Genomic DNA, 60,948 nt, shown 5'->3' with positions numbered 1-60,948 from the left:
TTTTGGGTTTCTTTTTAAAATAAAACCATAACAGTAATAAAACTTAAACTTTACAGAAGGGTAAAAAGGAAAACAAAAACACAAAATCCTTTCCTTCATTGTATCCCTCCATTCCCACTCCCCAGAGCACACAGATAAATATATTTTCATGTATCCTTCTAGAAATGACCATTGTAAATGCATACACAAGGGCTTAAACACATACATACTTGATCTGTTCACTTTATAATAAGAAAGTGAGAACTCAGAAAGGTCAAATGATACACCCAAGGTCACACAGCAGCCTGGGGCAGAGGCAAGTGTAGAAGTCAGTGCTCTGCCTCCCAGAGGGCAAAGGTTTGTCCACTGCATCTCCAACAAGTTGGCCCAGAGCCAGTCTCGGCTAATGTTCCTCATCCCTCCCTACCTTTGACCTTGTCTGCCAGTCTGGTGACTCTCCATGTTGCCCACGCCCCCTCCCCTCCCACGAATGCCCCTGGCTCAGTGTATTAATAGCCTGCACTTGTGCGGCTCATCCGGGAGCGGCCTGCCTGATTGGTCATTTCAGGAATGCCTGCTGTCTCCCTCAGCGCTGTCCTCACAGAACAATGCAGTGGCGCCTGGCAAAGTGGTTCAGTGGCCTTGTGTTTGTGCTTTTGTGCCTCAAATTACAAGTGACAATTAGGTGCAAAAGACCCTTTGTAAGGATAATTCCATTTAAGTAACCCCTTGCCCTGGGAGGAACCGACATCCCGTCTATTCTCTGTGCTAGGCTTCGGGTCCACATGTCTGGCCCTGGGGAGTTTGCCGCTTGATGGGTGAGGATGGGCATACGTGCTGATAACTGGCCTTTGCTCCTTCTCGCTTGTCTTTGTGTGTGTCAGCCTTATCTGTTGTGGGCCCAGATGTGTCTGCAGCATTGCCAACATCTGGTGAAAGGAGAAAAGTCAGCCGGCCATCCGGATGCGTTTTCCTGTTGACGGCTGATGATGCACATGGGCACATCTGGGAAACATCCAGATGGCCAGACCATGCGTGCTATCCACTCACATGTGTGGTCCTGCTGCCTTCAATGACATGTCCACTGGGGCAGAGCCTGCACCTGTGAACTCTCCCCGAGCCAGGCCTGTTCAGCTCAACTGGACCTCACCGATGGACATTTTGTTGCAAGGAGAAAAGAGGAAAGCCCAGAACTGGACACTGGGTATGGGGAGGGTAGAGTTTTGCGGGGAAGGCAGCGGTGGTGAGAAGCTGACAGCTAGAGAAACTCTGACCTTGAGCATGAAGTCTCTTGACTTCACAGAGATGGAGCCTGGAGGTTTTGCCTCTAGTGGGGAGCTTTGGAACAGGGCGCTGTCTTCCCGGCCCCTTTCTTTTTGATTCACGGCCACTCAGGGACCAGTCTCACTTCCTGGGAAACAAACCCTCTCGAGATCCGTGATTCTGCAGCGCCCTCTCGTGGGCAACTGGAATCTGTCTGGAGAGAAAACCTCAGGACACGGGCATACAGTCGTCACACATGTGGGCATTCATGGATTTTAGAATCGTATGTCCAAGTCCTTCCACCTGCTCCCACTCACTGTAATATTAAGTCCTAAAGGAACAACTAACTATCTGTATATATGGGTGGGAGCCTGGTGGAAATTTGTTACAAGACAGCAAAGGACTGAGGACAGGGCTCAAAAGTGTAAAGGCGGTGTAGATAGACTGGAAAGAATCCAAAATGGTGACATGCGAATGTGTGTGTGTATTGAGTGCATGTGTGAGACAGCCTGTGTTAAACAGATTCTGCCACGTTTCCAAATGATTTGGGCACACCCTCTTTACATCCTCCAGCCTAAGTCAGGACACTCTCTTTAGTTTCCTTCTGTGCTCCAGAGAGTGTATTGTCCAAGCCTTCCCAAGCCTGTGCAGAAGGGAAAGTACAGACTCAACAGAGGGAAAGAGGTTCCAAGAGTGTGTGGCCTCAGGCTGGTAAAACTCCAGGTGTGAGTTTCCCCGGTGGGTTGTGTGCCTCCCCAGGCTTGCTGGAAATTAAACACAATCCGGTTGGAAGGCCCCAGCACCAGGTCTCCTGGCCCTGTTGACTCTCGGTCCCGGTAGATGGAGGCTCGGAGCAAGTGTGATCCCCACTTTCCGCCCACCCAAATCGAATTAGCCTCTCCTAGACTGCAGGGCTGGCAGCCAGGCCCCACTCCTCCTCTCACATTCTTCTTCCTGTTCCTCCTCATATCTTAAAGACCACATCCTCACTCCCATCCTGATCTGTCCCAGTCCCCAGGGTATGTTTTGCCTTCCCCTCCCTGGGGCTTGCCTCAGCTTCTTCCTCCACCATCCCTTCCTATTGCCCCTTTCAAAAGACAGCTTTCTCCTACCTTCATTCTTCCATCTGCCCAACTGGCTCATCCCCTGCACGTCACACCCAGCCTCCCCCCCGCCCCCAATCTGCTGCATCCCAGCCCGACCTTAGATAAGGGATGTCATCGTCCAGGTTATGATCTGGCTTCTTCACCTCCCCCTTCCCAACCATGGACTTCCAACCCATGGAAAAGAAAGGTGCCAGCTACTATCCCATTGGAAAGTGCCTAGTTCCAACCCCATGATGGCAGCCTTGGGGAAGGGTGCTTTACACTGTCAAGAAGAGAACCTAGCAGGACTGACTGCAAGGTGGAGGATGCCCAGGAAATGTGGGGCTCACAGGACCTCATGGTGTGGCACAGATGGAAATGTCCAGATCAAACGGAGGAGGTGAGGCCCCCCCCATCCTCTGCCCAGGGCCGCTCCTCCCCATAGTATGTACTGAAAAAGCCTTTGCTGCCTCTGCTGTATCCCCGCTGTCCAGACAGGGACAGATGTAAACAGAGGCTGGAAAACAGAGATAGAGGGAACCAGGAGGGGAGAAGTGATGTAGACGTACGAAAGCCTGGAGCAGCAAGGAGCTGCACTGAGGTGGGGGAGGAATGTCGTGAGCACTTGGCATCTCATTTCACCTCACAGCAACTGTGACTGAGGGATGGCATCAGCCCATTTCACAGGCGAAAGAAACAGACATGGGGAAGCTTCCAGGGCCACACAGCTGGGGTGTGGCTGAGCTGAGCTTCCGGGCTTAGCCTGCTTCATCCCCAGGCACTTGACCTTTCCACGACACAGAGGGAGGCACGAAAAGAGGCTGTCTCCATCTTGCTTCTCAAGTGACCCAGCACACAGAGAGAAGGAAGAGGCCAGCATACAGAGACTGGAGAGGTTCTGGGGGACGCGCCAGGAGAGAGAGGGAGATGAGGAGACGAAGACACAAGGAGGGGCAGGGAAAGATGCTGCTTATTTCTCCCGATGCAAATGGATTTGGTGGAAAATACATATTTCAGGTTTCATTCCCAGATCATCAGAATCAGAATTTCTGATAGTGGGACCAAGGAATGTGCATTTAAAGAAGGTTCCTCCAAGTGGCAAGGTGTGCTGAGATATCTGCACCTAACTTGAAAATGCATGCAAGGCCGGGCGCGATGGCTCAAGCCTGTAATCCCAGCACTTTGGGAGGCCGAGACGGGCGGATCACAAGGTCAGGAGATCGAGACCATCCTGGCTAACATGGTGAAACCCCGTCTCTACTAAAAATACAAAAAAACTAGCCGGGCGAGGTGGCGGGCGCCTGTAGTCCCAGCTACTTGGGAGGCTGAGGCAGGAGAATGGCGTAAACCCGGGAGGCGGAGCTTGCAGTGAGCTGAGATCCGGCCACTGCACTCCAGCCTGGGAGACAGAGCGAGACTCTGTCTCAAAAAAAAAAAAAGAAAATGCATGCAAAAAGTCAGATAAGTTGACAGATGGAAAAGAGGGAAGAGGAACTGATGTCCTATGTGATAAACAGAGCAAAATATTAACGGAGGAGTCTAGAAAGTAGGTAACACTGTTCACTGTATGATTCTCCTCACTTTTTGTATGTTTGAACAATTTTATAAGATGCCGGAGAAACAAGCTTCCAAATGACTGTGATGATTGGGCAGGTTTGGGACCACGGATGTAGGGGAAGGCTCCGTCAGAAAATGTTTGGGGGAGTGGTTGCCCTCGAACCCCACCCCCAAGCTCCAGTCACCAGCCTCTGGTTTCCTCAGTTTCACAGCAACCCCAGAATCTACAGCAGACTGAACAAGGCACTGTCCCTTCCCCTGGGTTCTAGAGGAAGTTCATTTGTCCCTTGGGGTCTCCTGTTTACCGCGTTGAGCAGGATTGGGGGGTACCTAGGCTTTGTCTTATTGGGAGGGTTGTCTGAGGCTGGTCCCTGTGGGAGTGTTTATACTAATGCGATGAAGCAGACCCATGGTGTGGATTTGGGGCACAGCTTGGAGAGGTGAGGCTAGAAATTCTCTTGGAAAAATCGGAAGCTGAACTTCTCACAATGGCCCTTCAGCACCTTGGCCAGAGCTGGGGAGCCACAGAAGAAGACCTGCACCTTGCCTTTCTTCTCAGCAGCCACTTTCTGGAACACCTGGAGTCAGTGGGGTTGAGGAAGAGAAGAGGAAAGATAGGTGGAGTTGCTGACTCACCAGTGATACAACTGCCCGGAGGTAACAGCATAACAGCTCGGCAGCAATAAACATCCCCATTTTCCACAAGGAGCTGCATGGCACAGCTGCTGGATTTTACAGCAGAGTTCGACACTCAGCCATTCAACTAACAGCCATTTGTTCAACTGGCAACATGACCCAGAACCCCAGGGAGGGGACCAGGGCCAGAAATAAGTAAGACCCAGGCCCTCCACTCAAGGATCTGCAACTGTGGGAGACAGGCACTAAATTAGATATGCAGAGAGATGCATACAGTGCTCTGGGACTCCCGTGGGAGTCTGAACCTAGTGTTAGTCCCCAGCGCTGGCCACCTGCTGTGATTTAAATATCTTTCCTGATGTCAGTCTTTCCCCCAGAGAGGACCCTTTTCTACCCCAAATTCTGCTTATAAATTGCCTTTTTCTGAAAGTCCTCTTTGATGCCCAAGCACTCACCACGGACATTCCCCTCCCACTCAGCTGTCGTGACCCAGACATGGGGTCATCTGCAGCACTTTTAAAAGCAGCACCTTCTGGGCCACTTCCTGCAAACTGTATACCCTGACAGGTGAGTGTTCAGGGAAGGAAAATAATAACAAAACCAATCTGAGAAATAAAATAAAACGATTGCAAACTATTTCATGTCTCTGTGCCTCAGTTTCCCCATTTGTAACAGGCGATGATAAGATCTGGTGTTTTTCCAGGTCCTTGTCCACTCAGGCCTTCTGACACCGGTCCATAGGGAGTCAAGGCTGCAGGGGTCTTTGAGGTCACAGAGACTGACTTCCTCTCTGAACAGATGGGGAAACTGAGGCTAATGACGGAACAAAGGCTAGTGATAAAGCCAGTGTAGGTACCCTGTTTACCTTTTGCACCATGAGGTCCCTGCTGGACTCTGAACTCTTAACCTCACACTTTGCCCCTGACCTTGCCCCACTGCTGCCTCGGGCTCTCAGCTTCATCCATATCTGCAAGCTGCAGGGCTCCAGTTGGCATTACCTTGCTCCAGTCAGGCCGCCCAGGCTGGGTGCGCGTCTGCAGCCCCGTGATGGAGTCTTTCTTCTCCTTGTTGGCCAAGAGGTCAAGGGCCATCTGCAGGCCAATGGCCTTCATGTCATTCTTGCCCAGTGCAGATGTCATGTACATATGCAGCTCCAGGAAGCGGTCTGTTGGGTAGGGGACGAGGACTGCACTGAGGGTCTAGCACCCATGATGGGCGCAGGGCAGTATGCCAACCACTACCTTACCCTGGGGCTTGGAGGGAGACCCATAGGTCTTTTGCCCACTATCTGTCGTGTGACCAGTGCCATGGAGAGGAAAGGCAGCCCGTTGCTTGAGCTGGCCCTACTATGTGCATGACACACATTAGTTACTTTATATGCACGAAGGTGAGCCTCACAGCCACTCCAAGAGTTAGATCTTTTATATTTGTTTATTTAGTATTTTTGTAGAGATAGGGTTTCACTGTGTTGCTCAGGCTGGTCTTGGATTCAAGCAATCCACCCGCCTCAGCCTCCCAAAGTGCTGGGATTACAGGTGTGAGCCACTGTGCCTGGCCAAGATCTTTTGTATTTATAGAAGAAATGCATCCCAGGGCAGTGAGCATGGCAGTCCCTGGGCTCCAAAGCTCGTGCCCTTCTGTGCCTTACATGTCTGTCCTCATCCTGGCTGGGGACACAAGCCACACACATGAAAAGGTAATTTGGACTAAAGGGTCAAAGGCCGAGTGAATGGATCATAGCGTGAAGGCTACTGATATGCAGGGAAGGGCTAATGCAGACAGAGCTGCTTCCCAGAAGGGATGGGGACTGGGTTAGGCCTGGGATGAGGGGTGAGAGTAAAAGCAGAGGTGAAAGGAAGGCATGCTAAGTAGGACTAGTGTGAGCACAGAGTGAGAGGCTGGAACAAATGCGATGTTGGCGGGGCAGGGTGTGGTGCCCAGCTGGAGCCGCGTCCTCGGATGGGAGCAAAAGGAGGTGGGACTGGAAAGAGATTGAGGCCAGAATGAGAAGGGTCTTGAATGCCCAGCTAGGAGAGAGGGGAAGGTTGAGAGTAACTGAGTAGGGCGTGACATAATGAAACAGCGCTTTAGGAAGCGGCATCGGAGAGCTGAGGAGACGGGGAAGGAGACTGGCACGAAAGAGCCCACAAGGCCAGAGAACCTGCAGTTCTGCGCCACAAAGTTACAGGTCTATTGGGATACCGATCCTTCAGCACTCAGGAGCTCCCAGGTGCGCACTTCCGTGTTCCATACTCAGACGTGACATAAGAATGTTATCATTTTTATGTGTGCCATGATGAGAAAAAGATTGGTGAGTGCTGCCTTAGGCTTGAGTGTCGCTTCAAGCCAGAGTTGGGAGGGCCTGATCTAGGATGTGGCAAGGAGCATTCCCGAGCTGATGATCACCTCATTCTTCTCCTCTTCCTCTCTTCCCCTACACCCACACTGAAGGAGCTTTGCCATTTCAACGTGCTTTTTTATTGTTTCCTAAGTCGCCATCAGCCCATTTTTCATTTGGCCTAAGGTCTCAGCTGCTGTTACAATGCAAATGGCCCTAGGAGGGATAGCACATTTCATGTCACATGTCACTTAACCCCTAGTCATGCTGGATGGTGTGGGAGGGAGGGAGATGTATTATGAGATGCCCACCTGGGGGACCCCCTGCTTCTTACCCTGCCTCAGAGTCACCATACCCCAGAGAGGGGTAAGAGGAGGGAAGGGGAGACACCATGGTGGGAGGGAGAAGATAAAGGGGCTGTGGAGGATGACCTGGCATGGTTTTCACCCTCTCCATCCAGTTGTGTTTCAGACAACCATCTAATTTCTGGGACACTTTCCTAAGAAAATCACCCAAAGCAAGAAAAAAACTATGTGCACATATTAATTTCAGCATTTTTATGATTATGAAGAATGAGGAATAAACAAAATGTCCAGTAGTAGGAGCTTGATTAAATAATTTATGGTATAACCACTAACTATACCATTCATTAAATAGCCATTAAATACTACTACTGCTTTTATTAAACAGTTATTACTACTAGAACTTCTACTACAAATAAATTTATTAAGCAGTTACTATTACCACCACCACCACCACTAAATTTATCAAGCAGTTTATTAAGTTCCAGTCACTGTTCTATGTGTTCTGCAGATGACATCTCATCTAATTCCCATGACAATCCTATGAGGTGGGTACTAGTAGCATCCAGATTTTTCAGATAACTGCTTTCAAGGCAAACTGGTTAAATAATATGCCCAAGGTCCTATAGCTATTAAGGGTAGAGTAAAGATACAAACTTAGAATAATTGACGCTTAAGCTATAGAAATTAAAAATTATAAACCAAAAATTATTTAATGCAAACCTTGACGTATAATTAAAGTTGAAATGAGAAGCCACAAATTTCAGCTGCAGTTAATGAGAAACCCTGAAAGAAATTTGATGTGATAGAGTTGTTGACTCGAGTGGCTTTGAGAATACAAAGCACTGGGTTAGCTGTTACCCTTTGTTTACACAGATTAGGAAGAAGCAAACAGCAAATATTTATGTGCCAGTAACTAGAAAATTTAAATTAAATTTAAACTTTTCCTTCAGCTTGTCATCATAAAATTGAGTTTCTAATGAATTAATATAAGTAAAAGCATTTAAGAAAAAGAAGTCAATGGTATATAAATATTTGCTGTAATCGTTATTTACAAGAAAGGGCAAGGAGCTTTACTGAACTATTCTAAGCTTGAAGCGTTATCTTCCAAAGACTGTTGACTTGAACTTTAAGGTTCTGAATGTTATAGTAAACTAGATCTGTTTGGATAGTTTCTTGTAGAAAACTGTGTTTGATTACTTGAACGTATAAACTGTGTTTATCATAGGAATTTGAATTCACTCATGACAACCTGGTGATAATTAAAGAGTCAAATACAATCTGGTTCTAATGAACTCAACAAGTCTAAAACACTACGCCAATTCTCTTAAAAAGTCAGAAACATATCTAAAGATAGTTCTCCTTCTACAAATTATAAGGAAAACAAAACAATGACTTTAACAGATTAACATTTAAATATAGTGTAAACCCTCGGTATTCCACAAAGATGTCCCATTAAGACTATGATATGATCCAGAGAAATATTTCACCATACTTAATAATGATGAGAGTAAATGCTTAGTAAAATATGTAGAATACAGCAAACATTTGGGCAGTGAGGAGGGAGAGGTTGGAGAGGTTGAGGGGAAGACATTCAAGCCTTCTTTTCTTTTTGAGACAGCGTCTTACTCTGTTGCCCAAGCTGGAGTGCAGTAGTGCTATCATGGCTCACTGCAGCCTCAAACTATTGGCCTCAAGTGATCCTCCCACCTCAGCCTCCCAAGTAGCTAGGGCTACAGGTGCATGCCACCATGCCTAACTAGTTTTTAAAAAAATTTTCTTTGTAGAGACAGCGTGTGCCTATGTTGCCCAGGTTAGTCTCAAACTTGACCTCAAGCAATCCTCCCTTGGCCTCCCATAGCACTGGGATTACAGGCTTGAGCCACCAGGCCAAAGATTCATTTTTGATAAAAGTATAAAACAAGGGACCAAACAGTTAAAGACTTCATATATACTAAGGTATTTAATCTTTATTTTAAAAAATACGAATGGAAGGAAAAAAGGGTGTCTAATCTTTTTTTTTTTTGAGACATAATCTTGCTCCTTGCCCAGGCTGGAGTGCAGTGGCGCAATCTCGGCTCACTGCAAGCTCCGCCTCCTGGGTTCACGCTGTTCTCCTGCCTCAGCCTCCTGAGTAGCTGGAACTACAGGCGCCCACCACCACGCCCGGCAAATTTTTTGTATTTTTAGTAGAGACGAGGTTTCACCGTGTTAGCCAGGATGGGCTCAATCTCCTGACCTCGTGATCCACCCACCTCAGCCTGCCAAAGTGCTGGGATTACAGGCGTGAGCCACCATGCCTGGCCAAGGTGTCTAATCTTTGTCTTAGATCATTCTCTAAACTTTTTGATTGTCACTCATCAGAAAAAAGGTTGAGCATTCACCCCCAATAAATATATCTGTTTATCCATGTTTGTCTCTACTTACAGCTTGTATACATCAAAAATATATGTTGCAGGCCAGGTGCAGTGGTGCATGCCTGTAATCCCAGCACTTTGGGAGGCCAAAGCTGGTAGATCACTTGAGCTCAGGAGTTCAAGACCAGCCTGAGTCACCTGGAGATGACCCATCTACAAAAAAAGGAGATTAGCTGGGCATGGTGGCACACACTTTTAGTCTCAGCTACTTAGGAGGCTGAGGTGGGAGGATCACTTGAGCCTGGGAGGCAGAGGTTGCAGTGAGCGCCACTGTACTCCAGCCTGGGTGACGGAGCCAGACCCTGTCTCAAAAAAAAAAGAAAAATTTACATTGCAGTAAAGTGAACCACATTTACCCTTCCACCTGAAACAACCAGAAAAATGTACAAAACACACGAAACAATGGTTTCCAGACATTGGTCAGCAGGTGGCACGGGACTGTCATTGCTGAGAGAAGAGAAACAGATGAAGTAAACCCTACAACAGCCCTGCTTATTGCCTGATGCAGTCTCCTGTGGCGAGGAGACAGAAACTGGCATTCACAGAAGCCAAGACAGCCAGAATATTAGGCACAAGACTGGAAAAGGGAACTGCAGAAAGGAAGAGAGGGAAGGAGGAAAGGAGAGAAGGAGAGATGCAGGGGAGGAGGGGAGGCAGGGAGGAGGCCACTCACTAGCTCTGGAAATCTGCATAGTTTCTCCTAAGTCCCTGACTGAGCAGTAATTTGAATGTGTGAAAGAAAATGACCAGAAAAACTAGGATGGACGATACCTCGAGCTAAGCAGCTGGGAATAGTTTGCGTTCCCACTAAAAGCGAAGAGGCTTTGCCATAAATAGGGCATTAGGTAGAGTCCTACCCCACACTAAAGACTGCTCTAGACTCACCCCAATAGAAGTTAAAAGTGGGCCTCAAGAAGACCCACAGTCTTACATAATTTAACTGTGCACCAGAACGAAGTGCAGTACTATTTAAAGAAATAACACAAAATCCAGGCCAGTGGCTCACGCCTGTAATCCCAGCACTTTGGGAGGCCGAAGTGAGTGGATCACTTGAGGTCAGGAGTTTGAGACCAGCCTGGCCACCATGGTAAAACCCCGTCTCTACTAAAAATACAAAATTAGCCGGGCGTGGAGGCGGGCACTTGTAATCCCAGCTACTTGCGAGACTGAGGTAGAAGAATTGCTTGAATCTGGGAGGCAGAGGTTGCAGTGAGCTCCAGGAGCTGAGATCGCACCTGGGCGACAGAGCGAGATCCAGTCTCAAAAACATAAAAAATAAAATAAAATAATAAAGAAATAACACAAAATCCGTAATACAACAACATAAAATTCATAATGTCTGGCATCAAATAATAAACTATCGGGCATGCAAAGAAGCCAGAAAATACAATTTAACCTGGAGAAAATTAGTAATTAGATACAGACTCACAAGTGACAGAGATGATAGACATAATAGACAAAAATGTTGAAATAATTAATGAATGTGCTCAAGAACATCAAAGCAAAATAAAACAAAACAAATATGATGGTCAGGCGTGGTGGCTCATGCCTGTAATTCCAATACTGTGCGAGTCTGAGGCGGGAGGACTGCTTGAATCCAGGAGTTCAGGACAACCAGCCTGAGCAACATGGTGAAACCCCTTCTCTACAAAATACAAGGAAATGAGCCAGGCATGGTCATGCATGCCTGCACTCTCAACTACTTGGAAGGTTGAGATGGGAGGATTGCTTGAGCCCAATCTGCAGTGAGGCACAATCACACCACTGCACTCCAGCCTGGGTGACAAGAGTGAGACTCTGTCTCAAACAAAACAAAAAACAAAACAAAACAAAACAAAACAAAACAACAAATATGTCGACAAGAGAAATGGAGGCTGTAAAGAGACCCAGATAGAATATCTAGAGAAGAAAAATACAGTAACAAATGAAAAATACATTGGGTAGAATCAATAGATATTTGAAGTCCTTTGGCTTTTTATGTACATTTCAGAATCAGCTGGTCAATCTCTATTTTTCAAAAATCCTGCTGGGATTTTTATTGGGATGGGAATAATAGATAATGTGCTACAGAAGAAAAGATCAGTGAACTTGAAGACATAGCAACAGAAACTACCCAAAATGAAGCAGAGATTGAGAAAGAAAGAGAAGAACAGAGACTCAGTGACCTGTGGGATAATATCAAACTGTGTAACTGAAGTGGCAAGAAGGGGAAGAGGAAGTAAACAAACAAAAAACAGATAAACATGTTTTTTCAAACAGCTGGAAAATTTTCAAATCTCATGAAATCTATAAGCCCATTAAGCCAAGAAGTTCAATGACCTCCAAGTATAAGAAACATAAAACCACACCAAGGCACATCATAATAAAATTACTGAAAACCAGTGAGAAAGATAGACATTTACAAGTGGTGAGATTTTTAAAAGATACATTATGTACGGGGGAACAAAGATAATGGCACCAATCATCTTGTCAGAAATGGTGCAGGGCAGAAGACAATGAGGAGGTATCTTCAAAGTAATGAAAGAAAACATAATCAACTGGTGATAATATCTTTCTTTTTTTTTTTTTTTGAGACGGAGTCTCGCTCTGTGGCCCAGGCTGGACTGCAGTGGCCAGATCTCAGCTCACTACAAGCTCCGCCTCCCGGGTTCACGCCATTCTCCCGCCTCAGCCTCCCGAGTAGCTGGGACTACAGGTGCCCGCCACCTCGCCCGGCTGGTTTTTTGTACCTTTTAGTAGAGACGGAGTTTCACCGGGTTAGCCAGGATGGTCTCGATCTCCTGACCTCGTGATCCACCCGTCTCGGCCTCCCAAAGTGCTGGGATTACAGGCTTGAGCCACCGCGCCCGGCCGATAATATCTTTCAAAAATCAAAGTGAGATAAGGTGTTTGCAGTCAAAAGCCAAAAGAGTTTCTCACCAGCAGACCTGCACTAGAAAGAACCATCAGTTCTTCAAGCAGAATGGAAATCTCGACCCAAGCATGAAAAATGTAAAGAACCCAGAAATGGTAAATATGTGTATAAAAATAAAAAATTTGTTTTTCTGATTTTTAAATTTCTTTTTAAAAGATAATTGGACAAATGGTGGTACACCCATAAAATGGAATACCACTTAGCAATGAAAAGGAATGAATGACTTACTGATACATGCAACGACATGGATAAATCTTGAAGGTATTATGCTAAGTGAAAGAAGTCAGATGGAACAGACTACATATTATATGATTCCATTTATAGAAAATGCTGTAAAAGGCAAAATGATAGTGATAGGAAGCAGACCAGTGGTTGCCAGGGGTTACAAGTCAGGGGACGGTGTTGACTGCAAAACAGGAAGAGGAAATTTTCAGGAGTAATGGAAAGAAATGCTCCATATTTTGATTGCAGTGGTGGTTACACTACTGTATGCATTTGTCAAAATGCCATTGTATTCATTGTATGCTTAAATTGGTAAACTTTATTGTATGTAAATTATACTTCAAAAGCCAAACACAAATTAGTGTGAATAAGAATCGTTTGAGGGGCATGTTAAAATGTACATTCCTGAGCCCGACTCTGAGAGAATCCATTTGATTTGGAAGGTCTGGGGTGAGTCCTAGGAATTTAAATTTTCAACATGTGCCTATTCTGAATTAAAAGATATGTCATGAAAAAGATAAATTATAAAAATAAAGAAATATATTTTTATAAAATGTGAATAAGAAAACAAAAATTGGAAGGGAATCCTTTAAAATGCCTGGCGTCATCTGGATAGCTGGATGAGATTATGAGGGCTTTTTTTTCCCCCTTCTACTTTTTAACTTTACAAAATATTACATTTTAATAGAACCTCCCCCCATCCTGCTTCTCAAGACATGGAATAAACATCTTCTTAAAAAGACTGAATTAGCCTGGGCAATATAAGGAGATTTCCTCTCTACAAAAAAAAAAAAAAAAAAAAAAAAAATTAGCGGGAGTGGTGGCCTGCACCTGTGGTTCCAGCTACTCCAGAGGCTGAGGTGGGAGGATTGCTTGAACCTGGGAGGTAGAGGCTGCAGTAAGCCATAATCATGCTACTGCACTTCAACTTAGGCGACAGAGTGAGACCTTGTCTCAAAAAAAAAAAAAAAAAACCACTCTGAGTTCGCTTAATGGTTAAATGGTTCATTTTAGGTTACGTGGGTTTCATATCAATAAATTATTTTTTTAAAGATGCTGAATGCCCCTGTCCCACTCCCACTGCCCTCAGGCCCTGTCCCTCTCTTACCATGTTGAGTCTCCTGGGCCTGGTCCATCTCCAGTTTAGTCAGCAGGCTCACAAACCACTCAAAAGACCGCTGGTCTCTGTTGATCCAGATAAAGTCCACCTAGGGGGAGAGGCCCTTCAGCTCAGCGGCTGGGTCTCCCTCATTTGCAGGAGGCTCATATCTGTAATCCCTGGGACCCATATGACCACCCTGAAGTAAGCAGGGAACATTCACATACCCATTTAAGGGAGGGAAAAATCAAGGCTCATAGAGGTGAGCAGCCATGCCCAGATCACAGAGCAGCACGGCACCAGAACCAGGTTTCTGACTCCAAGGCGGGGATTTTCTCTAATATCTTCTACTGTTTACAACAAACAGTGTGTTGAAATACTAGCTTAGGATAGCCAGAAAAACATAAATTACTTTTTAAGAAACTCTTCTAAGTGGTATATACAGGATGATGAATTTTCAAAAGGCAAACATGTTTTCATTATTATTATTTGATTATATTATTTTCATTATTATTATTATTTCTTTTTTTTGAGACAGAGTCTCACTCTGTCACTCAGGCTGGAGAGCAGTGGTGTGGTCTCAGCTCACTGCCACCTCTGCCTCCTGGGCTCAAGTGATCCTCCCACCACAGTCTCCCAAGTAGCTGGGACCACAGGTGCCTGCCACCACACCCAACTAATTTTTTGTATTTCTGGTAGAGACGGGGTTTCACCATGTTGCCCAGGCTGGTCTTGAGCTCTTGGGCTCAAGTGATCTGCCTGCCTTGGCCTCCCAAAGTGCTAGGATTACAGGCATGAGCCACCATGCCCAGCCAGTATGTTTCCATTCTTAAAACCACCATAGGGTCATGGATAGGTAGCATTGTGGCGGCAACTGAATCCAGACTGCCTGGCTGTCAAGCTATGCAACCTTTAATGAACTGTTCAGAACATGTCTCAGAGGTGATGGGAACATTGAAGCAGGGGCGGGGCTCAGACATTCAGGAGGCACCAGGGGAACTCATTTAAGAGAATTCAGGGTATCGTGGGGAAAGAAAGATCCCATCAGGAATCACCTATCCGCTCCCACCTTTGCACAGGAGGATGGGCTCCTATTTTAGGAGGTGTCTAGGGGAGAAGGTCTGGAGGCCTGCCTGCAGGAGGTGGTACTCACTTTTTGGAGCTTCATGTTGTCTTGGACACCTTTGATCCAGGAGTGCTGGCAGTTGGGGCAAGTATGCTTTCTTTTCTGGTGCCTGAGGGGAGGCAGGAGGAAGGGGTTGTAAATTTGGGGCGAGACTTTTCAAGACCCCAGAAAATAGTTCAGGGGACAGGGAGCAAGGATGGGGTGGCAGAGTCCACTCTATGAGGAAGGGGAGGGATGAGACACAAAAAGGAGATGGGGGCAGAGCAGGAGAGGCAAGAGAGAGAAGAGCAGAGAGAGACAGGTGAAAGGAGAGGAAGGAGAAGGAATAAAGGGAGGAGGAGTGGAGAGGGTGCCTTGGGGCTCTGACCCAGGATGCAGGCAGGAGCACACTGTTTGCCCACCTGTACATGATACTCTGCAGGATGGAGGCAAAGGGGGTGATGCCGATGCCTGCCCCGATGAGCACGGCGTGCTCAGAGGCGAAGATCCTGCGGGTGGGGGTCCCGTAAGGCCCATCGATGTAGCACTGCGCACAAGAGGGAGTCAGAGAAGGGAGATGGAGGGGTGATGCTAGTCTCCCCTGCTACCAGGGGATGTCCCCAGGACTTCAGGACCCCCTTTATACATAGAAAGACATCTCCTGGAACCCAGGTCTAAGTGGCTCCCAATCCAGTGCTCTTTCCACATCCTGTGCTCTCAGCACCAGCCTGGGGAGAGCTCTAGGTGTTAGAATGCAGAGCTAGTGAAAACAAGGACTCGATCCGCATCCCAGGGGTGTGTGCCTGCCACTGCCGGGTGTGTGCCGTGGGTGCCCAGGAGACAGGGACAGAGAGCACGTAGCCCTGTACACTGCACACCCATCCCTGCTCCTGGAGAAGAGACAGGCCGAGTGTGAGGTATGAGGCCGGGCACCCTTGGATATAAAGAGCAGGGGGAGGGATGTGGTTACATGACCCGGATACCTGGATGTCAGCCCATGGGGATTTGAGGAGCTTGAGTACCCACAATCACAACAGCCCTTCCTTAAAGGCAAAGACTTCATTTCCTTTGGTTGGGGCAGGCGTTCTTGCTCATGTCCACCCCTGCAGCCTCTCACCTTGATGTTACAGAATTGGTGGTTCTCCAAAAGTATCCTGGAGCCCTGCAGGGAGTAGAGCAGAGAGTTATGGGTCTTGGTGTGGACAGTATTAGGCATTTCTTAGAAGCTTCTTTGCCTTTGAAGGATAACATCAGGGATGTGCTGGTAAACTGACTTCTGGAGATAACAGTCTTGATTGTTAGCTTCTGCCCATTTCTGTGGTGTAAATCCTGCCCACCGTGGCTCCCACCATAACAACTGTGTTTAATAACCAGCTCACGAAATTCCTGAAAATTTAACAGTGGCTCCTATGGTCTAGCACAAGTCAGTTTCAGGGTGTGACTGGAAAGCACTCCCCTCCTAACCTGAAATATTCTTTTCCCTCTGCCTGAAATACCCTTTCCTCTTTCCCAGCTGTCAAATTCCCTCAGTGCACACTGTATCTTTCATTGTCCAGCTCATCTGAAGTTGCTATTCCTCTTTGAAGCTCTTCCCACCTTCTCCAAGCAGAGAAGCCAGGGTCTCCCCTGGCTCACAGTTCCCCGGGCCCTAGGGCTTTGCTCTGGGGTTGCAGACAGTGTGCTCCTTGGGGGAAGAGAGCAGGCCTCCTCTGTCTTCCTCAGGACTTAGAGCATGGTAGACAGTCAGCCCTGTCCGAGTCAGTATCTTTCCTTCTGGAAGGTGAAGGAAGCAGACCCCAGAACAGGCCTAAACGAGCCTGTGCTATTTCCTGCTCTGGTGCAGGAGGCAGAGTTAGGAGTGACCTTCACAATCATCCAGGCTGAGAGCATGGGAAGGACGTGCCCACATTCCCACGGAGCTCTGGTAAATCCTGGGTCTCCTGCTGCCTCTCCAGGATCGTGACATCATGCCATGTTGCTTCTTTGTCCAGAGATGACTGAAGGCTGCTCCCCTGGTGTGGGGCATGAACTCCTGGTGGTGGTTTGAGAGTTAGGCTATGAGACAGTTCCTCTCCTTTCAATTTTCTTTAGTCCTTCTCATGGCAACGAGAAAGCCTTCCATTCTGGCTAATGCATCTCTACCACCTCTCTAACACTTACTAACCTCTTCTCTTTTTTTCCTTTCTTTTTACAAAGTGAGAAAGGAAAGAAAGAAAAGGAAGAAAGTGTGAAAGAAAGAAAGAGAGAGAGAGGGAGAGAGGGAGGGGGTGAGAGAGAGAGAGGGAAGGAAGGAAGGAAGGAAGGAAGGAGAAAGAGAAAGAAAGAAAGAAAGAGAGAGAGAAAGAAAGAAAGAAAGAAAGAAAGAAAGAAAGAAAGAAAGAAAGAAAGAAAGAAAAGAAAGAAAGAAAGAAAGAAAGAAAGAAAGAAAGAAAGAAAGAAAGAAAGAAAGAAAGAAAGAAAGAAAGAAAGAGAAGGAAGGAAGGAAGGAAGGAAGGAAGGAAGGAAGGAAGGAAAAGGGAAGAGTGTGGAGCACCACCTCTGGCTTGGAGCGTTAGCAGACAGGCCGTCTAGCAAGAATTTAATAACATTGATTCTCATTGTTTTTACTTTCAGAGCTATCCTGTGTTCATGACATGTAATACTAGTTTTCCATTAGAGATAATAATCTTAAGACTCCTTTTGAAATACAATTAAGTTTAAAGTAATGTTGGGACGTAAGAGAAACACTAAGTAGAAAGTATTACTGGGGCAGTTATTATGCAAAAGTTGGGAAGGTAGCAGGCAGATGATTGGCTTCAGAGACACCCAGGTGATGTGTCATCCTTTCTGAACATGGTTTGACCTTAAGGCATGTTCCAAGGACCCACCATCTATGGGAAGATAAGCCAGCTGGCCCTCCTGCCTCTAGTCCCACCTTCCTCAGCCTTACTAGGCCACTGTCTTCAGAATAGGCTTCCCACCATGTGTGAGTCTCCTCTTTTGTCTTCATGTACACCAGGTCTTCGTCCTGCGGCCAGGGATCTCCCTTGGGCCTGTAGGACGTCAGCTCCAGTGACGTCCTTGGACGCCACAACTCCCTGTGCTGAGATGCAGGAATGGATGGGTGGGGGCTGTACACTCTGCTTTGTTTCAAAACAGAAATTTCTTTATTATTTAAATCACAAATCAATAACGTTAGCTTTAAAAATACAGATATAGAAACTATTAAACAATAGTGAAAAAAGTATCAGAGCACCTAACTACTCAGCATTTTCTCCATGCACTTACAGATTTTTTTCTAACACAGACATACACAATACTTTCACGTAAATGGAGCATACTTTTTAGTAGCCTGCTTTTTCCACTTACTACATCTTGACAGGTTTTCCAAGTAAATACATTTAAATTGACTGAATCATTTTCTTAGGAGATTTAATATTCTATTGTAAAGGTGATCAGCAATTTATTTAGGTATTTTCCTATTGTTGGGCATTTTGATTAGCTTCATTTTCTCATTATTGTAAACAACCACCCTCTCTGAAATAGCACTTTTCCCATCCCTACCTCTTGACACTGACTTATTTATCTTTACAGCATTTATTATCACCTGACATATTATGCATATATTTTATTTGTTCATTGTCTGTCTCCCCACCAGAAGGTAAGCAGTGACTATGCCTTTGTTACTTACTGATAGATCTCCAGCATCTAGAACAGAACCTGGAAAAAAGCAGATGCTGCGCGCCACAAATATTTGCTAAATTAACAAGGAAATTACTATATTTTGTGTGCACCCGTCCAATTAGCATTTTTTTTTTTTTTTTTTTAGATGGGGCCTTGCTCTGTTGCCCAGGCTGGAGTACAGTGGCATAATCTTGGCTCACTGCAACCTCTGCCTCCTGGGTTCAAGCGATTCTCCTGCCTCAGCCTCCTGAGTAGCTAGGACTACAGGCACGCACCACCCCGTCTGGCTGATTTTTGTGTTTTTAGTAGAGACGTGGTTTCACCATGTTGGCCAGGATGGTCTCAATCTCCTGACCTCATGATCCGCCAGCCTCGGCCTCCCAAAGTGCTGGGATTACAGACGTGAGCCACCACGCCCGGCCCCCGGTTAGCTTTTAAGAATACGTCCCTAAAATGGAGTTGCTGGGCATGTAGGTATACATATTTAAAATGCTAACACATACAGCCAGGCTGCCTGCCAGAAAAGATTGTACCAATTTATAGTGGCAGAGGTGACTGAGGTCCCAAGGAAACAGCTTTTAGTGTGTCTAGCCCACTGATCCACAATGTGCCATGACTCGTCTGATTTTGAAAGTCAGTTTCCTCCTTCAGGAAGTTTCCCTGATTAACAGCCGAGAATGTTCTGCTTTTCCTACCTACCCCTGCATATCCCAGAGCTTTGCTCCTGGTGTGGTCCTGGAAAGGTCCTCTGGTCTGGCCAAGCAAGATCTCACCTGGATTTCAACCCTGGACTTTAAATTCCCCAATGGCAAGGCAGGATTGGGCCAGGCCTGGGGATGTCTCCTATGGCAGGGTTTTCATATGTTAACCTGTCTCCCAGCCATGAGGCACAGTCTACTTAGTTTGAATTCAGCCACCCTCAGCCTCAGTGTCTATTCTTATTTCTTTAGCAGTTGCTGTGCCTCTCTCTGTTCCTCCAAAACCTGATGGCACCAGCAGCTCATCAGCTTTATAGCTTTCATCAAGGATCTAAAGAGAATAACATTGCTGATGGTGATGAGGAGGAGGAGGGGGTCCACCTGGACCCTGCTGCCTATTTCATGCAGTACTTTATGTGCATTCATTCAGTTGGTTTTTTAAATAGTCGTAAGAGAAAGGTAAGTAATAGAGGGAACTACTTCTATTTTATAGATGAACAAACCAAAGGACATGCCCAAGGCCACACAGTTAGAGAGTATTAGAGCAGAGACCTGGAGGTGGGTCTTTCTGATTTCAATTCCCACTCTCTTTCTGTTGCTCTCTTCCCCCATCTAATGGGGGACATCAGACTGGGAAGGATCTGGAGTGGTAACACTTCGAGAAGGTTCTTGAACCACGGAGTCAGCAGTTGCCTAACCCCCTTGTGCTGCCATTTGTGTACACAGCAGTTGCTCAATAATTGATACTCACTGAGAAGAAGGAGGCAACTTGGTCTCTGTGGGTTTGCCAGCAGGTTGGACCCCTTCTCTCCAGTAGCCACCTACCTTGGACAACCTTTGGCTCTTTCTCATTGTCACACTCCTCGACAGCCTCTTGGAACCACAGCCCAGGGGGTCTGATACCTTGAAGGACTCATATAGCCTGTTTGTCCACTGGCCTTGGGACCGGATGTGCAGCCAGATAGTGTCTGAGCAAGAGAAGAGTGGGAGGGGAAAGGAGGTCCATAGTGACCGGCACCAGGGAGCAGGCCTCACCCCACCGGAGGGATTGGTGCTGGGCCTCAGCCCTCCAAGTCCTGGTTTGAATGTCCTTCCTCAGGACCAAACTAGCAGCCACAGCCACAGGACTCGGAGAGTTGATCTCTTTGGGACAGACCTTGAGATCTTTCTTGATGAAGTCAACCTGAGCTTAATAAGGGTACAGACTCCTGTAACAAAGAAAGGATCAGAGCAGCTCACTGGAAATTTTCTAAAGGCAGTGACTCTGCCACCTCCATCAGGCCAAGGTCTCACCAAAACAGGCCCTCCTGCTAGTCAATGGCTCTGCACACAGTAGGTGCTCAGTCCATGGTGGTACCAACTGCTTTCATGGTATCCATGCCTGGAATGTAATTACTAAGGTCCTCTGTTGAATGAATGACTGACGGAAATGTGGTGTAAGGTGATGTGAGTCCTCTGCTGAGTGGTACCAAACAGAATCCACAACATCAGAGTGAGGAGGATGCAAGAGATCTCCTGCTCTGAACCCTTGTCCTTTTCCTTTTTTTTTTTTTTTCAAACCACGGATTCTTTTAGCAGTCCTGCAAAGGCAGTGGACAGTCTCCTTCTCAGAATAAGGGTCTAAATACATGAAACAGGGATGGCCAACCTTTTGACTTCCCTGGGCCACACTGGAAGAAGAAGAATTGGCTTGGGCCGCACGTAAAATACATTAACACTAACAATAGCTGATGAACTAAAAAGAAAAAAAAATCACACAAAAAAATCTCATCATGTTTTAAGAAAGTTTACGAATTTGTGTTGGGCCACATTCAAAGCTGTCCTGGGCCACATGTGGCCCAAGGGCCATGGGTTGGACAAGCTTGACATAAAGTAATATACAGAGAAATTACATATGAATCCAGTTATAATTAGTTATCAAAATGTTAAAAAAAAAAAATTTGTGACAGGAATCCATGTGCTTCTTTGTTAATACATGAATTAATGAGCTCTAGCAGGCCCCAACCAACCCTGGGAATCAGAAGCAGTAGTGAGCATAAATACTCTTGAAGCATTGGCCGCAGCTGTAACATGATAGAAAGACATCCATGGTTTTCACTGTGAAAAAGTCAGAGGTACCATTAATGCTCCTGGGGTTTGTTACTCACATTTATCGTTGAAGAAAATGCTAAATTTCAGTTAGAGGTTAGTGAAAATAAAGATGTCCCATTCAAGTTGATGAAGGAATTCATGACCTGGTGTTACCATGTATTTTACAGAGGCTTAGAGAGGTGCTTCGCAGTTTTATGAGGAGCGGATTGAAAAGTCAGGACTGGAGCTCAAGTTCTAGGATCCTAGCTCCATCCACCTTTCTGAGGTTTCCTCCTTCATTCGGGCATCAGCACCCTTAGGCGCTTGCATGCCTTGGCTACATAAATATACCCTGAAGTGCCTCAAGCAATGACTCAGACCTAGGAAGTCTCCAACAATGGTGGTTGAATTCATTCAGCCACAGTTGCTAAACTGAGTCCCACTCCTGAATCCAGTAAACAAGCTCTATAAACAAAGTTGGTATATTTGCCAGCCCCCTACATGAACCCTTTCAGCTCAGGGCAGGAGACTCTCCCAGGGTCCAAGGACAGGCAGATTCCAAACTGAGACCCAGAAGAAATCCCTTCAAGAAATGGTGAAGGTCGGGCTCATGCCTGTAATCCCAGCACTTTGGGAAAGGCGGGTGGATCACCTGAGGTCAGGAGTTCAAGACCCAGCCTGGCCACCATGGTGAAATCCCAACTCTACTAAAAATACAAAAATACAAAAAAATTAGCCGTGCATGGTGGCGCATGCCTGTAATCCCAGCTACTCAGGAGGCTGAGGCAGGAGAACCTGGGAGGCAGAGGCTGCAGTGAACCGAGATCATGCCACTGCACTCCAGCTTGGGTGACAGAGTGAGACTCTAGAAAAAAAAAAGAATTGGTGAAATATAACAAGTTTGGAAAGTTAGGGGAGAAAAAGAATGGGTGAAACACATGACACACCCATATAATATTAATAATAGTCAATAACCATATTAGTATCCATACACTGCAATACCATGCAGGCATAAAAAGGAAAAGCTCTATCTTTACTGATATACAAAGATCTCCATGACATACTGCTGCTATGAAACACTGCCTCTAGTGTGAGCCCATATATACAAAATCTGTCCATCTGGTTAGCCATGTAGATAGATAGAGAGAGAGAGCTGGAAGCCTATTCACCAAATAATTGGCAATGGTTTCCCTTGGATAACATTATTTGAAGGATTCTCATTTTCTTCTGTATATATTTTGATATTGTCTGAGTTCTCTGAGAGCACAGACGTTCTTCACAAAGCAGAAAAGAAAAGGAAAAAACTAGGGAGAAAATAGCCTCACCCTCTCCAACCTCTACCTTTGTTCCATGGTACATCGAGGGCACAATTCAGGTGATTCCAAGGTAGGGAGTATGCAGCCCCACATGTGGAAACCCTGGCCTTGGGTCTACATTGTGAGCTGAGGGATCTGGGCCAGGGGTCCTGCTGGGCTGGGTCTGGGAGGCATCCTGAGTGACACTAAAGCTTGTAACCAGGATGAGTCAGAGAACCCCCAACACGCAAGGCCGGGTAACCCTCATGAGGCCAAGCAAGGGTCTTACTGTAATAGGTCACTCAAGGCCTTCCCTGTTGGAAATGTCAGTGCAAGCCACCCTTGCCATACTTGGAGGCACATCTCATGGTGGGAAGAAGGGCAGGGGTCCAGGTGGCAGCTCCAAAAACAGCCTGGGACTGGAAGGAAGGCACGTGCATGGGTGAGAGTCAGAGGACAGCTGAGCAAAAGCGTCAGCTGAACTGTTCTGTGTGTGCTGGGGACCCAAAAAGCAGTGGGAATGGTTCAGGGCTGGAGGAGAAGGGTGTGAGGGATTCTGCTGCCTTGGGGCTCTATAAGGCCCAAGTCCAGGTGGGAGTAGGGAAACCTGGTCTCCCATCACAGTCCTCTTAAAAACGCCTATATCCTCTCCTAAGCCAGGTACTCCTCTGCTTAAGAACCATTCATGGCTCCCAATTGGCTGCTCCATCCATCTGGATTCCAACTTTGCTTCTGAAATCCTCCTTAGTCCCATCCTAGCTCTAACTGGCTTTGCCAGCAACATCACCTGCCTTTCATGCTCTTTTTCTCTCTCTGTATGTCCCTCCCTTCTTTCCTTGCTACTCCACCTGCCCACCCACCCCCTCCCCATAGCTCTAGCTATAGGAGACTCTTCTGAGTCTCCAGGTTCTCATGATTTTACTTCTGCTTTTCCCTCTGCCTCCTCCCCATCTCCTTCCCTATCTGGTAAACTCCTGCTAGCCATTCAAAGTCCAGCTGAATGCCCCTGTGTCTGCAAAGGCTTCTCCCCACCAAGCCAGGCCCTCCCTGTAAGACTTCAGTGCAACTGGTACAGCCCTTGCCATGCCAATCGGTGTCTGCATGCCGGCTCCCACTTCAAAGAGAGCTTTTTGAGGCTGACTTTGTGTTTCTGGCCTTGTTCAGTGCTGTGTTCCAAGTTCCCAGCCTGTACTTGGCCCACAACGGGAACTCAGTGACTATGTGCAGAGTGACTGGAGGAGGTCGCCGTTACCTTTCTGCTCAGGAGCACTGCTGATGGTGAAGGGGTGCCACTCATAGCGAGCGATGGTGGGGATGTTCAGATACAAGTAGTCACCAGGTCTATAGTGAAAAAAAGGTGGCCGCTTGATGAGGAGATGAGTGACCTGGGAAAGAGGAAGGAGATCAGTATCATTCCTGCAAGCCCAAAGCCACCAGGGGCTCCAGGATAAGAGGGCAGAGGCTGGGCTGCCTTCCTCCTCCATAAAACAGGCATGCCCCAAGACACGACACTCTTCTGTGCTTCTGAGTGGGGGCCCACCTCAGCAGCCAACCTGCCGATCTGGAAGTGGGCAACAATCCTAGAGGGGGCAGCCAGGCTGCGTCTGAAGCGGGGCCCCTGGTTTTACGCTGCTTCTCAGGGTGTAAGCACTGCTTTTTAGTGGACCCTCTGTGACGTGTCCCTGTGATGCCTCCCTGGCTGCTCCAGCCCTTTCTTGGAACTTCGGCCAGTGCTTGGCCTGCATTCCAACCACCAATGCGCATCTCTCCTTGGACAACAACATCCTTCCAGACAATTGCTTCAGAGCACTGTGCTATCTCTAGGCCTCACAGCAATTGTATGATGCAGGTACTATTTTCTCTCTACTTTAGGGAGGAGAAGAGGAGGCTCAGAGAGGTTAAATAACTTCCCAAGGCCACCGGGTAAGAAACCGTGGGATCTGAATGCAGCTGAGGCTGTTGGATGCCAGAGCCTAGACACACAGCACAGCCTCATTCTTCAGCCTCCCAGGTCCTCCAATGCAGTGTGTCCAGAGCTGAGCCCACCTAGAACTGCCTTTCTTTTCTCTTTTCTGATACCACTCAGACACCTGGGAGACGTCCTAGACTCCATCCTCTCTGTTGCCGCAAAACATAACCAGTTGCTTCTTGAGTCTTTCTGTGATGTGCGCCTGCCTCCATCCCATGGCCTCTGCCTCAGTGTCAAGGCCCTCATGAACTCTCATCTTTGTATTTGCAAGAACCTCCCCCCAAGCCCCCTCCAAGTCACCTTCCACAGAGCAACTAAAGAAATCTAACTAGAGTATAAATGGTCCCAGTTTAATACCACCATCTCCTCCCAGCATGCTCAGGGGTTCCCCATGGCCTGCGGGGTGGGTCTCCTAGCTTAGGAGGCCCTTCATGAGCAGGCCTTACTCATCTCTCTGGCTTCCTCCTGGCAACTTGGCTCCAGCTATGCCTAATTACCTGTGGTCCCCCAAGCACAGTATACCCTTTCACAATTCTTGTCTTTACCATGCGGTTCCTCCTGCCAGCAATACCCTTCCTTGTCTTCTCTATCCAACAAACTCCTATTCATCCCTCAAAACCCTGATATGGCATCTTCTCCCTTATTCTGAAGCTTTCTCTGACCTCCCAAAGACAAAGGGTTTAATACCTCCAGCAACACAGCCCTGCACTGTAATGAAAGGGCTGGCTCCCCTAGAAAGCAGGACAGTGCAAAACCTTCTCTGTTTCTTTGTAACCTAGTTCAGGGCCTGGCACCCTGTAGGCACCAATAAATGCTTACTGAGCTGAAGGAGAATGTTCTCCCCAAAACTGGATTTTAGAGGTGTATTGCCTGCCCTGCCATTCACCTTCCTAAAGTCTCCCTCCTGGAGGGCTGGACTGGATCTTCCATTTTGCTTGTCTCCTCCATAGCAAGGGGGCTGCAGCTATACTATTCCCTATTTCCTTGGGGGTCTGACGGGGTACCCAACTGTTCCACCCCACAAACTGTCTCTTGGGATGAATGGGAAAAGTCTCCCCCCGGCCCTTTGTACCTTGGAGGGGAGGAGGTTGACTTCCATGATGCACACGGCTGCCATGCGGGACACTGCCAGTCCGATGGCCTTCTCCAGGAAAAACAAGATTCCAGGAACCAGCAGCCACTTCCAGAAGTTGGGCCCGTGAAAGATGAGCAGAAGCCACACGAGGAGGTAGGACAGGTGAGTCCAATAGAACACCTGTGGGGGTAGAGGGACAGTAAACTTCCAGAACTCAAGGCTTGGGGGATGGAATACAGCCAGGACTCAGGGTTATCCGCAAAGCCAGGACAGTGCCCAGAGCCTTGACTCTCTCCCGGGGATGGAGTTGGGTAAGAGGTTGGGGTTGGGAAGCTTCTTTTTCTGGGGGCTTGGCCAAAGGAGGCTGTAAGGGAAGCTTCCTGATACCAGAGGCAAACATCTGAAATATCTGCCTGGGGAGGTTCTGGGCAGACTGGAGTGCTCCCACAGGGATCATGAGCGTCAGTATCCCTGCCCCTTGACCCATTCTCAGAAGGAAGAAAGTAAAGACAGCAGTGGCTTCCTGGGAGTGGAGAAGAAATAGCAGAAGACAATTTTAGCACCCGCTAAAGCTTTGGGATCTTGGGCAATTTCATGACTTTTCTGAGTGTCAAATTCCTCATCGGTCAAATGAGGATTCTGATTCCTACTTCAAAGGCTTGTTGCTGGCCCATAGTAGGTAGGTGCTCAGTATATGCCTATTTCTGATGTGGGCAGGCCAGGAGACAGTCAAGCTCCCCAAACCAAGTCCTCTGTGACTTTCTGCATCTTGAGGACGCTGGAGAGACAGAAGCGAAGATGGAACTAACATTTTCAGAGCACCTATGTGCTAGGTATGTAGTTAGTGGTTTTACATGTATTATTGCCTATAATTCCTAAAATAACATAGAGAATTACACCTCCATTTTACAGATGAGAGAACCGAGGCTTGGAAAGGTTGAGTGACCAGTAAGCAGTGGAGTGGGGATTCAAAACTTGCTGAGCCTATTGTCCATCCCCTCCCTGTGCTGTTTTAAGCCCACTTAATCTAAATAGGCTAAAGGGATAAGCCAGCAAAAAGGCAGACTCTTCCACAGCAAAACGTCTACGTTTGGCAGACATAAACCACAGTCCAATGGCAGAATCCAGCGGCAGGTCCCAAATCACATGCAAGTAATAGGCAGACCAGCTTGGGACCTTCCTGGGCTCTGGAGTAAATCAGAAGGGACACGGAAAGAAATGAAAGTAGAACCCTGGCCTTGGGGGAAGCAAAAGGGCAGGGACTGCGGCACCTCAAAGTGGCCACTTCTGCGGACGCAGGAACTGGAGCAGATGAACATGAGGAGGAGGAGCAGCAGCAGAGCGACACCTGTCGGGGAGGCCGAACCGTGTACCCAGCCGATGCCAGGCCGCGTGGTGAGCAGCAGCTCCCAGAACTGGAAAGGGCTGGCCTCCGCCTGAGCCTGGAGCGCTGAAAACAAGCTCGGAAAGGTTGAGTGACCGCAAGACCAGCTCTTCCCACTCCACCTTCCCTTTGGAATCCCCACCCTGCACCATCAGATACTAGCACAGGCAGAAACTTTTGACCAGAGCATTGGCTTATCCAAGGCACCCCTTCTCTGCCCTTTGTGCAGGTAGCACACATAGGTCCTGGGTCCCACATCCTGGGCTTGAAGCTGCTCAAGCTTCTCCCTGACCCAACTCTGCCCCAGATCACTCACCAAAGTTCACAATGTGGGCCACGGTGTGCACGAGGGACAGCCCCACCACCACGTAGCCCATAAGCTGGTGGAACTGGATGTTCTGGTCCAGTGGTAGGACTTGAGCCAGCCACGTGGCCCGCAGCCAGGTGAGGCAGCGTCTGAGCATCAGCACCTGGCCAGGCAGAGTGGGAGAGAGTCCTGCCTCACTCTCTGTCTGTCTTGTCCTCTTTTCCCAGCCACCTCCCTGCATCCTCCTGAGCTAGCTGTGCTTTCTGAACAGGACACTCACCAAACTCCCCTGCCCCCATGCCTTGCTGCTTCCCTGGATTCACACCTGGGACCGCTAGAGGAGGGTCTCCAGAATTGCGGTGGGAAGAGAAAGTTACAGAATGTCTATTTGTATTAATTTTTATCTAAACACATGAGAAACATCTATACTTTCACTAATATTTAATACATGGGCCAGGCACACTGGCTCACTCCACTAATCCCAGCACTTTGGAAGGCTGAGACAGTATGATCACTGGAGCCTAGGAGTTTGAGACCAGCCTGGGCAACACAGTGAGACCCCTGTCTCTATAGAAAAAAAAAATTGTTTAATTAGCTGGGCACAGTGGCACGCACCTGTAATCCTAGCTACTTAGGGGGCTGAGGCAGGAGGATTGCTTGAGCCCAGGCGTTTGAGGTTACAGCAACCTATGACCACTCTACTGCACTCCAGCCTGGGTGAGAGAGGGAGACCTTGTCTCAAATAAATAAAATATATCTGTTGACTTGGTGTCCTCATTCAGTCCATATGTCAGATGGGCACGTGCCGTGTTAGTTCTCAAGGTGCCTTGCAGGAGGACCAGACTTTCGCAAATGCGGAGTGGTTGACCAGGGTTCTCTCATTACTCATTTGCTTTCAGTATATTTATGTTTGCCAAGGATGTGGACTTGTAGGGCACAATATTTGACTTTACCAAAACTAAGCTAACTACCCCTCACAGGAAGGACAAGTAGCTTTAAAAGTTTCCCAGCAGAGAAACCACAGATTAACAGTTGTGCTAGTAATGCAAGAGCAAATGACCAAGAAAATAAATCACACATCTCCCACTCCTGGAATAAAGTCTTTGTCAGCTCGTTGAGCTGTTAACACAAAACCCACTCTAGGGATGGGTACCCCATTTTGCAAGATATGATTATTACACATCGTATGTATCAAAACATCCCACGTATCAAAACATCCCATGTACCCCATAAATATCTACAACTACTATGTGCCCACAAAAATTAAAATTATCAATTAAAAATAATAAAAATAAATTTAAAATAAAACCTATAAAACCCACTTTAACGAAAAGCTGATATCCAGAAGCGTATCTGAGCTAGAGATGGGCATCCCTGCTCATCAGTGATGAATCTTCCCCTGTAGTTACGTTGTGCCATTAGTCTATTAGCTAATGATAATAGGGCATGCATATAAGCATATGTTTTGTTTTAATGGTAGGAGTTGTGAGATCAAAAACTCTTAGAGGTCAGGTGTGGTGGCTCATGCCTGTAATCTCAGCAGTTTGGGAGGCCGAGGAGGGCGGATCACCTGAGGTCAGGAGTTCGAGACCAGCCTGGCCAAAATGGTGAAACCCCATCTCTACTAAAAATATAAAAATAAGCCGTGCGCAGCGGCGGTCACCTGTAATCCCAGCTACTGGGGAGGCTGAGGCAGGAGAATCACTTGAACCTGGGAGGCAGAGGTTGCAGCGAGCTGAGATTGTGCCATTGCAGCTGGGAGACAAGAGCGAAGCTCCATCTCAAAACAAACAAACAAACAAACAAACAAAACACCTCTTAGAGACCTCATCCAGGAGCCAGAGAACCACATTCCAACTCCATGGTCTGGTATTCAAGGCTTCTTACAGGATTTCTTCTTGAAGGCAGACCTGCACTGGGGTCTACCATAGGGGAGTTGTGAAGATCAAATGGAGCCTGCTCAGCACCGTGCCTGGTACATAGTGCACAAAATTGCCACCTATGTTATTATTTACCAACTGTGTGACTGTGGACAAGGTACTGTCCCTCTCTGGGCGGCATCCTCCACCTCTGGGCGTTTGCCCAGCTGATTTCTAAGGTGTCACCATGCCCTGACATTTCAGGTGTCCTCTGTGGGTCGCTCTGTCTAGGAGGAGCCCACTTCAGCTCCTAACATTTTCAGAGCACTGTATGCTGGCAGAGCCTACCGCGATGAAGCTGCAGTCGAAGTTGAGGCACTGGCCGCAGCCCTTGGCCACCATGACGCTGGCGCCGAGGTGACGGTGCGCGCCGGCCGCCAGCGCGAAGAGCAGCACGTGGAGGCCTGCATAGGCGGCCAGGCAGAACAGCTGACTGCGGTGGTTGTGCCAGTAGGCGCGGGTCAGCTGGCGCGGCCGGTGCGGGCGTGGGTGGGGGGCGGGGGCCATCAGCCAGCTGGCAGCGCTGCGAGAGAGAGGCGGGCTCCGCTCAGAGGGGAGCGGTGGGGCGGGGACCACCCATGTCTAAACTTAAAGACCCCCTCCAGCTGTGGCCGACCAAGTCTGGCAAGCAGGCCGGCTTTCTTCACACCAGGAATCAGAGAGGTCAAGTGGCTTGGTCACAGTCGCACAGCTCCGTGGAGTTGAAAGGGGACTCCGGTCTGCCTAATGCCACAACCGTGGCTATTTTTATTACTTCTCTTTACTTTCCAATTTTAAAAGAGGCAATCGAAAAGGATGGAAGAATCTGAGATATGTTTTGGTAAGTAAGCCCCAAGAAAGTTAACACGCAGGTGCCCAGTGCGGGGGCTCACGTCTGTAATCCCAACACTTTGGGAACCCAAGGCGGGCGGATCACCTGAGGTCAGGAGTTCGAGACCAGCCTGGCCAACATGGCGAAACCCCGTCTCTACTAAAAATATAAAAACTAGCCGGGCGTGGTGGCTGGCGCCTGTAATCCCAGCTACTCGGGAGGCTGAGGCAGGAGAATCGCTTGAACCCGGGAGGTGGAGGTTGCAGTGAGCTGAGATCATGCCACTGCACTCCAGCCTGGGCAAGAGAGTGAGACTCAGTCTCAGGGAAAAAAAAAAAAAAAGAAGTTAATACACAGGAAGAATGAGCTACAAAACCGGCTCTATTCAGAGCCTGGATTCGGACAGACGGGTCTTGTTGTTACACTCTTATTTTCTCCACAGCACCTATTAATTTCGTGCTTCTCTAGTTTATGTGTTTGTTTATTGGTGTGAATGACCTGTCTCTCCGCCTGGAACGGAGTCCCAGCAGGGTGCAGACCTCATTCACTGCATTATTCAGAACAGTGCCGGGGGCATAGAAGTTGCTTAAACATTTGTTGCATAAATAACTACCTTTGTTAATTATTTGTGTGATCCTAGGCAACTTACTTCAGGCGAAGTAACTTCCTTTTTAAAATGAGTATTGCTATAAAATGCACTGGTATATGCAAAAGTGGTCAGCACACAGTAGGTGCCTCATACCGTGAGTTGATTCTGCAGACACTACAGGAAGTGGAAGCAATGAAGATAGCTGCCCTGCAGGACAATCAAGAGTGGATTAAACTGGGGAGTGGAGGGGCGGGGCGGGGCGGGGCGGGGCCGAACCGCGGTATGTTTCTGCCACACTTCCGACCAGGAGTCTAACGCTGCCGCGGACAGTGCCAATCCCCGAGACCCGGCCGTACCTGATGGTCAGGTTCTCCATGACTCCGGGGAAGCGCTGCAGCTCGTCGCGGAGCTCCTCGAAGGTGATGGCCCCATTGCCGTCCGTGTCGGCCGATTCGAAGAGCGCCAGCGTCAGCTGGTCCAGCTTCTCGTCGGGCAGCGAGATGGCGCTCTCGCGCAGGCACGACTGCAGCACAGTACGCAGCTCATCCGGGTCAATGGAGCCACTGCCTGTCCCGAGTGGGGATGAAGCCGCGTGGGAGCCTGCCCCAGCACCCGACTCTGTACCTGCAGACGCCCCCTGCCATGCACACACTGCGAGAAGCGGTGGGCCTCTTCTGTTTACCCACCTCCAGCTTTCTGCCCATCAGCTCTCCTTGAGGGTATAGACCATGCAACTGAAGGACCAAATGCCACCTTCAGCTCAGAAACCTTCCATGGTTCCCGACTGCCTAGCTCAAGAGCAATGGACGCCTCCCCACGGGTGGAGAATCTTTGGCTTCAGTGGATGCCTGTCTCCAGAATCTGTAGCTTCCGAAGTACTACTCAACTTCCAAGACCATCTGCCCAGAAAATGCACCTGCTTACTTAATCTATAAGGGGCTGTGTGCCCACAGCCTCAATTATCCAAAGGCGCACTGTATGTGGGTTAGTGCTGAGGGAGTGTGCCTTGTTCAGCTTGGAGCAAATGCTCTGTTTATCATGTTGTCTTGAGAGGGGCCACAGCTAGGCATTCTAGTCCAGCGGTGTGGCCTTATGTAAACATGGGCGGCTGAAAGTGATGGGATAAGCAAGCCAAATCTACCAACAGAGATGCCATTTTTATTTTATTCTTCCTGAGCAGCAGAGCCCGTGATTAATGATCTCTTGGCCTGCTTTGGATGTGGACACACCCAGTGTGGCATCCTGCTCCTGCCCCTCCTTAACTGTGCAATAGTGGACTCTAAGTCCTCTGCGGTAGTGGACCTCACTTTGCTCATCTCTAAAATGAGAGCAATCATTTCTCCCTCTCAGAACTGGTTCAAGCAAACTAGATGATGGTAAAACACCTAATGCAGTATCTGGAAGACGGAAATTGCATATACATGGAAATTCTCATTAGTGTTGTGACTTCGACCCAAGCCAAAGTCCGTAATCACATTACGATGCAAAATCTATTAGAGTATATTATACCACTCTCCAGTCACACCTCCTGTTCTGCTCTCCTAGTGAAGAGCCACGATGGCAGCAGGTTTCTGGACTCATCCAGAGGACCAGTCTCCCCCTGGCCCCTTCATGGCCTCTTCTATCTGCTTTAATCTCTCTGTTGGCCAATTTCAAATCCAGGGTCCTCCTTCACAGTAATTCTCAAGTACACATTCTCCTTCCTTCTCCCTCTAACCTTTCATTCTACTGACTCTAAGAATATCCCATCCCTGGGTGACAGAAGCCAGCTACCTGTTTCCTGCCCTCCTGCATCAGGGCAGCAAAGTGAACATTGCTGAAGAAAAGCTTTTCAGAAGGCAGGTCCATCCCTGGGAATCCCTTGCTCAACACTCTTTGATGGCTCCCCATTGTGCATAAGTTAACTTACTTAACCTTCCTCTCAACCCCATGAGTATGAAATATTATTATCATAATTCCTATTTGATAAATAAATTGAGGTACAGAGAAGTTAAGCAGCTTGTCTAAGATCATATAATAAGTGATGGAACTGAGATTTGAACTTAGGTAGCTTGTACTTAGAGTCTTAAATACTACACGATGATGCATTATACATATAGTGGAGTATAATGCAGCCACTAAAAATGACACTATTACAGTGAGTTACCACTTCACACCCATTAGGATGGCTATTATCAAAAAGCAGAATAGAAGGCCAAGCACAGTGGCTCACACCTGTAATCTCAGCACTTTGGGAGGCCAAGGCGGGTGGATCACTTGAGGCCAGGAGATCGAGACCAGCCTGGCCAACATGGTGAAACCCTATTTCTACAAAAAATGCAAAAATTAGTGGGCATGGTGGCAGGCACCTGTAGTCCCAGCTACTCAGGAGACTGAGGCTGGAGAATCACTTGAACCTGGGAGGTGGAAGCTGCAATGAGCTGAAATCATGCCATTGCTCTCCAGCCTGGGTGACAGAGCGAGACTCCATCTCAGAAAAAAAAAACAAAATGCAGAAAATAAGTGTTAGCAAGAATGTGGAGAACTTGGACCACCTGTACATTACTGGTAGGAATGTAAAATAATGCAGCCATTGTGGAAAACAGTAAGGCAGTTCCTTAAAAACTTAAAAATAGAGTTACCATGTCATCAAGCAATTCCCCTTGAAGAATTGAAAGCAGGGACTCAAAGAGATATTTGTGCACCAATGTTCATAGCAGCATTAATCACGATAGTTAACAGGTAGAAACAGCCCAAATGTCCACTAATTAGTGAATGGATAAACAAAATATGGCATATACCTACAATGGAATATTATTCAGCCTTAAAAAGGAATAAAATTCTGTCACATGCTATGACATGGATGAAGCTTGAAGATACTATACTAAGTGACATAAGCCAGATACAAAATGACAAATATTGTATAATCCCACTTAGATGAGGTGCCTAGAGAAGTCAGATTCTTAGAGACAGAATGTATGAATAGAATGGTGGTTGCCAGGGACTAGGGGAGGAGGAATGGGGAATCAGTATTCAGTGGGCACAGAGTTTCAATGGAAGGATGAAAAGGTTATGGAGATGGAGGGTGGTGATGGTTGTACAGGAATGTGAATGTATTTAATGCCACTGACCTGTACACTTAAAAATGGTTAAGATGGCAAATTTTACATTATGTATATTTTACCATGATAAAAAATGATACTGTAAAGCAATATATTTTTACATTTCAAAATGTTCATTTTTGTAAGTGAAAAAAGGCAGTATGTATAGTATAATCCCATTTTGTTAAAAAAAAAAAGGTGTGTGGGGTGTGTATGTGCAACCAGTTAGAAGGCAATATAGCAAAATGTTAGGGGTGATTTTTGTGTTCCTTCTTATACCACTCTGTATTGTCTCCAATGTTCATAGTGAGCTTATACTGCGATGAAAAGGAAAAAACAACATTTTTTTTTTTCAAACATAGAAAAGAACAAAAGAAGGTTCTGGCCTCTGGTAAGTTGAATAGAAGGCATTTGTCTCCTGTGCCAGAGCCCCCCTTTTCTCCCCACTGCCCCAGAAAGGGAGGCAGGGATCAGACAGAGAGACTGAGGACTGGGGGAGAGATGAGAGGGAATGAAGTGTCAGCCTCACCCGGAGAAACCAGTCCCAGGCTGGGCTCAGGAGGCCGGGATGGCACCTCCAGGCCTGCCAAGGTGAAATGGCCAGTTCTCACTGAGGCCCCCACTGCTCTCCCCACCGCAGCCCACACCCAGGAAGAGCCCTTACCATCGATGTCATACACCTGGAAGAGGAATTTGAGTTTGTCCATGGGGCTGCCGTGGATGAGCAGGGCCAGTGCCTCCTGCAGCTCCTGGAGGGTGATGGTGCCACTTCTATCGGAGTCAAATAGGGCAAAGAATCGCTCTGCAAAGAAGGACTGTGGGCGAGAAGGGTGGAAGACAGCACAACTGTGGCCGCAGGGCCTGGGCTTTGAATTTGTTCACTATCTCCCTGTGTCTGGGGTGGTGGTGGGGGGCTGCACCATGGGGTGGTGGTGTTTAGGCAGGACTCAGGTGCCTGAACACCCACCGTGATCCGCTCTAGTGGAAGACCTGTTCCGATCCCTGCAGTAAGGATGGGCTTGATTTGGGCTTCAGGCTCCCTTCAGGCACTGGGCTTTGTAATTTGTGTGGGCTCTTTGCCCCCTACATACAATCACCCCCACCAGCCTTTAAATCTCAGCCTCTGGGTGGCCCCTTAACCAACATGGGAAAGGGTCAGACAGAGGGTCCTCCTGCGGGCTCCTTCCAGCCCTGTCTCACCTCACTTGGGGTGAGTGCAAGGGATGAATGAATCCGGGAAGGACTTACAGATTTCACTGGAAGATCTGAGTCCCTTCTTTTGCTTGTTCTTAAGGCTGCCTACATTTTATACTAAGGCTTGTTCTTTTTTTTTTTTTTTTTTTTTTTTTGAGACAGAGTCTCACTCTGTCACCCAGGCTGGAGTGCAGTGGCGCGATCTTGGCTCACTGCAAGCTCCGCCTCCCGGGTTCACGCCATTCTCCTGCCTCAGCCTCCCAAGTAGCTGGGACTACAGGCGCCCGCCACCACACCTGCCTAATTTTTTGTATTTTTTAGTAGAGACGGGGTTTCACCGTGTTAGCCAGGATGGTCTCGATCTCCTGACCTCGTGATCCACCCACCTCGGCCTCCCAAAGTGCTGGGATTACAGGCATGAGCTACCACGCCCAGCCAAAGCTTGTTCTGAATCACCAGTTCCCTCATTCATTCACTGAGCAGTCTTGTGCTGTGTAGCCTCTGCCTGCCAGGCCTGGTGTTAGACCCTGGGAGCACAGAAATTAAGAAGACAGGCTTGGATGGGTGTCCCAAAGATGCTGTGTCCTGGTATGCTCCCCTGAAGGCAGGGGGAGGACGCTGTGGAGCTCTAGTGTCTGACTTAATAAAACCATGAGGGGCTCACAAGTATGAGGTATAGGCCGAAGGCTGCTGTGGACTGACAACCTTGCCTTGGTTTTCTTCTTCATCCCAGAATCCCTGGGTAGTACTTTTATCAGTCTCTACCATCCCGAATGCTCTTTGTCTTAAGATGTTTTACACCCTCCCATTTGGATGAGATTATCTCATTAGGCAGAATGGGATTTTTTCCTTTTTCATATTTGCTGTGGGAGGAGGCGTGGCGTTAGAGTTCTGAGTAGTATCCCCAGGACCAGCAGGGGAGGGTCCTTCTGATTCAAGCAGGGCATTCAGATGCTCATCGGCTAGTCCCTGTCAAGGTCCAGGCCACTATTCAATGCTAGTCCCGAGGACAGCTGGGAGAGGCTGGCGTTTTAGGCTCAGTCCTCTCTTCTCTGCTGGTGTCTCCTGTGTGTCAGGGCATGCAGGCTGTGTGGGGTGGGCAGGGTAGCTGTGGAGCCTGGAGGACTGGGAACAGTGTGCCACGGCAGACAGGGCTTTAATGGGTATAGACCATTGACAAGCTTATCTTGAGAGGAAGCTTAAGTCAGAGCATCCGCTCTGCCCATGAGCCTAGTGGAAATTGTGAGGTTAATCATAATGCTTAAGATTTGACAAGCTACTGACTTCCAACTTCATGTGTTGTTTCGAAGACCCAGGAGGCTATGGCTTCTAAGAGGAATGGGAGGGTGCCAGAAACATCCCGCCAGCCCTGCTACAAGGTGGAGACCTCAGGAACCCCAGGGAGCTCCCTTTCCCTCCTTGTAAGGGCTATGCCCTGAGAACCAGAGCACATAACAATAAATGCAGGGCTTCCGCCTTGGTCCAACACTTGCCTCTTTCACATGCAGAGCTGATTTGAATTCTTGCAAGCTGATCTCCCCATCTTCTCCCGCAATGGTCTTAAACTGCTGAGTCACCCACCGGAGCCACCTGGCATCCTCCTCGGCACTCATGGTGCTGGGAGGCAAAGGAAACAGGTTTATGGGCTTGGGGTGGCCAAAGCTTTATGAGGTCTCATGGTGGTCCCAGGGCCTCCGCCTTGCTCTAACTAGGGCCTTAGGCCTCTCTGAGTTGAATTGGGTCAATCAGTTCTGGTTGTGGATTGGAGCTTCCCACAGCCGTTTCTCCTCCTCTCTAAGCCTCAGTCTCTTCCTCTTATCCTGAGTTGGCTGGCCCAGGCTTGCTTCTCTTTAGGTTCTGAAATGACAGGGCCTGAGTGAGGTGGACCCACACTGTGGGGATCAGGTCAGAGAGTGGCATGCTGCGACTGCATTAATTAACATCATGACAACAATGACTTTCCATCTTGCGTTTACACAGATCTTTATGGCTTTCCAAATATTTCCCAACACCACTACTTCCTTTGGTCTCTCTGACAGCCTCGTGGGCTCAGACATTTTGCAGAGAAGAAATAGGCCCAGAGCAATTAAGTAACTTAGCTAAATGTATTCAGCAAGTTAGAGACAGAGACAGAATTCAAATTCAAGTCCAGCATTTTCTTCCATTCTGCCCCACCCAAAGCCTCCACCCTCTGCTTAAATGCTTGTAGTACAAGATGGACCAAGCCAGGATTCAGCCCTCAGGTCTTAACTCTTCAGGCCCAGGTTGTCTTCTATGATGGCACCAGGATATTGGCTGTCTAAAACCCTCACAGGTGGGCTGTCTGTACTGTGATCTGAACAGAGGTGAGTGATGAAATTAGGACACTTCCGTGGCATCAGGACCCAGGAAACCAAAATTGAGGCAGTGAGTGAGGAGTTACAGATTCTTGTTACTGTAAATGTCCGCCTAGGAGAATGGCCTTGTCTATAGCTCAGAAGTGTAACATAACCCTAAATGAGTTAGCTACAGTAATCCTCATTCTTTGTGGATTTTGTATTTGCAAACCTGCCTACTTCCTAAAATTCATGTGTAACCCCTGAATCAGTACTCACAGCCCATCTGTAGTCATCTGTGGACATGCACAGAGCAGTGGAAACTGAGTGACCCACTGGTTTACTCCCCACTGAGGCTGAGCAAGGCAACGATGCATGCTTTCTTGTTTCAGCTCTCAGACAGTAAGTGTCCTTTTCATGATCTATCTAGTACTACATTTTTCACACTTTTGTGTTTTTTGTTGGTGTTTTCACTGTTTAAAACAGCCCCCAACCATAATGTTGCGGTGCTGTCTAGTATTTCTAAGCGAGCAAAGACTGTACTGTGCAGTATGGAGGAAGTACGTGTCAGGCACAAGTGACAGTGCTATTGGCCATGAGTTCAATGCCAACGAATCAACAATACATATTTTAAAGATGTCTTTAAATAGAAACACACATAGAACAAGGCGACTTATTTGACAAAAATATTGTGCCCTGAGGCTCACATGAACCTAACTCTATATTTCCTTCTAAGAACAGTGATTCCAAATTCACCAATTCGGTGTTTGAGGTGACTTTATAGAACATGAATGAGAATTGATTTTATTTTTAAAGATTAAATAAATGTTAAAAATAAATGTACCAGTTTTCACATAAGCAACTAGACAAAGAATAAAATACATATCACACAAATGTAAGTACATACTACTAAATATAAAGTCAGAAATTAATGTATTAGAAAATCAAAAAAAGTCAAAATAATACATTTATTTCAATTATGGAAATGGTTTTACAGATGTATGCATATAATACTTCTCCCTTATCTGTGGGGGATACTTTTTAAGCCCCTTAGTGGAAGCCTGAAACTGCAGATAGTAGCAAACCCTATACAGACTATGTGTTTCCTATATAATACATACCTATGATAAAGTTTAATTTGTAAATTAGCTACAGTAAGAAATTAACAATAACTAATAAAATAGAACAATTATAACAATGTACAATATACTGTAATACAAGTTATGTAAATGTGGTCTCTCTCTCTGAAAATATGTGATTTTACTGTACTCACCCTTCTTCTTCTTGAGATCTGTGGATCTGATAACAGAGAGAGCAACTAAGTGACTGAGGGGTGGGCAGCGTGTATAGCGTGGATTCACTGAACCAAGGCGGGACAGAGCAGAAAGGCTCGAGATTTCATCAGGCTACTCAGAATGGCTGCAATTTAAAACCTATGAACTGTTGATTCTAGAATTTTTCATGGGATATTTTTGACCTTGGTTGACCATGGGTAACAAACCATAGAAAGTGAAACTGTGTATAACAGGAGGCTATACTGTCCCTCAATACTCATCAAATTACTCTTTTCCTTTTTCTTTATTTTTTAAAAATCATGGTCTTATTTTTTATGCGAGGACAAATCATAGTAAATTAAAGGGAAATTTAAGAATATTTTAAAAGAAATAACAATTTTAGGTAGGCAAATCAGGAAGATAACCATCATACAAGCCAAGGCTATATGATTCTTCCACAAGCCCCAGGGTAAGACATTGATGCCATGGTTTGTCAAATATTCCTTGTCAGTACACATTGGGTAGCCACAGGTATTGTTTACTATTTCACTGAGTCCTGGGCAGAAGTTTTGTTCCAAAAATTCATTAGGCAGCAAAGCTGTAAAACCAGAATGCTGAAATACTTAAACCATAACAGCCAAGATGCAATGGTTGCGAGATTTACTAACAGACCTGAAAAAACCATCATAAACACAAAAGAGATGGTCATGAGAAGCATTGCTATGGAAACCACACTGACCTGCTGCTATGGCCAGTGCCAAATAAGTCATCATCATGAGGGTAAACATCATGATGAAGAAGGTGTCCACCTTTGTATTTAATCCTAACAAGATTAGGATTATTATACAGCATTATTTTTATAATGCAGGTATCATTACACAGGTAAATATAATACTTGGTAACATCTTGCTGGGTAGTAAATTAGCTAACAGTTTGCCAAAGAAATAAGATGACACTCTGTAGTATCCACTAAGATATCTGTGTATAAAGAGCTTCTCTAGCACAAAGAGAGCTCTATGACCGATATGCTGCTGAAACACTGGCTGGTGGTCAAGAAGAGAACCCTGGCTCTATTCGGGATTTCAGTAGAATCATTTTTTAGCCCAAAGTAAATGGCACCTATAACCAGCCTTAGTATGGTTGTGACAATGACCTGAGCTATGGAGGCTGGGGATTTACCCAGCAAGTTTTTGAATAAATGTATGAAAACACATCTGAGAGAAGGAGGTGGCATAGGTGACCTTGAAAGCTGAGATCTTCTTCTTTTTCTTACCCTCTAAGAGTTGATCTAATTCAGCTTTTGTTTCTCTGTTGAAGGAGGAGTTGACATAAAACTCAGCTAATTTTTCTGTGAGTGGCTTATCTCTCTTAGCAGTCTCCATCGTCTCCATGGCTTCACGGTCTTCTTCCTCTCTGTTTAATACCACAGCAGTGAATCTCCATTAATGACACCCAGGAAGAAGCCTGCAGGGTTATTATTGAACTCATAGTGGTAACCAGTTGACGCAAAGTACCCCAAGGCCTCCTAAGCAGACCCATGGAACATTCCTCTTCCTGAGGCCAATAAGGTGAGGCTATCAAACAACTTGAAGATGGAATATCGAGGCTGATGAATGGGGAGAAGATGATTGTTCATTCCTGCTTAGACATCCTTTTCGGGAACAAAAAGGTCAGCATTTGCTGTGCTTGAGTCCAATCCAGTTGTGGGCTCATCCAAGAACAAGATGAGAGGATCAGTAATAGGCTCCATTCCTATACTAGTCCTTTTTCTTTTTCCTTCTGACACACTGCAGATAAATTGAATTCTAACCTTGAAATCTACTGCTTTATCCAGACCTAACTCTTGAATGACCATATTTATCTATTCATTTTTTTCACGATTCATCACAGTTGTTGGAAGTTGAAGAGCTTCCGAGAACTGTAAATGTTCTCTCACTGTTGGGGTGTTCATCATGACATCATCTTGTGACATGTAACCTGAATTACATTTGAAATTGGTAGGTTGAGGTGCTGTGTTCATCAGAATGTCTCCAGATAATACACGTGGGTCTTTCCTTGAAACTAAGACATCTTATAATGCCTCCACTTGTGGGTCCTAGAATGGCACTGAGGCCAGGTTTCACGATCCCATTGGTATTCAATTGTATTTGTTTCTCAACTGGCTTTTGACCATGTAGAAAGCTGCTCTTCACTTTTTCTCGAAAACAGATGTTATGAAAACACAGCTCTTTCAGTAAATGCTTTCAGGTCTTTGGAGGTCATCTTGGGTAAGCCACTGGTGTTTCTTTGTGACATTGGGATAAAAACTTCGACATTACTGGAAGACATCTGGAGAGTTTCTGCCTTTCTTTCCAGACACACACTCTCAGCGCAAATGGCGTTCACTATTTACTCACTCTGCTTAATAGCGCTTGGGTTTATTCGAAGTTTTCAGTCTCAGGATCCATGTGCTCAGAGGCAGAACATTGACCATCATTTATATAAATATTGAGATGAGTCAGCTGGACCTTCCAAACAAACCCTAAAGAAGCAGCTTCCACTTAATAATGTCACCAAGCATGTGCACTGTGCTTTCTAAATCATGAAGAGCTTTCTCGAATTCTCCCAGGCTCCTTTCCAGTCTGCCTCCTTTCATGTCAAAGTATCCATTTTAAATATGCAGATTACGGTACATCAATTATGCCTCAATATAGTGAAAAACAAGTTGGTTCTTTGAAAAAACTAAGAAGAAAAGCATGATTAAGGATAAAAAAGAACAAAACCTCCAAATATACATTAATATTGAGAAAGGCAATAGAACTACAGATAAGGAAAGGGCTACTGAACTATAAGAATACTGTGTGCAAATGTTTGGTGGATTTAGAGAAATGGATTAGCTCCCAAAGAAGGTAACAATCAGAATGGACCAATAATTATTTAAGAATTCAAAATGGCAGTTAGGCCAGGTGCGGTGGCTCACGCCTGTAATCCCAGCACTTTGGGAGGCCGGGGCAGGCAGATCACGAGGTCAAGAGATCAAGACCATCCTGGCCAACATGGTGAAACCCTGTCTCTACTAAAAATACAAAAGTTAGCTGGGCATGGTGGCACACGCCTGTAGTCCCAGCTACTTGGGAGGCTGAGGCAGGAGAATCACTTGAACCCGGGAGGCAGAGGTTGCAGTGAGTTGAGATCGCAGATGCTGTCTCAAAAAAAAAAAAGAGAGAATTCAAAAGGGCAGTTAAATGCCAACCATTGAAAATAACGTCAGGACCAGCTTGTTTTTAGAGCCAAGTTCTATCTAATCTTCAAAGAATGATAAACCCAATGGTAAACCATCCTAGATCATAGAAAGAGATAATAAGATTCCCAATTCATTTTACAAAGCAAGCATTACCCATTTCCAATGAAAAGAGCATACGAAAAGGAAATTCTGTACAAGTTTAACTTATACAAAGCTTTAAGTAAAATACAACCGAATTAAATCTAGAAGTTTACTTAAAAAAAAAAACAGCCTTAGTTTAGTTAGTTAGAACCTAATTCGTTAGTTAGAATTACTTAGTTTAGTAATGTAAGGATGGGTCATTATCAAGACACCTATCAACATAATTTTTGATGTCAACAAATTAAAGAAGAAAAATAGTTTTTATCATGTCAATAAATGCTAAGGAAGCACCTGATAAAGTTCAACATTCATTCTTATTAAAACTATAAGAAAAATGGGATGAAATTACCTAAACATAGCATGGATGTTTACAAACTCGTAATTTTTTCTCTTGTTCTATGATATTTGCAATGTTTATTTGGTTTCTCTAGTTTAATGCATTAAATTCAATCTCCAAATACTAGGTATTAGTGATGGCTAGTTTCTGGGCTCAAGGGAAATAGACCAAAATCATTGATCTATATCTATCTATATTTATATGCATATAAAAATGAATATCTATATCTATATCTATATTCATATTTATTTACATCTTTACTATCTATCTTATTAGCCAAAACAGTTACAAATGGAAATTTTTAAAAATCATATTGATAATTGTTATTAAAAGTTGGATAATTAAATAAATGCTTTTGGCAAAATGTCTACATAGAAGAAAACAATTAGATAACTACTGTATACTATCTTATTTACATTTTCTGATCAAATTATAAATACCTAAATGTAAAAATAAATAAGATAATGAGAATTAGCAGAAATTATAGGAAGTTGTATCATCTTTAAGTAGGGGCACAAGATGGGAATCCCAAAAACATTAAGGAAAATGATCTGTAGATCTGTAGATGTAAAAATTAATTTCTGCATGATAGAAGACAATCAATTCAAAAGACAATAGGCTGAAGGAAAATCTTCGCAATAAGCATGATGGAATGGGCACACCCATTATAAAATAATAACAGCTGAAAGGGCAACAATAACAGTTAATGCTTTTATTAGGTATTGATAAATTGCAGCTGTGTTAGTGTTCTTTTAACATAGAAGTCCTGTAAGTTTAATAGAAACAAAAACAAACAAACAGAAACCACCGATGGAAAGTAGCAAAAGACATAAAAGGACAATTCATAAGAGAGAACTTATATTGGTTGATAAACATTTGAAAAGATGGTCAATTCATTTCTCATGCCTGGGGAAATGGGATTTATAACAATTATATCTTTTGTAGTTGGGGGAAGAGCTATCAGAATGACAAAAATTCAAAAGATTGGTAATATCCAATACACATAGTGCTGGTGAGAACATGAATTGTACAATCTTTCAGGGAGTTCAATTTTTAGGAATGTATCCTACAAAAATAAAAGTGTTATTACATAATGGCCCGTATCCATCATCCACCCCCTGTGTACTAGATTGCCATTTGAAACAGCTAAGACCGCCCAAGTTGTCTATAATAGTTGTGAATCGATTTGAATAAATACAGTAGCACTGTGTGGAAGGGAATCGTCAGGCTGTCAGCACTGGGCCTTAAAGAGGCAAGACTGGAGGGGAGAAAGAGGATTTCAGTTCCGTGTTGCTTTAAGCCTCAGTATGATTGATCTGATGGTATCCATGAGTATATACCATTCTTGTGATAATCTTTGAAAACTCTTATTTTCAGATAATTATGGATTCACAAACAGGTATGAGGAATAATTCCTTTATTCCTTTATTCCATTTCTCTCAATTGTAATATCTCACAAAATTGTAGTACAATATCAAAAAGAGGACATTGACATTGACAGAGTCAAGATGCAGAACTTCCCACCACTACAAGACTCTCTCAAGTTGCCGGTTCACAGCCACACCCACATCCCTCCCCGTCCCCTTCCATGGAGAGTGGGCAGTGGGCAAAGTCCTGACTCTCCACTGGGCCTCCTCTGACCGTCCCAGTCAGGAGAAGGAGGGGGTACCTCGTTACTGCCAGGTACGACAATTAAAAAGCAAGCAAGGCTGGGGTTGGTGGCCCACACCTGCAATTCTAACACATTGGGAGGCTGAGGCAGGAGGACTGCTTGAATTAAGGAGTTTGAGACCAGCCTGCACAACATAGTGAGACCTCATCTCTACAAAAACTAAAAAAATTAGCCAGGCATGGTAGCATGCACCTGTGATCCCAGCTACTCTAGAGGCTGGGGTGGGAGGATGGCTTGAGCCTAGAAGGTCGAAGCTATAGTGAACTTTAGTCGCACCACTGCACTCCAACCTGGGCAACAGAAAACCCATCCCTAATAAAATAAAATAAAATAAAATAAAATAAAATAAAATAAAATAAAATAAAATAAAATAAAATAAAAAGCAAGCAAACAAAAAATCCCTCTCCATCCCCTGACCTTTAATCCTGTTCCACCAGTGAGCTCTGGCCCGGGGTTGTGGCTTCCCAGGGCAGCTTCTCCAAAAGGTGATACCAAGGGTGTTACTGGCCTCTTATCCCCCAGCAAATTAATACCTCAGTAAAACAAACATTTTACATGGCAGAACCTCACCCCAGAACACACCTGTGAGGCAAGTGGCTCAACAGGTACAGCCCACTGATCAGATGAGAACCCGCCCTCCCAAGCGCGGTTCCCAGCTTCAAGGGTCCAGTAACGCAAAAGAGTCTTGTGGGGGTGGGGGTGGTCTTCACTTGGTGGGAGAGGTGCACTGTCAGCCTCTCCCTAGGTTGTGTTCCAGCATAACTGTAATTCCCTATCAGAGCAGTGTTTTCTAGGTTAAAATAAGGGGTTATGGAGACCAAGGTTTCATCATTCAGGTAAAGCCTCCAGGCAGCAGGCTTCAAAGACAATAGAGTGTAAATGTTTCTTATCAGACTTAAAGAGTCTGTTCTATCTGTAATTCCACAAGGGAAGAGAGTATAATGAGGCATGTCTGGTCCCTCCTTCCCATTACGGCCTGAACTAGTTTTTCAGGCTAACTTTGGAATGCCCTTTGCTAAGACGATGGGTCCGTTCAGATGGCTGAGGGGCTTGGATTTTTATTTTTGGTTTACAAATATATGTTTTAGTGCGTGTATGGATGTGTGTGTATATATATGCATCTATCATATAGGCTTTAGTGTGTGTATGGATGTGTGTATATATATGCATATATCACATATGCTTTAGTGTGTGTATGTGCATGCATGCTTCAGTTTCCTCATTTATTAAAAGTGTTAGTGATAGCTCACCTTGCAGAGTTGTGACGGTCATAGGACATCTGTCTAGCACCTGCTGATTAGGTACGTACACCTTTCTCTTCTCTTTTTCATGCCTATTAACTCACTTCACTTTCCAAGTCAGCAAGTCCTATATGGATTCCCATTTCCCAGAGGGAGCACAGAGAGATGTCCTCCCAGGGCCCCTGCATTGACTTAGGGCAGAGCCAGGCTTAGGTCCCAGGCTTCAGACTCCTCAGGTTCTTCTTGCAGATCACCTGTCCAGGTCCTCACTCTCTCCTCGCCTATAAACTTGTGGTCCTAGTGAGTTACTGGAGCTGCAGGCAGCAAGGAGGGTGCTCCAGGCAGCCCCTGCTAGAGGCCAGTCCAAAGCCCCCAGGGCCCAACTCACTGTGGAGGAGGGGGATGAGATGGGGCATTGAGAGAACCTGTAGCTGGAAGTGTTAAGGGCCAGGGCAATGCCCCCGCCCAGCCTCCCACGGAGATAGGCCAGCTCCTGCAAGCTCCCAGGCAGGGACTCCAGTGTTCCAGGCACTTTACTGAGTTTATTGGCCCCTTCTGTCTTTGGTGCAGCCCAGTGAGGTAGGTATTATTCCTGTCCCTGTGTACTAGAAGCAGCCCACAGCTGGAAGGGAGCTTCCCACCAGAACTTCTCATCCCTCGTGGCTTCAACATGAGCCAAGGAGCCTCTTTTAAGAGCTTCCCAGGTTTTTTCACACCCGCCCCAGAGAACCACTGTCCCGGGCCCAGCCCCACACACTTCTTCCCACCCGCCACCCAGCAATGACTCTGCTTCAACCTTCACTGAGGGGACGCTCACTGCCTGTGCAGAAACCAAGCTTTGAGTGCCTGCTTCTCATGTTCCTGAGCTGAAGCCGGCTTCCCATCACTGCTGCCCAAGACATTCACGCTTCCCACTGACTTCTAGCCACCTTTTAGTGGTTTCAAGACAGCCCTCCGCAGCCCAAAAGGGCATTCACCTAACAACTAGCGGTTCCCAAACTGCAATATGTTCTTGCCAGAAACATGAGAGCTTGTAAGTATGTGCATTCTGACCCACCAACCTTGGGGTGGGGCCCAGGAATCTGCACATTTCACCTGCACCCCAGATCTTGTGACCCACGCATGGGTGACCCACCCATGCACCTGGAGAAATGCTGCCCTGGGGGTTAAACACCCTCCACCTTCTTCACCTCTCAGAACCCTCGGGAAGGCATTCCACAAAGCATTCTGGAGAATTCTGGAAAAAGGGCTGCACGCAAGTGCTAACCCAGGGAGGGCAGGGAGGAGGTATCTGCCGTTCACCTCCCACTTCTCAGAAATAAGATCAGTGTGGTGAGCTTGTGAGAGGGGAGAGGTAACTCTGGGAAGGGACTGAGAAGAGACTGGGACAGCCAGAGTGATGTAGATGGTGAGGGAATAGGGAGGGAAGGAAGGTAACACTGTAGGTAGCAGGAAGGAGCTAGGAATCTTCAGATTTCAGAGCTCAAGGGGAACAATGTGCTCACCAGAGGCCAGAATTTACCCTAGGAGACCAGGATTTTAGGTCCAGCCTTGCTTTGCACCAGCTGAATGACCAGCCCACAAGCATCTCTCCAACAAAGGGCTATGACGACTAAATGAGATGCTGTTTGGAAAAGTGCAACTGGAAAGCATTGTACAAATGCTGTATATTGCTATTACACTGACTTGGCCAGTTCTTTATTTTACAGATGAGAAAACAGGCCCAGAGAGGGCTGGTGACTTATCCAAGATTGCCCAGTTTGCTAGTAGCAAGGCAAGAATAGATCTCAGATCTTCTGACTTCTGCCCAAGGCAGACACAGTCACCTTTTATAGATCCCACAAAGGCAAATAATCCCACCTTTCCCTTGTCCCTGGCATGGAAAGCTGGACAAATGAGCCACTCACCCTCTACAGCCGTCAGGGCCTATCTGGGCTGGGTCTCCAGACGTGTTCATCTTCTCCTGTCTTCTAGATCACAGGTCCCAGAAAGACTGCTGTCCATAGAGCTGCCGGCACTGTGTAGCCACCCCCCTAACTCCTCCTCTTCCTGACGCCTGAAGACCTGCTCACACCCACAGTCCCTCATAAGACTGGTGGCTGAGTTGGTCTAGAAAAATCCCAACCAGGAAGCATGGAATGCAGTGGGGCAAGAGTTTTATTCGGAAGGATGAGCTGTCTTCCATCTGGCCCAGTATCTTCTCTTTCTTTTCCTCAAAAATACTATGATGAAGCTAGGTTATCTAGGAATATACTGTGAAGACAATCAGCAACTCCAGGCAGGCCCTGCTTATAAGTCAAGCAAGACTTCGCCAATAACAATAATATCAATTATCAACAAAAATGTTTAAGCACTTACTCTGAGCTCTAAGAACTTTGCACGTATTGCTCAGTTTAATTCATAACACAGCCCTGTCTGGTGGGTGTTGGCATGATTCTATTGATTAGGAAAGTGAAACAGAGAGGTGAAGTAATGTGTCCAGTGGGCTCAGCACAAATTTTACAACTACATTGGGCTGACTGTGGAGACTGTGCAGTTAACCACCCACGGAACTAAACTCAGTCTCGACATACTGTGTAAAACTATATTGAAACAATCACATGCACAGGTTCCTAGCCCTAAGAGCCTGGGGAAAAAAGTGGGACTTGCAAGCTATTTTGTTTTAAAGTTAAGGGAAATTGTGTAATTACTTAGGTAATACTTCTCTGTGATTAAAATTCAAAGTGTTTATACTTTTTGTTTTGCCTGGAAAGAGATCAGCTCTGGCTGATAACCCTGGTCATCTGGTGCAGATTGGGATGTCCTAGTGGTGATTTTAGATGTCTCTGGTTAATTTCCAAAATCAGGGAAATGATTCGTTATCATCATGATTTTGTTTTAAAGCAGAGTGCTACAGGAAATTTCTCCCCGTATGTGGCTCATGGTGGGGGTACCCTAAAGGGATCCTTTGGTGCTAGCCATGTCAAGTCTTCTGAACCAGCAGGGGCTCACTGGAAGCCCCTTTGCTGTCACTCACATATTTTTCTACCTACAGGCTCAGCCAGTTCTCATTTGTTTGGAGCCAGTCCCAGGACAAGTTCTATAGAATCTCAGTGATCTTTTGGTAATCTCTGGAAATGGAGTGCTCCCATGCCTGGAGAGCAGCAATTTTGGAGGCTACTTTGACTATTTCGATAGTTTTCCTGGCAAAGTAAAGAGAGATACAAACGCATTCCATTAAATCAGTTCAGGAATAATATGTAGGAAATAGAAAATTCTTTTGAGGAAATAAGCCAAGCAGTATATATGAATTATACTTTAAAGTTATGGCCAGTCAAGGGAAAAAAGCAAGAATGAGAAGATGTGAGACAGAGCTGCTGGTACCCACTGTAATTGTAACTATCTGTATGTGTCTCTTTCTGTCCCACTGGACTGTGAGCTCCTAAAGGCAAGATCTGTGCCTCATTAATTTTGAATCCCAGGAAACTAGCATAGTGCTCACTATATTATGGGCATTCCATGTATGCTTGTGGAATGAATAAACCTGCCTCAATTCAACAAATACTTAGGAGAAACTATATGCCAGAACCTGATTGTATATAGAGAGACAAGTAAGATAATCCAGCATGGTAAATGAAGATACAGAAGTGTGTTGCGAGACAGCACTGGGAAGGGAGAATCGGGAAGACTTCCCAGTGAAAGTGACTGCTCTGTGGTGGGTTTTGGAGAATGAGTAGGAGTTTGCCAGGTGGAAACGGAAAAGGACATTCTGGGCAGCTGGAAGATGATATAGAAAGGCGTGAAATGAGAATGCATTCTGTGTTCCCGGAACTATAAGCAGTTCAGGTAATGACCTGGAGATGCACACGTTTGAAAGCAGAACTGGGTGGGGGAACAGGAGTCAGGTCATGACAAATTGGGCAGGAAGAGAGCTAAAGGCCTAGGATTACCTAGGAGCTGGGAAGCCAGTAAGCAATGCTAAGCAATGGAGCAACACATCAATACTCGCCAAAGTTCTGACAACTATCTAGTTCATATCCCAGTATCTGGACAAAATGCAAGTTTTTACAAGGGAAGTAATAAACATTATGAAAAAAAAAATTTTTTTTGAGATGGAGCCTCACTCTGTTGCCCAGGCTGGAGTGCAGTGGCATGATCTTGGCTTACTGCAACCTCTGCCTCCTGGGCTCAAGCAGTTTTCCTGCCTCGGCCTCCCTAGTAGCTGGGATTACAGGCATGCACCACCAGGCCCAGCCAAGTTTTGTATTTTTGGTGGAGGTGGGGTTTCACCATATTGGTCAGACTGGTCTTGAACTCCTGACCTCATGTGATCCACCTGCTTCAACCTCCCAAAGTGCTGGGATTACAGACGTGAGCCACCGTGCCTAGCCAGAAAATGTATTTTTGGAAGAGTCTTTTTTATAACAAAACTTTTGGAAGGAGAGATTTTTTTTTCTCTCAATGACACTTTTTTTATAATTACACAAATTATAAACATTAATTATCAGGCGAAGGCTTGTGGATTGCTTGAGCTCAGGAGTTCAAGACCAGCCTGGGCAACATGGCAAAAACCCATCTCCACCAAAAATACAAAAACATTAGCTGGGTGTGGTGGTTTGTACCTATAGTCCCAGCTACTCAGGAGGCTGAGATGGGAGGATTGCTTGAGGTAGAGGCTGCAGTGAGCTGAGATCACACCACTGCATTCCAGCCTGGGTGACAGAGTGAGACCCCATCTCGATTTTAAAAAATAATTATTATTATTATTTAAAAATTAGGGGAAAAAAGCTTAAAAGCACAAAAAAAGAGTAAAAATCAGTGCAATCCACTTACCCAGATTAAAATCACTGCTAAAATGGAATGTTTGTGTATTTCTGGTTGCATACAGAAGGTAGCCCAGCGTGGGATTCAGAGGGGGGTTGTGTCTGATGAGCTCACTTGCCCGAGCTAGTTTGCCTTGTTGAGGCAGGTTTGCCACTGAGGAGGAAGCTGGATTTGTGGGCTTCAGGTGGTTCCTGGGGAACAAGGGAGAGTGTGGGTCTCTTCTCCAGCTTTGCCCTGGAACTCTGATCTGAGGCCTGAAGAAAGAAGTGGGGCACTCTCCCTAATTTTGCACGGAATTTGATGTGGTTCTGGTATTATTTGGCTACTCAGGGGTCGTGAATTTTGGAGGCCGAGGAGAGAGCTCCTGCACTGGGAGGTGCTTTCCAAAGAGACACAAACTCTGGGGCAATGGAAGAAGAGATCCTCTCCAAAGTCTGTCAGAGTGACCGGATGCGAGTGGCCGGCTTGTGAGTGCCTGTGAGGTGCCTACCCAAGAAATAGCTGGGGAGTATTGGGAGTTGGCTGAGGGAGGTTGAGACCCTGCAGTCAGCCAAAGGGGTGCATTCATGCTAATATCCCTTCCTTCACACCCATGAGCTGGAGCCAGAAAAGTAAGAAGTGGTCTTTTGGGACTTCTGGTTGAGATGCATCAAGTTAACTCTTTGAGTTCACTCTTTGAGACCTCCCCATCTGTGCCACACACAAAGCGATGAGAGATAAAGTGTTTTTTTTTTTTTTTTTTATTCAGACGGAGTTTTGCTCTTGTTGCCCAGGCTGGAGTGCAGTGGTGTGGTCTCGGCTCACTGCAACCTCCACTTCTGGGGTTCAAATGACTCTCCTGCCTCATCCTCCCGAGTAGCTGGGATTACAGGCGCCTGCCACCACTCCCGGCTAATTTTTTGAATTTTTAGTAGAGATGGGGTTTCGTCATATTGGCCAGGCTGGTCTCTAACTCCTGACCTCAGGTGATCCACCCGCCTTGGCCTCCCAAAGTGCTGGGATTACAGGTGTGAGCCACTGCACCCGGTTTAAAAGACTGCCGGCTCTTGAAAAACAGATAAACATCTCTATTGACCAGAGATAAGGCAGAAATACTCAATGGAAAGTGAAACTGAAGCTACAGTCCTGCACAGCTCCACATCCAGAGGCAAGCAGAGGCTGCTGCAGGTGAAGCGATGTGAACCCCTCATCTGAGGGGGCAGCTTGTGACTGCAGTGAGCACCAAGAATGAAGTACTCAGACAATTCCAGCTGAGCAGGGTGGGGAGCAGCTCCTCTTAGGGAGTGCAGCTCCAAGATCTGTCCACCGAATATTTATTGAGAGAGCTTGTTTAAACTACAATTCAAACAAAAGGCATCCACCAGGCGGCTCTTTGAAGCTGGGCCATGAGACACATATGGCCTTGGAAAAACACATAGACCATAGTCTCAGGAGGCTGTTTTCAGTGCTCCTTATTACACATTCCTTTCCTTGTCTTGTTTTCAGGGTCAAGGAGTTTCAGTCTCATGCACAAACAACATGCACAGAGTGCCTCGGTATTTTTCCATGTCTCGACCTCAAATGCCTTGTACATAAGCTTGAATATACTGCCATGCACCCTCCACAGAGAGGACCCTGCCTATGGCAGATCACTGAAAAGAGCTAGGACTGGCCATTGTTGGGAAGATTATTTATATCTTGTATTTAGGAGAGAAGAAGAAATTGACGTAGCCTGATAGTGAAGAAGTAGACTGGGCCAACTGCTCCTTGGTGATTGAACGCACAATAGCCTCAGAATTTCCATGGACAGGAGCCTTGAGACACCAATACAAGGCCAGAATTGAACTAGGGAGCCCAGGAAGTGGGGTGAAAGCTACCACAAAACTTTTAGATGAGGACTGAACACTAACATGCACATGCTTCCACACACATACACGCACATACCCACACACGCGCTGACACAATTACCATTCAGGGTGAACCAGTAAGCTGCCATTCCAAAAGATCTGAAAAAGAATATAAAGAATGCTAAGAAAGATAGCCAATCAAACCAGTAATAGGGAGAAGAACTCATACTTTAAGAAGTGAAAATCATAGACTTTAAGCATGTTTAGAATCCTCAAAAAAGAAAGGAAAGAAAAACAAGTATTAAAAAAAGAATAAGAACTTATAAGATGGGCAGCACTGAAGTGAAATAGCCAGTCACGAAAAGATATTGTATGATTCCACTTATATGAAGTACCTGGAGGAGTCAAATTTATAGAGACAGAAAGTAGCCAGAGGCTAAAGGGAGAGGGGAAATGGGGAGTTACGGTTTAATTCATATAGAGTTTCAGTTTTGCAAGATGAAAAGAGTTCTGAAGATAGATGGTAGTGATGGTTGCACAATGTATTAATACCACGAAACCAGGAAGTATTAACTTTCTGAAGCCTTTTGACATAGCCAAATAGCTTTCTAAGAACTGTGAAACAGCCGAGTACAGTGGCTCACGCCTGTAATCCCAGCACTTTGGGAGGCCGAGGCAGGCAGATCACTTGAGGTCAGAAGTTCGAAACCAGCCTGGCCAACAAGATGAAACCCCATCTCTACTAAAAATATAAAAACTTAGCCAATCGTGGTGGTGCATATCTGTAGTCCCAACTACTGGGGAGGCTGAGGCAGGAGAATCGCTTGAACCTGGGAGGTGGAGGTTGCAGTGAGCCGCGATCATTCCACTGCATGCACTCCAGCCTGGGCGACAGAGTGAGACTCTGTCTCCAAAAAAAAAAAAAAAAAAGAATTGTGAAACAATTTTCACTCCCCACCATGTTCTAAGAGAATGCCTGTTTTGCCAAACATCTGGTAATACTAGGAATTCTGTCTTAAAATAATAGTCCCATTAGGCACAAAATATTTTGCTGCTCTTATTTGCCTTTATCTGATTATTAAGTAAGTAAAATATCATTGGGGAAGGAAAAAAAACCCATGAAATCCTCTTTTCTTCATTTCTTGGGTAAAGTGGAGCATATTTTACTGTAGAAAAGAGAGCCAACTTTTTAAAATCTCTAGCCATGCTCCCAATTTGTTGTGGGCTTTTTTTGAATAAAGTGCTTTTTTTTTTTCCTACATTTTCCCCCAAAGGCAAGGCATGTTTTGACTCTAGCCCTCCACTAGATTACTTGTTGATTCTTTTCTTTTTTTTTTTTTGAGACGGAGTCTCGCTCGGTCGCCCAGGCTGGAGTGCAGTGGCACGATCTCGGCTCAGTGCAAGCTCCACCTCCCAGGTTCAAGCCATTCTCCTGCCTCAGCCTCTCAAGTAGCTGGGACTACAGGCGCCCGCCACCACACCTGGCTAATTTTTGTATTTTTAGTAGAGATGGGGTTTCACCATGTGAATGTAATTTTAGCTAACAAACAAAAGCTAAGTTTAAAAGATCACCTAATGAACTAAAATACATACTTCTGGCATTTAACTGGCTATCCATAAATGCTTTTATAGGAGATATTTAAATCTATGAAGGAAATTTCCATTTGTAAAGGTCTTAGCTCTATTCTTTTGAGATATACATTTTCTACCTTGTTTAACCTGTTGAATTATCTTTGTAAAAGGCAAATTGTTGCACAGATAACAATTGCTTAGGGCAATAAAACAAATAATTAAAAGATTAACAGTCTAAATGGAGAAAAAGCTAAAAGCTGACAAGTAAGAATTACTTATTAAAAACTGTAAGACCTGCTTCTGTTTGTGTCTGTATGACTATATGTCACTATGTGGCATGTGTATATGATAATATTTGATAAATAAAGCTAGGTTTTAAATGTTGGTAAAATAGAAATGACTCCAAAATTATCAGTTAAATATAATTCAGACATTTTTGCCTGGGTTTACTAGTCGGATAGGCTTATGCTGTCTTTGTTAAATGTTTCTAGGTCATAGTACTACTGTTTCTGTAATATTTTTGTTATTTGTTTGATTTGACTTTGAGCTTACATTTTGAGTTTTAAGCACCTGGATTCTGAATAGGTGATCATGGTGAGGTCTGTTATATATAAAGTTTTGGTGCCACAAAAGGAATAGCACTCAAATATAAAATTTTTTTAAAAATTCTCAACAAGGCAAGGTACTTCTATATAGAAGGGTGCACCCTTACAGATGGAACAGTGGTGAGTGCACACTCAGACAAGGGAGGGGAAGGGCTTCTTATCCCTGAAGCACATGACCCCAGCTGCTGTGTTGTTCCTCTATTGGCTAGGGTTAGACCACACAGGCTAAGCTAATTCTGATTGACTAATTTAAAGAGAATGATGGAGTGAGTGCTTTGGCGGGAGTCAGGGCAGAGCAGGTAGCAGGTAATCAGAATGAGGTGGGGGGAACAGGTGATTGGAATGAGTTAAGGTGGTGTAGGTGATTGGAATGAGTCAGGGTGGAGTAGGTGATCAAAAAGGATTGCTTTAGAGGAAGTTAAGTTTAAAAGTAGAAGGCAAAGAATTGAACATATTGACATATTAATTCTTTGAAAAGAAATTTAGAACTCATACCTAACAGGCCTGGGAACATGTTCTCAGTGCCTACACTGAAGCTATGAGGCAGAATCAAGCCTAATATGGCCCCTTCTTCTCTGACCCAGCTTTACCTCCTGGCTGTTCTGGGAGGGGTCTGATCCTTCAGGCACCATCTTCACAGCAGTGTCTTCTGTCCTGAACTCTATACCTGGTATGTAAATTCAGGACTCAGGCCCTCCTCTTTATAGCCATCCTGGGTGCTATGTAGCTACTTGAGACCCAGGATGACTAAAAAAGACAAAGGGAGGGTACTTGTGTTATAGTTTCAAAATTACTTTCAAAAACTTAAAATATTGAAGTTATATTATGTTAGACAATAGATCATTATTAAGTATATGAGTCATTTTAAGAATATTAAAATACCAAAATATTAATTAAACATAAGTTTATATAGTTTGGCATCTTATTTTTATATGGTATTAAAAAGCTAAATGTATTTAAATGTAATGGTAATCTGAAGAAACACCTTTCTAAAAAATCATAAAACGGTTTTCATCTACAAATACTGACACAAGACAGTTCAAAATTACTTCCTAGAATTTCACTAGAAATTAAGGTCACTAAGAGTTAAAATGATAGATAATATACATAATCAGAACCACCAGATATAAGAAAAACAATTTTTTATACAGAGTGTATAAACAACAGAAATACATGGTTTTGATAAAAAGTTATAAAGGTATAAAATATATTTGTTAAAACAATAATTTTTTCTGGTTTAAAAGTTACTTAAAAGTTGTTTCAAATTTAAAAATAGGTAACACTAGCTAAATACAAAGAATTGAGAAGAGAAAATATTTTAAAAATCATAAGAGATTATAAAAGGTTTATAAAAATCTGTTGCGGTCAAAAGCTAACTAAGATTAGATAGATCTATTTATAAGGCTTCTTAAAATTAACTTTAGTGTTAATAATACATAAATACCACAGTAAAATTCAGTTTTCTCTTTTAAACAAAAATTTCATGTAGTGTTAATAAGTCACAGTAAAATATTTTTGTTCACCTTTTTTGTAAACTGAAAAAAAGAGAGAGAGGGAGAGTGGAGAGAAGAAAGAAATATTCTATCTCATGCTGTGTCTTTCTTGGGTATTTTGATTGGAAAACTGAGCCTCCTCTATTAAAGAGTAAAGGTTTTTGCTTTGTAAAATCTTCGAATTATCACTTTGGCTAAATAAATAAATATTATTTAATAGTGACCCATGATCCTATTTTGATTGTTTTAAACCTTTTATATATTTGATAGATTTCCCAAAATCAAATTTAAAATTTAAAATTAAGTCTTCCTTTTTGGCCTCGAACTAACTTTGGGATGCTACAGAGAGCCCCTGCAGCATCCAATGAAGAGATAAACAGGATTAATTCATATATTAAATTCCAAGGGATGCACTGTCAAATAAGAAATGATGTTTAACCTTCTTCAAAATAGATTTGTATAATTATGTTATTAATATATGTTACAGAATTGCATGGGATTCCTAAAAATCTGATCTATCTGGGTATATTCTATCACTTATAATTATGGTTTTATTAAATTATTATAGGTATAAAAAGTAGAAAGTTTCCTCTTCAAAGTTCCCCTTCTTGTTAAAGAATAAATCGTAAGTGTTACAAATAATAGTTTCTTTTAAAGATTAACTTTCTTCAAGCCTCCTTGCTTTGTGCTAATAACTCTTTATTAAGCCCTATCCTATGTAACTGTTGGACATGCTCACAGGCACATCCCAGCTCACAGCCTATGCCCTTTCCTTATATGGAAATGTTATTGCTTCCTTAAACCTTTTGTAAGCAACTTCTTTGTTCTTCCTTGCACTTACCTGTTTAGGAAAGTTTTAGGCTATTAGTAAATCGGGTATCAGTTTAAGACTGTGAGGTCCGACTCCAGCCAGTGGATGCAGGACAAAGCAGTAAGGATGACCCAAATGCATAAGAGATAAATATGTCTGCTTTTCCTCTGTTCAAGTGTGCTCTCACCATTTTTCCATCTGTGATTAAGCAACCTTTCTGCAGAAAGTAAAGATGGCCTTGCTGAGAGATCTTCAGTCTCTGCGCTGACTTTTCTTTGTGGCACCGATTATCTATTTCTAACAATTTTGGTATTTCTAATAGTAGGTCACAAAAATGACCAAATTTCTTTGTCTATTGTGTCTTTCACTATGACCATTTTAAGTCACTTTTATAGTTAATTGCTTAATTCTGATGCAGTTTCTGTAAACTCTTCACAAGCAAAGTAAAATCCTAGATCATTGTGTCTTCAAGGAGGTTCATAAGAAGGATGAGAAGGATGCTGAAAAGCACTCTTAAATACAGGTTTTCCGTCATTTTAGGATCATATCATTTGGACTGGGTAAGAATTCCCAGAACTCCAAGAAAGGAGCTGATTTATAAAACTGCTAATGCAAGCAGGACAAGAATTAATTGAATACCAAGAAAATACTCTTCTAGATTTTCATGCTAAATCAACCAGTATTAAAGTTGTTTAGATGTGCAATTTAAATATTGCACAACTAAACATGGTCCAAACCAAATTACTTATGATAACCCATCTAATAAACAGTGCTATGCACCAAAATTGTAGAAAAAAATTGGTATTTAAGAGCATATAAGTCTAACATTAAGCATGGACTAATGGAGAGCCTGGACAGCCGCCTGATCCTTCCTGAGTCCTCAAAGCTTCCATTATTAAAAGTTCTGCATTCCATGACTCATCATGGAAGAGAAAAAATAATCCAAATGAAACATATATGTATATATATTTACCTGATTGGCCATTTAAACATTTATAGAGGGATTTCATTCATCAGTTTCAATGCATGTTTTCTGGTTATATAAAAGCTTTCCTATGCAAGAGGGATGACGTATAAACAGTAGCTAAAAGGTTATTAGGAAATGTGTTTTCTTTATGGGGTATTCCTGGACAAATCTCCAGTGATAGAGGTACTCGCTTCACTGAACAAGTTGTATAACAGTTAAATAAGGTATTACTGACACAATAGCATTAGGCAAAGCCAACTGAATTGACTGGATTGCCTTGGTCAAAAGTATTGCGGATTGATGCCAATCAGATCCACTTCCAGTGGAATAGTCACTGTAATGCCTATGTACCTAGTAATAGAATTTCATGTATCTTCTCCTACTAAACTCTGATATGACTAAATGCTGCAAGGCTTTACTACACTGTGCCAAAGTGTATTTTCACCAGATAAAAGAAGCTTTTCATGGTCCTCAGAAAACATGGACAATCAAATCCTTCACAATCTCACTCACTCTCTAACTCCTCAGCTCGTCACTTTATTTAATCTTTATGTTAAAGATTGGATCTTTAACATACAGAGATTGGATCTTCTGAAAATGACATCAGAGAAAGACTGCCCTACCCATACTGCAAAAAAACTTCAGGACCTTCACCTTTGGGTTCATAGTCTCACAGCTCAGAAGGGCCTGTCCAGACCCTTGGAACTATACATCCATTGGAGACATTAAGGTAAAGCTAAGCAGCTTCTCACTAGAAGCAGATGGCATCCTAGATGTGGGCAGCCTTTTCCCAAGATCATGGATCAAGGCTTCTCTGCTATCACAAGACTCTCGTCTCTCATTTTTTTCCTTGCTTATCTCTCTATGAACAATAGAACTAAAAAGGGGATCTCTTGTGTTCACTCATGGGGTATACTTTTCTTTGCAAGGGATTTAACAGCCAACCTTATACATGGATAGCCTTACGCCCTGGTAGACAGAAGACAAAGGGCCAATGTGGGTAAAAACATTTTAATGATATCCTTGTTGACTCACAGTCAGTCAGAAACAGAACACGGATCCACTCCTCTTAACCTACATCATAGGTTAAAGAGAATATTGACGGCATAGGTTAAAGAGAATATTGTTTGGAGGCCTTCCCTCTTCTGGATGGGCAAGATTTGTTAAGTCTCTTTTTCCATGGTTTGGAGTAAATGAGACAATAATTCAAAATGTATCCCTCGTAAATAGGCTCTATAGCACATTCTGCTACAAAGGCTATGGCTACACAGTAGACTTTAAATTCTCTTGCTAACGTTGTGCTAAATAATAGAATCACTCTAGATTACCTCCTTGCTAAACAGAAAAGTATCTGTGCAGTTGCTGACACTTCTTGATACATATGGAGAAATACATCAAGTATTATGGAAATTCAGTTGTAAGGGATTAATGAAAAGGCTGCTTGGTTAAAACAAGTGGACTCTTCATCTAGCTTATTATTTAATCTATTTAATTTTAGTTGGCTTCATTCATGGAGACCCTGGTTACAGAACACACTCTAAACTCCTGGTATTATCCTCTTGGTAGTCACAATGGCAACCTCCCTGGGGCACCGTATTCTCTCAAAAGTTTTAAATGTTTGCATACAGCCATCTGTAAAGATTCAGATTATCTCTCTTCAAGTGGACCAACAAAAATTCAAATAAATGTGTTACCATAAGGACACCGTAATCTATAAATAGTGTGCTGAGACCAAAAACCCAAAATGATGGTACCTGAGAGTGGTGTTAAAGACCTAAGTGTTAGTTATACCCTTACTTAATTGAGAACTTAGCCAAAGGGAGGCCGTTCTTGCAAACTGATTTTGTGAACTAGGCCCCAACTGACCAGACCAAAACAAAATGGAATCATTCATGCTAAATGCGAAATAATCAAATTGAAACTTTAAGGAAATATATCCTAAAACAGATCAAATTTTGTTTTTCTCCTGTAAACAGGAGATTCCAGCACAAGGAAGTCTCTACTCTAATCCTTACTCGCCTTACAAAACACACTGTTCTGATTATTTCCCAGTGGGATTTGAGACCAAGTAAATACATTTATGATGGCAACAAAGTGATATCAATGCCTGAAATTTTGGTCAATGTCTGTTTTGTGGGGGGAATTGTTAAGTTTAGCCTAAAGCTGCCTCCTTACCTATTTTAAGTTTGTCCCTAAAGGTTTCTCCATACACAGTAAACTGCAACCTAACTGAACGTGTGAACAAACTATGACCTATTCTTGGCCAATGGCCAACTATAACCCAGTTTCAGCCAATCAAAGGTAGCCAACTGTTCAAACTTTGTTCAAGAAAAGCAAACCCCCAGTTATAACCAATCCAACTATTTCCATACCTCATTTCTGTTTTCTGAACCTCATGCTCCTTATTCTGTGCATAAGTCTTCAACCACACAGCAGCACCAGAGTCTCTCTCATTGTATTCTGGCCCTAGGGCTGCCCAATTCACGAATTGTTCTTTGCTCAATTAAACTCTGTTAAATTTAATTCATCTAAGGCTTTCTTTTAACAAATAGTTGCTGGGCTATAGTAGTCACACAATTGCTATTAGATGAATGAAGTAGGCTAGCTGCATCAGCACCCTACAGAGAATGCCCCCACTCCAGTCAACTGCTTACAATGCCCCTGTCCAGTTCTAAGGAGCAATCAGGAGAGGTGCTTCCCACTCCCAGGCTGCTAACTCACTGCATGATCTGGGCAAGGTCACCTTCTCTCTACAGGACTCAGTACTTCATCTGCTCAGTGGAGATTTTCTTCCTCTGCTCCCTGCCTCGGGACACCGTGTAAGAGCAGACATAGGGATATATAGACATGTTTTTTGTTGTTGTTGTTGTTTGTTTGTTTATTGAGATGGAATCTCACTCTGTCACCCAGACTGGAGTGCAATGACATGATCTTGGCTCACTGCAACCTCCACCTCCCAGGTACAAACAATTCTCCTGCCTTGGTCTCTCAAGTAGCTGGGATTACAGGCATGTACCACCATGCCCATCTAACTTTTGTATTTTTAGTAGGGATGGGGTTTTACCATGTTGGCCGGGCTGCTCTCAAACTCCTCACCTCAAGTGATCCACTAGCCTCAGCCTCCCAAAGTGCTGGGATTATAAACATGTTTATTTGTTTGTTTGTTTGTGTTTGTTTTTAGCCCAGTTGTCTTTGTCTGGGAGACTCAACGGGAGCTGTTTACTGGCAATTTGCTGAAGAGAATTTTCCTTGTGGAGGTCTGACAACCAGTGTGGCATCCCTTGGGATCAAAAGAATATGCAGAAGTTCTGTGTTTCTGGAGATGTAACTGGAGTTTATCCTAATGAGATGAAATGTGGCCTACCCCTGCCCCCTCAAATGACCTTCTCATGGAAATCAGAGTAGGTAAGATTCTCTAAGATCGTTCCAGGCTAGTTCTATTATTATTTTGAACTTATACACAATATTTCAGAGGAAATTAAGTTTTCATCAGTTTTTTCTTATCTTGTTTGTTTAAGCCCTGGAAACCTGGAACATGTCTTCTTTCTCTTGTATCCCCTGAGAGCTTGGCTGGCAGTAGCAGCTCCCTCAGCAGCTACTGCTTAGGTTCCGGTCGGTTTCCTGTGCCCTGGATCACTGTCCCTCATCTTGAGGAAAATATGGAGACGGCAAAAATCCTGTCTGCTTCGGGAGAAGG

General features: G+C 45.0%; 1 protein-coding gene and 1 pseudogene across 1 annotated transcript; both read right to left on the bottom strand.

Moving 5' to 3' along the window:
• Window positions 1–3,908: 3,908 nt before the first annotated feature.
• NOX5 (NADPH oxidase 5) lies at window positions 3,909–47,209 on the bottom strand. Its single transcript, XM_015142557.3, has 16 exons — window positions 47,082–47,209; window positions 36,465–36,588; window positions 34,442–34,592; window positions 31,054–31,264; window positions 29,586–29,820; window positions 27,388–27,541; window positions 26,959–27,137; window positions 25,685–25,867; window positions 23,896–24,028; window positions 20,104–20,246; window positions 16,035–16,079; window positions 15,340–15,464; window positions 14,966–15,047; window positions 13,822–13,921; window positions 5,519–5,685; window positions 3,909–4,462 (listed from the first exon to the last, which is right to left on the bottom strand). The coding sequence occupies exons 1-16, from the start codon at window positions 47,129–47,131 to the stop codon at window positions 4,331–4,333; spliced, it is 2,214 nt and encodes a 737-aa protein (XP_014998043.3). The 5' UTR covers window positions 47,132–47,209; the 3' UTR covers window positions 3,909–4,330.
• LOC100430976 (broad substrate specificity ATP-binding cassette transporter ABCG2 pseudogene) lies at window positions 38,803–41,002 on the bottom strand (annotated as a pseudogene).
• Window positions 47,210–60,948: the final 13,739 nt, after the last annotated feature.

Source organism: Macaca mulatta, chromosome 7 (genome assembly GCF_049350105.2).
Source record: "Macaca mulatta isolate MMU2019108-1 chromosome 7, T2T-MMU8v2.0, whole genome shotgun sequence".
Taxonomy (NCBI): Eukaryota; Metazoa; Chordata; class Mammalia; order Primates; family Cercopithecidae; genus Macaca; species Macaca mulatta.
Note: the sequence above shows the minus strand (reverse complement) of the source record. Positions and strands in the feature narration are given on the sequence as shown.

Bases quoted from the DNA above. Each gene is read 5' to 3' on its own strand.
- NOX5 (XM_015142557.3), bottom strand. From the start codon at position 47,131: ATGAACACGTCTGGAGACCCAGCCCAGATAGGCCCTGACGGCTGTAGA. The intron at 34,593-36,464 runs GCAAGTGTTGGA...TCTCGCCCACAG, and splicing joins CAGCTCTGCATGTGAAAGAG to TCCTTCTTTGCAGAGCGATT. The intron at 25,868-26,958 runs GTGCCGCAGTCC...CTACCCCCACAG, and splicing joins GCAGAAGTGGCCACTTTGAG to GTGTTCTATTGGACTCACCT.